Consider the following 60,948-nt stretch of genomic DNA (forward strand, 5'->3'; position numbering starts at 1 on the left):
ATTTACTTTGTTGAACTGAGCCTATACAAAAATGAATTATAATAGACTCCAAGATGACCTAAGGATAGACAAAATTAACAAGGCTGGTCAGATAAAAATACTTTACATTTACTAAAGTCCATTTTTAAACTAATTATAACTTAAGTATGGAACATGACAAGATTAAGATACCACATCGATAATATGTTTCAGGTGGTTTTTAACAATAAATAGGACAGATTCTGAGGTGAAGAAAGAAATAATATTAGCTCTCTTAGTAGAAGCTAAATCTCAAATCAAAATATGTTATTTAAATACACATAGTGTGGGAAAAACCTTCAAGTTACATAATTTCTTATGGATGAATTGTAGCCGATTGGCAAAGGATTTGATGTACCCCTAGGACATGTGTACAAATTGACTTTATGTTATGATATTTCAACCAAATTCATAATTAATCACTGATTTATACATCCATGAGCCCAGTTACAAAGATTGACATTTTGATACTAGTGATTTATGCTTTAGGAGATAACAAGTGCATGCTTGGAAATAAATTGAAAAATAGTGTATTTTTCAATTGATAATTTTTTAGAGTGCCTTTATATTTTTACTAAAATCAAGACCAAAAGACAACCCTCAGAATGGGAGAAAATATTTGCAAATGAAGCAACTGACAAAGGATTAATTTCCAAAATTTACAAGCAGCTCATGCAGCTCAATAACAAAAAAACCAAACAACCCAATCCAAAAATGGGCAGAAGACCGAAATAGACATTTCTCCAAAGAAGATATACAGACTGCCAACAAACACATGAAAGAATGCTCAACATCATTAATCATTAGGGAAATGCAAATCAAAACTACAATGAGATATCATCTCACACCAGTCAGAATGGCCATCATCAAAAAATCTAGAAACAATAAATGCTGGAGAGGGTGTGGAGAAAAGGGAACACTCCTGCACTGCTGATGGGAATGTGAATTGGTTCAGCCACTATGGAGAACAGTATGGAGGTTCCTTAAAAAACTACAAATAGAACTACCATATGACCCAGCAATCCCATTACTGGGCATATACCCTGAGAAAACCATAATTCAAAAAGAGTCATGTACCAAAATGTCCATTGCAGCTCTATTTACAATAGCCCAGAGATGGAAACAACCTAAGTGCCCATCATGGGATGAATGGATAAAGAAGATGTGGCACATATATACAATGGAATATTACTCAGCCATAAAAAGAAATGAAATTGAGCTATTTGTAATGAGGTGGATAGACCTAGAGTCTGTCATACAGAGTGAAGTAAGTCAGAAAGAGAAAGACAAATACCGTATGCTAACACATATATATGGAATTTAAGAAAAAAAAAAAGTCATGAAGAACCTAGGGGTAAGACAGGAATAAAGACACAGACCTACTGGAGAATGGACTTGAGGATACGGGGAGGAGGAAGGGTGAGCTGTGACAAAGCGAGAGAGAGGCATGGACATATATACACTACCAAACGTAAGGTGGATAGCTAGTGGGAAGCAGCCGCATAGCACAGGGATATCAGCTCGGTGCTTTGTGACCACCTGGAGGGGTGGGATAGGGAGGGTGGGAGGGAGGAAGATGCAAGAGGAAAGAGATATGGGAACATATGTATATGTATAATATTCACTTTGTTATAAAGCAGAAACTAACACACCATTGTAAAGCAATTATACCCCAATAAAGATGTTAAAAAAAAAATGTTGCAAGAACACTTAAGGATGATTTAATCAGGCCAATTTCTTACATGGCTAAGTTTAAAAAACAAACAAAACGACACAACAACAACAAACCCTCCCTCCACCCCCAACATTGTCTGAGGATTTAACACAGATTTCTGATCTCCATTGTGGATTTAGTGGTCCAAGGGAATAGGCTGACAACCTGTGTTAAAAAATAAATACAGAAAGAAATAATTTTACCCTATGAGTGGTTTTAAAACTAGTGATATATTCTCTCTACTACACTGTTAGAACATTGAAACGACAGGGGAAACTTTGTTACTCCTGAGGGATGGTCTCCAGAATTTTCTGACAGTAGCAGTTACCCTGAAATTAATATTCCCTTAACTTCTGATCATGTCCACATCATACTTTGTTATTCTGTGTCCTTATAGCCTTTTTTTAAAAAATTCTCCATTTCCTGCTTCATATTGCTTTAGAATGATACACTGAAAACATGGCTTACATCATGCAACTTGCTTGCTCATATATTCAGTAATTCTAACAGTATTCTGATGCCTGTAACTGGCAACGTAACTCACTAGTTTGTCATAGAAGATTTGAAAGCCTAACTGTATACCTTGTCACTTCAAATTATTCCACAACTCAAATTTTCTTTGCAGACAAATTCTACACATTGTCTACTCTTACGATTTTGATAATATTTATTTTCTGGGATGAAATTTTTTCCTCTTTTTATCTAAATCCTACTTATAATGTACTACTATAATCAAACAGATGAATTGATAAAGATGATGTGATTATACACACACACAATGGAATATTATTCAGAATTAATAAATCCTGTCGTTTGCAATAGCATGGATGGACTGGAGGACATTATGGTAAGTGAAATAAGCTAGACACAGAAAGAACCACAGCCTGGTTCTTAAAAAAACCGAACTCACAGAAGCAGAATCGTGGTTACCCAGGGCTTCAGGGTGAGGAGAAATGGGAGTTATTGGTCAAATGGTATAAACTTTCAGTTATAAGATGAACAAACTCTGGTGATCTAATGTACAGCATGGTGACTTGGTGACTTTAGTTCATAATAATGTATTGTATACTTGAAAGTCACTGAGAGTAGGTTTTAAATGTTCTCTACACACACACACACACACACACACACACACACACAAACACATAAAGATAACTATGTGAGGTGATGGATGTGTTGATTAACTTGACTGTGTTAATCATTTCACAACATATATATATCAAATCATCACATTGTACACCTTAAATATATACAATTTCTATTTATCAATTATACCTCAATAAAGCTGGAAAAAAATTTTCTTCACGAAGCTTATGTTGATGACCTCATTCCAAAAGATGTTTTCTGACTGAAATTTAACAAAAGTAACTTATTCACTTCATTATGTTTAACCTTACAAATTTAAGCTCTATATGCCTGATAATCTGTGTAAAAAACTTAATGATAGATCTGCAGATGCTCTCAACCTGCAGTACTCTGGCATCTCTAAATCCCTCATGTTTCCTCTCTTAGCTCAAACATAGGTTATAGATTAAGAGTTTAAGAAGGTCGAACTCCCAGATGTAGGATGCTGATGCCCTATTCAGTCATCTAGGTTATCCTGCAGTACTCCCAGAACATTATCCTATTTAAAAATTTTAAAACATGTTATTTGTATGTAATAACAAAACTTGCATATATTCAAGTATAACAATACTTGAATAGTGAATATAACGTGCTATACAATTTTCTAAGCTGTTTACAGGTATTGTCATACTGATAATACCAGTAGGTAGGTACTATTATTAGCCTGGGAGGAGGGCCTGAGGGGAGGGGCTTCAGAAAGTTTAAGTAATAGAAAAAAGGTCATGTAGCAAATTAGGGAAAGAACAGGGTTTTAACCTGCAGTTTGAATCCTTTTCTTTTACACCATTACTAATCCCCAGAATGTCTAGGTTGTATACATATGGCTTTCCAGAATGAACTCTACGTTCTCCAGCCTCCAAGCAGTCACCTATGGCTGGCCGTGTAACTAGATCCTGGCAATGAAACCAGAGGAAGTGACCTGTGATAGCTTTTGGTTGACTTTCTGAAAAGGTAGCTGGGGGCTTCCCTGGTGGCGCAGTGGTTGACAGTCCGCCTGCCGATGCACGGGGCACGGGTTCGTTCCCCGGTCCGCGAAGATCCCACATGCCGCGGAGCTGCTGGGCCCGTGAGCCATGGCCGCTGAGCCTGCGCGTCCGGAGCCTGTGCTCCGCAACGGGAGAGGCCACAGCAGTGAGAGGCCCGCGTACCACAAAAAAAGATAGCTGGTATGTGTTTGCTGTTTTTCTCCCCATTTTTTCAAGGTGATGCTTGGAATAGAAATTAATAGCTGGAACTCCATATTGGATCATAATGATAGTAAGTTCTATACCATAAGCTTGACCTGGTATGGACGGTCTTAAACTACTGTGGGTCCTCTATACTAACTCTCTATTGCTTACATCCCCAATATTTCATGAAAGAGAAATTTAACTTATATCTTGTTTTAGCCACTGTTTTCAGCTCTCTATTATTATAATAGCTGAATTTAATCCTTACTGATAGATTTCTTAGGTTATATTGAAAAATAATATAAAATTAATGTATTTGAGAACACTGGGCTACATATATATATATCTTTACTGTATTAAAATTAAAACTAAGGAATTAAAAATATGTATTAGCTAATTTTAAATGACAATAATAAACCCATTACATGTTAATATACTTCATGAAGAACAATTATATTTTCCAAAGCAAAAATGAAATGAGAAAAGTAACATTTTTAATGTCTGGCTTAATAGAGGAGACACTGGATGGATTCTTGCATCTGCTGTTGAATTTAATTTATTGCCATATGATTTATTGGTTAAAGTATATGAACAAAATCTAGCCTCACAGAAATATGCATTTGGAAAAGAGAGGAGTATCTTAATATTTTTGGATAATTATATTTTTCTCCAGTACTATTTCAAAACTCAACGAGTGGTAGTTTCTTAAATGTTAGTTGCAGTCAATGAAACTGAAAGCATATCAATAACCATTTTATCCTGTTATATTAAAATTTATTGGCATATCTTACATTTTGGATGGATATTTTACCACTTTGGAAAATATTCCACTAAGTAACGAACTTCCACATTTGATACATTTCAATAAAATGAGAAAAAAATCATTTTTTAATTTCACAACTAATCTCATCAGGGAAGCCATTGTGTTAGAAGATGGGGTCATTCCAAATTTTCCCAACTTTTAATATTTATTTGAAAGCTCAAATGTTATCATTAGCAAAAATTACTGTCAGTTGCCGTCATTGAAGTGATAGGCTTTGCTCATTTTAAAAAGAAAATACCCGCCAGATAACTGGGACTGAATAACGATTGTTTGTCTGTTGTTCTTCCGAGTAAAAACTGAATTCTGTAAAAAGTAGCTAGTTCAGCTTGCAATTCAATCACACGAGTGCTTTGTTTGTCTAAGATAACCATCATACCTCAGTGTTCAGCAGAAATGCTTTACATGATCCTCCCATTTTATCACCCCAAATAATAAAAAGATGTGTATTCAAGAATAAATATGCAGTAAAATTCATAAATTCTACTGTTTCATCATGCAAAAACTGGCTTTTTAAAAAATTCTGAGTGAGTTACCCCATGACGTAGAGGTCCCAGCCAACAGAGACGTAGGCTGAGGGCAAGGAGAACGCAGAACAAGAAATGGAAACGTAAGGAACTTCTTTCAGCCTGATACACATACATATTTCCCCGTGTTAGGTATCCTTGTATATATTATAAATTAAGCAGCATTCTCCTTTTTTCCTCCTTTCTCTTCTCTCCTACTTTGAGATACGGCGAATTGGCCGTGGTGAACTTTATAATCTGGTGCTGAGAACACAGGTTGTCAAGGTGAGATTATGAGTGACTCGGAAAAGGAACAACCATTACTCAGAGGTAGAAACAATGGCAGACCGGATATTTGATTTTTATTTTTGAGGCTGTCCTACCTTCGTCGTGGAACAAACACCAGCTCTTCTCTGTTCTCAAGCAGGCTGAGTTCCCAACCGGAAGTTACCACAGCCAAGGCTCTCCCGCTCATTCTTCGGTTTTCCAGTTTGCCAACTGCAGATTTTGGGACCTCTCGCTCTCCGTACTGAACGTAACCAATCCCGCGAGCTCTGCCGTGAAGGAGCGCGATAACTCGAGAGCGGGAAGTGTAATTTCCGGTGGGAAACCTGTGGGCTGAGTTCTGAGGAGAGCGGCTGTTTCGCGTCCACTCTGAAAGGTAGGCCTACCTCAAAAAAACCGGAAAGTTTAGGTATTCCATTTGTTATTTTCTCTAGCTCTAGAGTATGTTAATTTCTTTTCTGGTTCACTCATATTTGTATCTCCTCGTGGTTCTGTTTCTCAAAAAGACCTTGCCTATTACACCTAGTTTCATGATTATGGTCCGTGAGTCACTTCAGACTCAAGCTTAGACTCTCTTTCTCTAGCCCTTACTGTGAATTTTGTAATCAACCAATTCCTAGTATTAAATATTCCCTTTTAATGTAGTAGAGAAGTTTTTCTATTTCACAACTGAAGCTGGACTGATGCAAATAAATTGTTTTAATATCACCCCAAATTATAATTACTTCTTTTGTAGTTGTTTTCAGTAACACAATTTTATGTTCCTTCTGACCCGAGTCAAATAATTACTTGAAATCTCAGTAGAATACTTTCTTTAAAAAGTGATGAAATTATTTTAATTTATCAGAAAATGTAGAGATTGTATATAAAACATGCATCTCCTATATTTCCATGAAGTTTCTACATTTTATCACATTGCTTCATGTTTTTAAAAACAAATATAAGAGATGGTTGAATTTCCAGAGTACTATACCCTGACACTCCCTTACTTCACTGCATCACACTGTGTTCTGCCTTTTCAGAAGTAACTAATATTCAGAATTTGATAGTGACTTAGAGTCATATTATTCCATGGTACACTGGTATGTATTTAGAAACAGTATAGACTTGTTTTGTGTATTTCAAATTGTGTATAGATGACAAAATACTGTACAAACTATTGGCAACTTGTGTTTCCATACAATGCTGTAATTTCAGACATTTAACCTTACTGCTACATGCACCTCTAATTTATTTACCAAAGTTGCATTATGTAAGTATTCAAAAATGTGTATATTCCCTTCCAGGTAATGGACAGTTAAAAACGTTTCCAATTTTTTAAAACATTCTGTAATAAATACTCTTTTTTTATATGCACATGTGCAACAATTTATCGGATGTACTATACATACTTTAAATGGCCAGACCAAAGTGAATGCAAACCATTACTTTTAGTAGCTATTGCTAAATAACTCTACAAAATAGTTGTATCAGTTCAAACTTTCAGAATAGTGTATGAGAATTTTCTTTCTGCATATTTCTGTCCAAAACTTGGAGATGATTTTCTATTAGACTGTGTGTCTTTTTTATTGATGTATGTGAATGCTCTATATAGTCTCAATAATAACATAATTCTTGCAAACATTTTGTCCTACTTTGTGACTAAGCTTTTTTTTTTTTAAACTTCTTTATTGGAGTATAATTGCTTTACAATGGTGTGTTAGTTGCTGCTGTATAACAAAGTGAATCAGCTGTACGTATACATATATCCCCATATCCCCTCCCTCTTGGACTCCCTCCCACCCTCCATATCCCACCCCTCTAGTGGTCACAAAGCACTGAGCTGATGTCTCTGTGCTATGTGGCAGCTTCCCACGTGACTAACCTTTTAATTTTATGGTGTCTTTAGTTGAACATGCATTAATTTAATGTAGTCTAATTTATACATCTATACTTTTTACTTTATCTTTTTCATCTTTTTCAAGAAATGCTTCCCTTCTCCAAGACTGATCAGATATTTTCCCCCCCCACACACTTTTTTTTTTTATAAAAAAACTCCCAAGATTTAGTCTTTTTTTGTCTCTCAAATTTTAGTCTTTAACCTACCAGGAATTAATTTTATGTATGACTTAGGTGGAATTCTAATTTTCTTATATTTTGTTTTTCTATATGGACATTAACTACTCTAACATCACTTGTTATACATATGGTCCCTGACTTTTTTTTTTTAATTGAAGTATAGTTGATTTACAATGTTGTGTTCGTTTCTGGTGTACAGCAAAGTGAATCAGTTATGCATACATTAAAAAAATTTTTTTTCATTATGGGTTATTACAGGATATTGGATATATATATATATATTGAGCTATACAGTAGGACCCTGTCTATTTAATATATAGTAGTTTGTAGCTGCAATAAGTTCATTTGTGTCATTTTAGATTCCACATGTAAGTGATATAATATGGTATTTGTCTTTCTCTTTCTGACTTCACTTAGTATGGTAATCTCTAGTTCTAGACACGTAGCTGCAGATGGCATTATTTCATTCTTTTTTATAGCTGAGTAGTGTTCCATTGTGTATATATGTACCACATCTTCTTTATCCATTCATCTGTCGATGGACATTTAGGTTGCTTCCATGTCCTGGCTATTGTAAATAGTGTTGCTGTGAATGTTGGGGTGCATGGTCCTGGACTTCTGTTGGTTCACCCTGACAGTTTTTCAGCTTTACAATGGTGGGAGAGCAATACACATTCAGTAGAAATTGCACTTTGAATTTTGATCTTTTCCCAGGCTAGTGATACATGGTAAGATATTCTCTCATGTTGTGGCAACGAGCTGCGGCTCCCAGTCAGCCATGTATGTGATCATGAGGGTAGGCACCAATATACTTACACCATTCTGTACACAGACAACCATTCTGTTTTTCACTTTCAGCACTTCATTCAATAAATTACATGAGATAGTCAATACTTTTTTATAAAATAAGCTTTGTGTTACATGATTTTGATTGACTATAGGCTAATGTGAGTGTTCTGAGCACGTTTTAAGGTAGGCTAGGCTAAGCTATAGTGTTCATTTGGTTAGGTGTATCAGATGCACTTTGGGCTTATGATATTTTCAACTTCCAACAGGTATATCAGGACATAACTCCATTGTAAGTTGAGGAAGATCTGTATAGCTCATATTTGAGTTTTTACTGTTTTTGGCTGTAATGGATAGTGTTGCCATGAACAGTCACGTACATGTTTTTGGAGAATATAAATACACGTTTTGGATGGATACATAGCTAGGATTGGAATTACTAGCATATATGGCTTATATGCATATGTCCAGCTTTGCGATATTGCCAAATACTTTTCCAAAGTGGTTATAAGCATTTGCCTTTCTCTCTAATGTGAGTTCTTGTTTCTCTACTCATTAATTTTTAATATATATGACAAACCAATTTATGGTTGTCATTTATATTGATTTGTAAGAATCCTTTATTATTTATAATATTTTATATTTTCTAAATTTCCTTCTTAGCTTTTAGAATTCGTTTGTATATTAGAATTTTTTATGTAGAAATTCATGTAAACTACATTTAATGGCAGTTTTTATATTTGTTTTCCAGTTCCATAGTTTTTACTTCTCAATCTAATTTGTCTGGGCCCTCAAACAAAAAGTTAATATAAGTGGTGATAAAGAACAACATTGCTTTATTCCCAATTTCACTGTGAACTCTGAAAAATTCATTTTAAAGGGTTCAATTTTAAGTTTCTCCACAATATTTATTATCAGGTTAGGAAAGTTTCCTTTTATTCCTACTTGGCTAAGAAATTCTTTTCATTGTCAATAGAGCTTAAAAGTTATTTAATTATTTTTTTGCATGTAGTGGAATGAGCATATGTTTTATTTCCTTTAATCCAGTAAGAAATTATATTTTCTGGTATTAAACTACCCTCACCTTTTAAAAATGAACCATACTTTATGAAAATGTTATTTCCCCCCTGCTTAAAATGTTATTTCCTCATTTTTGCTGTATTTGTTATACTTGTTATTTATGATTTTTGTATCAATCCCTGTGAAATCAGTCTTTCTTTCTGGTATTGGTTCTTGTCCAGATTTTTACTAGACCCATAATATTAGTTGAATACCTTTTCCTTTAGTTTTTTCCTATAAAATAATTTCTGCATGTTAATAATTAAGATCTGTTCCTTAAGGTTCAACACTTAACAGTTTACTTTTGGGGACTGCTGTCTTTGGGTAAAATATAGGGAAAATAATACATCTATTATTAATTTCATTTTATCAGATTTTTATCTTTAACAAATTGATATTATTCACTTATAGTTTTACTTAAAATGATACATTCCATCTAAGTAATTTGTTCATAGCATTTATTTATAATGCTGTAAATATATGCTACACTATATATATAAAAATATTATAATTTTTCATGACATATTTTTACTGGTGGTTTTATGTCTTTTTCATCTATATTTCTGGAAGTTGGCCTGTTGTGCTTTTTTTAAAATGAATATATTTCCATCCAGTTGATCATTTCTGTCCTGTTTATTTAGCCTCTATTTCATTAATATTTGCTTCTTTTTATTATTTCCTGCCCCCTAATTTCCCTTAGGTTTACCTTTTTTTAGCCTAGCATTTTGAGGCCAGTGTTACAGTCCTTTATTTAGAAAAGTAGTAGGTGATGAATAAATGCTTAGGCTTTGGAATCAGATATATCAGTGCTCTCACCTAGTAAATGCATGACTTTAAGGAAGGAGTAAAACCTCTTTACACCTTAGGTTCCTTACATGCAAGAGGTGGAAACAATTACCTTCCCATGAAGCTGTAGTGAAAGTTAAATGAAAAAATTTATATGAAGGGCTTCACATAGAGCCCACTGTATGGTTACATTTGTTATTCACCTTACTTTTAAGACAAACAAGAATTAATATGCATGTTTATAATGAGAATTTTCTTAATGTTTTGTCATTTGTTTCACACTATCAGAGGGTTGTGTGTCCTCCTTTTTCTTTTCTTTAAAAATTCAGTAATAGAAATCTACACTCAGGAGAAATTCACAATTATATGGAGACATTTAATTCTGGTTTATCTTGTTTATCTAAAGTAATTGAGATTTGCATGCTTGAAACACATAATGTGATCTTTTTTGTGATGAAAACAAGCCAGTTGGGAGAATAATATTTTACCACTCTTAAAAGTATTTGAAGATGCATTTAAACTTTTTAATTGTATTTAATTTTAAATTTTATTTACTTATTTTTTGAGGTATAGTTGATATATAATATTATATAAGTTACAGGTGTACAATATAGTGATTCGCAATTTTTAAAGGTTATACTCCATTTTTAGTTATTATAAAATAATGGCTATATTCCCTGTGTTGTACACTGTGTACTTGTAGCTTGTTTTATACATAATAGTTTGTACCTCTTAATGCGCTACTTAGTTTTTTGAGAAATCGCCATACTGTTTTCCACAGTGGCTGCACCAATTTACATTCTCACCAACAGTGTACGAGGGTTCTCTTTTCTCCACTTCCTGACCAACGATTTATTATTTGTATTCTTTTTAATAATAGCCATTCTGACAGGTGTGTGGTGATATCATATTGTGGTTTTGATTTGCATTTCCCTAATGAGTAGTGGTGTTGAACATCTTTTCATGTGCCTGTTGTCTGTCACAGTGTTCTGTTTGAAAAGATAGCTATTCAATTCTTCACATTTTTTAATTAGGTTGTTTGGTTTTTGCTTTTGGGTTTTTTTTGCTGATCAGTTGTATGAATTGTTTCTATATTTTGGATATTACCCCCTTATCAGTCATATTATTTGAAAATATTTTCTCCCATTCTGTAGATTGTCTTTTCATTTTGTCAGTGGATGCATTTGCTTTGCAAAAGCTTTTAAATTTAATTAAGTCCCATTTGTTTATTTTTGCTTTTATTTCCTTTGCTTTAGGAGACAGATCCAAAAAAAAATATTGCTACGATTTATGTCAAAAAGAGTGTTCTGCCTGTTTTCCTCTAGGAGTTTTATGGTATCCAGTCATATGTTTAGGTCTTTGATCCATTTTGAGTTTATTTTTGTATGTGATGTTAGAGAATGTTCTCATTTCATTCTTTTACATGTAGCTGTTCAGTTTTTCTTGCACCACTTATTAAAGAGTGTCTTTTCTCCATTGTATATTCTTGCATCCTTTGTCATAGATTAATTGTCCGTAAGTACATGGATTTATTTCTGGACCCTCTGTTCTGTTCCATTGTCTGTTTTTTTTTGTGCCAGTACCATACAGTTTTTTGTTTTGTTTTGTTTTTTGCGGTACGTGGGCCTCTCACTGCCGTGGCCTCTCCCGTTGCGGAGCACAGGCTCCGGACGCGCAGCCTCAGCGGCCATGGCCCATGGGCCCAGCTGCTCCATGGCATGTGGGATCCTCCCGGACCGGGGCACAAACCCGCGTCCCATACATCTCAACCACTGCGCCACCAGGGAAGCCCCCCATACAGTTTTGATTACTGTAGCTTCATAGTCTAGTCTGAAGTCTTGGAGTTGTTATTCCTCCAGCTCTGAATTTCTTTCTAAAGATTTTTAGGCTAATCAAGGTCTTCTGTGTTTCCTTACAAATTTTGAAATTTGTCCAAGTTCTGTGAAAATACCATTGGTATTTTGATATGGATTGCATTGAATCTGTAGATTGCCTTGGGATGTATGGTCATTTTAACAATATTAATTCTTCCAGTCCAGAGACATCATATATCTTTCCATCTGTTTGTATTGCCTTCCATTTCTTTCATCAGTGTCTTATAGTTATCCAAGTACAGGTTTTAGGCTGTTGTAAATAATGCTGCTATGAACATTGGGGGTGCATATATCTATTTGAATTAACTTACTGAAAATTGGCTGAAGGACTACTGTACAAACAAGGCTGTAGAAAAGATATACATGTAATTGTGTAGGATGGGAGGAAAAGCAGTAGGGATAGGATCTGTGCCCCCTGGCAGTGGCCAGATTCCATAGTATGTCATATAAAAGTGATAATTGCCTGATTCAGGACCTATCATCTCCTGGACCATGTACCCATGTCTGCTCAATTTTTAAAAAATCTTGGTTCTACATACGTTGACCTCTTTTCTCTGGAATCAGTTTTCTTTCCCTTTTGGAATCTTACTTTCATGGAAAGCAACAAAAACCTCCTCTCTCCTCACACTTCTATCCTTATTCCTACTTAATTCTTTTAAACGTGTCAACAATGTGAAGCCCAGCAAAGAGGAAAATTTTCATTCTCAGAATTCCCATATGCCGTACACACTGGATCTCTGGTTGCAATTTGCTTGGATTACCTAAACCACTTTCAGTCCACTAAACAAGTAGCCATCTCATTACACCACTATCTTTCTTTTTCACTCTTATACCCACTCTCAGTCAATCCTATGGAAGCCTCAGAGTCTGGGCATCTGATTTACTAATTTATTCTCCAGCGATAATTATCGCTGTCTCTTGTTTTAAGCAAGCATGTGGACAACCCACGGAACACTCAGGTTATTTTACCTTTGGAACTCAGTTTCAACAATGTGTAGCCATTCACCTCTAACTGTGAACTTTATCTTATTAGAACCCATGACTACATTCATGCTTACATATAAAACTTAATCATAGCTATTATTCTTAATATATCTACTCTTCAAGTTAATAAAGGACTTATTCTTTCTGTGATTTACCGCACATTTTAGGTTTTGTTCATCTTACTTTTAACCTTCACAGCTAGTTCTAGACTCCATCATTTCAACCACTGTCACCTAAAATCCTCAACTCAAATTAGAGTTTTGCTTGCTTTCTCCATTCCTACAACAAACTGCCAACACTGCTGGGAAAATAAATTGAGTACTTGCAGGGGAATGCATAAAAGGAGGAAACTACCAGTTGGGATGACATAGCCTGATACTTTAGGATGAAGTCCTGAACAGATACTTTATTTCAACACACTATGCTTGTAGTAATTTGAGATATGTTGTCCACATTTTCCTTAACTTTCTGATTCTAAATTTATTCATCAATGCATAGTGCCCTCAGTTGAAAGCTACATTATCTTTGTTTTTTCAAGTTGTTTTTATTAAATTTCAAAAATGTTAGTTTCAACTGTAATTCCAGTAATTCTCCATTTTGTGATGTTTAACACAGGATCTGGTATATTACCTTGTGTTTGTTTTATTGTTGCAGTTACTTGGTGGGAGACTTGTTTCATGCCAAACGTTATCGTTACCATTAAAGTGACCTGAGTTCCTAGGGTACTTGGGTACTTTTCTAGGACTAAATAGGAAGACTGTTTCACAAAATGTTAAGAGCCCAGGAGAAGACAGCAAGGTCACTAAATGAACATTTTGAAGCCAATACCTCTTAGGATTATTAGTATAATCCTAATACAAGGGTTTACTCTCCATGTCCCTCTTGATATATATTTGGTAATTGTTATGGAGTATGAATTGTTATTGTGATAAAAAAAGAATTATTTATGAATAATAGAGTACTGTTGAGAGTAAACTGAAACAGCATGATATCATCAGAATTAATTCCTAAGATCTCAGCTTGCAAGCAGGTAATAGGAAAACAAACTCCAAAGAATACTAAGGTAATACTACATTTGCCCCTATTACGTTATTTATACAATGACTACAGAGGCTACACCTCCTGAGAGAATATAACGTTATCACTAATAACATGCTATCGTGTACAGTGGTACAGAGGCTGCCAAGTAGACTGTTGTACATCATCTTTTACAAATTCTTTTTATCTCCCTACAGTTTCATCAAAGTCATCAATCTCTGTACCCTAGTTACCATGTCCCTCTCTTTCGTTTGTAGCTTAATTCACTGTTATCCAGAATATGAGTAACATAACTTTGTGGCTCTCAACCAAGCAAATTAGAGTAGAATATGAAATAATAAATGTCATAGTTCCCTCTCAAGATCTGAATACTTGGTAAAGACTCTTGGGGGTGTGTGTGTGTGTGTGTGTGTGTGTGTGTGTGTGTGTGTGTGTGTGTGTGTGTGTGTGTGTGTGTGTGTGTGTGTGTGTGTGTGTGTGTGTGTGTGTGTGTTTTCAGACATACACAAATGCTAGTGCTTGGGTCCTTTACAGTTAAATTCTTTGAATGACTTACCAGATGAATTAGTAATTCCCATGGTCCTTTCTAGCTATAGCCATATTCATAGAGTTTGTACTGCCTATTTCTGTGAACAAAGTTTTTATTCCAGAGCTCACATGACAAAGAGAAATCTAAACCCCTTTCTGTTTTGTCTCTAATTTGATTAAATTCTAGATGTAGCTGCTTAGCAACAAGATTCTCCTAGTGCTATAGACCATAACAACTGGCTAGAGTCTCTCCTCATTGTGGCTCCACCATCTCCATCAAACTTTAATTCTAATTACTTCTCAATCTGAATAAATCTGACTACATTCCTTATCTGCAACCCCTGAGCTCCCAACATACAGTATAAGCACTTTAGTTTCAGTAATTTTGATCATACTATTATTTCTTTATAGGTCAATGAATAACTCAGAGGCACTTCATGTGTGCACATACAGTTCATCTCTTGTGGAAACTTTGTCATTAAAAAGGCAAGCTAGGGCTTCCCTAGTGGCGCAGTGGTTGAGAGTCCGCCTGCCGATGCAGGGGACACGGGTTCGTGCCCCGGTCCAGGAAGATCCCACATGCCGCACAGTGGCTGGGCCCGTGAGCCATGGCCACTGAGCCCGCGCGTCCGGAGGCTGTGCTCTGCAACAGGAGAGGCCACAACCGTGAGAGGCCTGCGTACCGCAAAAAAAAAAAAAAAAAAGAAAAAAATGAAAGCTAAATTTAGAGGAAGAAATGAGTAAAGAACAGCATGGGAATAAATTTAGTAGGTAAATTGACTAGCTGGCATTTAAAAATTGATATTATAAGTTAACGGTAATTAGCAAGTTGGCCTGGGTAAACCAAGGAAGCAAGATTAGGTATTTATTATCCTTGAGAGTTTATGCATGGGACAAAGAGGAGGTTGGCAACGTCTGTAAGTCTGGTGTCTGCTGGTGTCATTCTATTGCCTTTCCACCTTAGGACGTCCATATCTGTACTATTTCCAATATGGGAAAATTTCACTTTCTCTCTGGCTTTCATCACAGCTACTTTTTTAAACGACCAAATTTGGCTATGACTTTGTTCATCTTTCTATTAGTTTTCTAGGGCTGTTCTAACAAAGAAGGCAAAATGAGTGATATAACAGAAATTTATTGCCTGACAGTTCTGGAGACTGGAAGTCCAGTGTCAGTGTCCACAGGGTCTTATTCTTTCTGAAGCCACTAGGGAAGGATCTATTCTAGGCTTCTCTCCTAGCTTCCGGTAGTTCCCTGCCTTGAGGCAGCATGATTCAGTTTTCATATGATGCTCTCTCCTGGTCCAAAATTGTCTCTTTAATTAGGACACCAGTCATATGTCCAATCTGTTGGCTTACAGCTGTTCATTATATTTTCTTACAAACCTTTGTATATCTGTGGAATCCATTATTATTTCTCCTCTTTTGTTTCTGATTTTACTTCTCAGTGCCTTCTCTCCTTTTAGTGAGTTTAGCTAAAGTTTTGTCAACTTGGTTTATCTTTTCAAAGAATCAGCTCTTAGTTTCATTGATATTTTCTGTTGTCTTTTAAGTGTCTATTTTATTTATTTCCACTATGAACTTTATTTTTCTGCCAACTTTGGGCTTTGTTTGTTCTTTTTCTAGTTTCTTTAAGTGTAAGGTTGTACTATTTATTTGAGATTTTTCTTGTTTCTCGGTTTTTCTGTTTTGCTCTAAGCTTCCTTCTTAGTACTGCTTTTGTTGTATCTCATGGATTTTGCTATATCACATTTTCCTTTATATTTGTCTTCAGGTATTTTAAAAATTTCTCCTTTGATTTCTTCATTGACCCAATAGTTGTTCAGTAGCATGTTTTTCAGTCTCCACATATTTATTATTTTTCCAGCTTTCTTCTTGCAATTGATTTCTAGTTTCATACCATTGTGATTGGAAAATATGCTTGATATGATTTCAATCTTCTTAAATTTATTGAGGCTTGTTTTGTGTCCCAATTTATGGTCTGTCCTTGAGAGGGAAGAATGTGCATTCTGCTGCATTGGGGTGGAATGTTCAATGCAAATTTATTATGTCCATCTGGTCTAATGTTTCATTTAAGGCTGCTGTTTCCTTGTTGACTTTCTGTCTGGAAGATCTATCCATTGATGTAAGTGGTATATTAAAGTCCCCTACTATTATTGTGTTGCTGTCAGTTTTTCTCTATAGGTTTGTTAATAATTGCTTTATATATTTTGTTGCTCCTGTGTTAAGTGCACATATATTAAAATAGCTGTTATGCATTCTTAATGAATTTTCCCCTTTGTCATTATATAATGTCCATCTTTGTCTCTTGTTACCTTTATTGGCTTAAAGCCTATTTTGTCAGACATGAGCATGGCTACAGCCATTTACTTTTGGTTGCCATTTGCTTGGAGTATTGTCTTCTACCTGTTCACTTTGAGCCTATGATTGTCTATAGAACTGAGATGCATCTCCTCCAGACAGCATATAGTTGGGTCTTGTTTTTTAATCCATTCAGCCACTCTGTCTTCTGATTGGTGAATTCAGTTCACTTACATTTAGGGTGATTATTGATAAATGACAGTTTAGAACTGCCAATTTATCTTTTGTTTTTTTTCTGGTTGCTCTATATCTCCATTTTTCCCCCTGTGTTTCTGTCTGCCATTTTAGTTTGGTGGTTTTCTATGATGTTTTTCTCAGTGTTGTCTTTTTTTTTTTCTTTTACATTTTGTGTTTCTGCTCTAGATTTATATTTTGTGGTTACCATGAGGTTTGTATAAAATATCTCATAGATAAAATAGTCCTTTTCCTGTCGTGATAGTGTTTTATCTTCATTTGCCTATGTGAGTTCCATCCTTTTTGACCTCCCCTGTTGGGTTTTTGTTGTCTCAAATTATTCCTTTTTATATTGTGAGTTTGCTATCAAATTGAAGCAGCTGTAGTGATTTTTACTGTCTATACCCTTTAGCCTTCGTGCTATAATTGTTTAATAACCTGTTAGAGTTGCAATTTTCTATTTCTGTCTATTTATCAACTTACTCAAAAGTTTTGTGTACTTTTGCCTTTTCCTTTCTGGTAGAAGAGCTCCTTTCAACAATTGTTTATCTCTGTAAGGCAGGTCTAGTGTTGATAAGCTCCCTTAGCTTTTATTTCTCTTTCATATCTGAATAACTTTGCTGGATATTCTTGGCTGACAGCTTTTATCTTTCAATATTTTAAGCATGGCATCCCACTCTCTCCCAGCCTATAGAGCTTCTGCAGAGAAATCAGCTGATAGCCCAATGGTGATTTATTCGTAGGTTGCCACCCTTTTTTTCCGGGCTGCCTTTAAATTTTTTCCTTTGTCCCTGACAGTTTTTCATATAATGTGCCTTTGCCATTGACTTTAACAGTTGTCAATATGTCTTGGAGAAGGTCTTTTTGCATTGAGGTAATTAGTTGTTTTTGTAGCTTCATGGACTTGTATATCTAGTTTCTTCCCCAGGATTAGGAAGTTCTCACCTGTTACTTTCTTTTTTTTTTTTGCGGTACACGGGCCTGTCACTGTTGTGGCCTCTCCCGTTGCGGAGCACAGGCTCCGGACGCGCAAGCTCAGCGGCCATGACTCACGGACCTAGCCGCTCCACGGCATGTGGGATCTTCCCGGACCGGGGCATGAACCTGTGTCCCCTGCATCAGCAGGCGGACTCTCAACTACTGCGCCACCAGGGAAGCCCTCACCTGTTACTTCTTTAAATAATCTTTCTGCCCCCTTCTCCCTCCCTTCTCCTTGCATACTAATGTTACCCTTCCTAATAAAGTTGGATTGTTCTCATAGAATTTCTTCATGTTTTTTGGATCTTAATTCTCTCTCCTCTACTACCTGTATAATTTCTAGATTTCTATCTTTTAGATCGCTAATTCTCTCTTCCATATGGTATGCAATATTTCCATTGTTTTCTAGTGCATTCTTCATCTCAGTTATTGAATTCTTCAGCTCCCAAATTTCTGTTTGGTTCTCTTTTAGAATTTCAATCTCTTTAGTAAAGTATTACTTCTGCTTACTAATATTCTCCTTGAACAGCCTTTCTGAGTTTTCTTGTAGCTCTTTGATTTTTTTCATGACAGCTATTTTGAATTCTCTCTCAGATCGCAATATTCCATGAGTTTAAATTTGGTTCCTGGAGAACTGTCATTTGAAGTAGTGAACAGTGCTCTTCTTAAATATATGTTTTTTTAAACTTGATTATACTGACTCAACAGATTAGTAATTGGATGCCTTTTTTGTTTTCCGGTAGGTGGTGCTATAGCACAAGCTTTTATTTTCTCATACCTGCGCTGCCTCTGGTTATATTTTAGAATTGGCATCTTTTACCCTCTACCACCTTTGTCAGATGTGTTGCCTGGCGCCCTCCTTGCTGCTTGTGATACCAGATCATTGGTGCCTCGCTGCTGCTGGTGTCACAGGTGTCACTGCCTGGGGCACCAAGCTGGTGGGTGTTTTCTACCTTGTCTGGGGTCTCCTGGGTCACAGACTCTGCCACTGCAAGGGGAGGAAGAGAAGGAGGGGGAGCCAGTATTGCAGGTGTCTCAGCCGTGAGCAGGGTTGTCAGGTTCACAGGCTCTGCCACTGTAAGCAGGAGGGGGTGGAGTCATGGGCACCTCCACAACTGGAGGGACAAAGTTGGCAGGCTCCACTGCCACTGCTGTCAAGTTCCCCATGGCTACAGGTACCACTTTGGCTGTGAGGTCAGTGTGGTGCCTCCCCTGAAGCTGCCCAGCTCTCTGGGATTGCAGGTTCAGCCACCGTTGCTGGGGGTCTTGGATTACAAGCACTACCTCCATTGTTCTATGGTCCCACCTCCTCTGTGTGGTCCAGTTCACCCACCTTTAGATATATGATGTGCAGGATTTTCTCATGACCTGGTGTGTTGGGCACAGGTACTTTGGTTGAGTTATGGATGTTTTACTGGTTGTAGATAGAAGGGGTGAGACAATGGGAACATCTCATGCCACCAAGATGCTGACATCAGTCCTGTATTTTATTCATTTTGATGCGATTGTAAGTGGGATTGTTTTCTTAATTCCTCTTTCTGTTAGTTCATTATCAGTGTATAGAAATGCAACAGATTTCTCTCTCTTAATTTCGTATTCTTCAAATTTACTGAGTTCATTTATTAGTTCTAAAAGTTTCTTGGTGGAGTCTTCACGGTTTCCTGTGTATAGTATCACACAGGAATCTATTGAGATGATCATATGATTTTTAACCTTCGTTTTGTTAATCTGGTATATCACAATGATTGATTTGCAGATATTGAACCATACTTACATCCCTGGAATAAATCCCACTTTAACCTTGGTGTATGATTCTTTTAGTGTATTGCTGAATTTTGTTTGCTAATATTGGGATGAGTAATTTTGCATCAATGTCATCAAAAATACTGGATATATATATATATATATATACTGTATTGTCTTTGGTTTTGGTATCAGGATAATGCTGGCCTTGTAGAATGAGTTTGAAAATTTTTCTTTCTCTTCAGTTTTATGGAATAGTTTGGGGCGTATAGGTATTAACACTTCTTAAAATGTTTGTAGAATTCACCTGTGAAGTTATCTGGTCCTAGCTGTTTGTTGGAATTGTTTTGATTACTGATTCATTTTCATTACTAGTAATTGGTCTCTTCAGATTTTCTATTTCTTCCTGATTCAGTTTTGGAATTTGTATGTTTCTAGAAATTTATCCATTTCTTTTAGGTTTTCCAGTTTGTTGGTGTATAATTTTTTGCAGCAGTCTCTTATGATTTTTTATGTTTCTGTTGTATCAGTTATAACTTCTCTTCATTTCTGATTTTACTATTTGAGCCTTTTCTCTTTTTTCCTTCATGAGTCTGGCTAGAGATTTGTCAGTTTTTAAAATCTTTTCAGATAAACAAAGAACCAGCTCTTAGTTTCATTAATATCTTCTATTGTTTTCTTTTAGTATCTATTTCTTTTATTTTTTCTCTGATCCTTATTGTTTCCTTCCTTCTACTAACTTTGGGCTTGGTTTGTTTTTGTTTTTCTAATTCCTTTAAGTGTAGATTGTTTACTTGCGATTTTTCTTATTTTTTGAGGTAGGTCTGTATCGCTATAAACGTTCTTCTTAGAAATGCTTTTGCTGTGTTCCATAGGTTTTGGCAGGTTGGGTTTCCATTTTCATTTGTCTCAAGGTGGTTTTTATTTGGGTGCCCTGGGTGGGGTGGGAGCCACTTTGGAGGGGACCCAGTCTCTGGCAAGGTTGCCTGCTAGGTATGAAAGGTAAGAGCTGCTTTGGAGAGGCACTTGACAGGTCTAGGCTGTCTGCTGTGTGTGCAAAGCAAGAATTTCTTTGGAGGCGGTGCCTGTTCCATCTGTGGCCACCCACCGGATGTGGTGGGGCAGGAGCCACTTTGGCCGCCCACTGGATGTGTGTGGGGGGGGGCGGGCAGCTGCTTTGGAGAGGTGCTGGTCAGGATGGGCAAGTCTGCAGGGGAACACCAGGGTGGGGTGAGCAGTGCTAGCAGGGTAGATGATGTATGTCAAAAATGGTGCCCACCAGTGCCAGGACATAATAGCTGTTTCTTGATCTCATGTTGAAGTTCCTGAATATTCCTAACAAGACACCCTTGTCTGCTGACCACACTCTGTTTCTCTCTCCCTCCCCCTCCTTCTCCCTCTCCCTCTTTCTCTTTACTTACTAGGTAGTATTTATTGAGTACTTACAATATGCCAGACAGTATCCCTACTTCACAAGGCTCTTGTGATAATTAGATATAGCTGTTATAGAGTGCCTGGTGCATAGTAAGTACTCAAAAATGACATTAATATTATTGATTTCTAAAATTTACTTTGCTTCTGAGGGGACCTGGATTCAGCTGGGCCATACATGGTGGATTGGACTCTCTTTTTGGCCAAGAGTTGATGCTGCCTAATGTTAGCTCTTAGCAGGTCTGACAGATATGTCCCAGGAACCACAATTATTCTTAGAAACAAGAGTAAATATAACCAGTTCTTCCCATTTCTTGGCTCAGCAAACACCATTTTTGTGTAATAATAACCCTGCATGAGGACTAGAGCAATCCCCAAGAAATTTGACTCCTTAGGTTGAGAGTCAAAGTATCCACACAGGCAAAATCTCCTAAAGGACTGGGTCAGTCTTTGTTGGTCAATATTCACACAAATATCTTGTCTCTCTTCTGTGAAATCAGGAACCAGGGAAGGTATTTCTGGTGGCTTGAACTTGGTCCCTGTGACCACACTCTATTTCTATATGATGTCATCAAGACCTATGACAGGACTTTCACCCGTCTGATCTTTCACTTAATCTCTGGGGTCATTTTGGCTGACTACCTCACATATCCTTTTAAATATTTGTTAGATTAAAAAAAAAGACCCTAATGTAGAAAAATAAAAATGTCTATCAAAAGATGAATGGATAAACAAAATGTGGAGTATACATAAAACAGAAAATTATTCAGACTTTAAAAGGAATAAAATTCTGACACATGCTACAACATGGTGAAACCTTGAAGATATTACACTAAGTGAAATAGTTGCCCTTGCCTGAGGAGACAGATCCAAAAAATATTTCTAAAACCAATGTCAAAGAGTGTACTGCCTATGTTTCCTTCTAGAAGTTTTATGATTTCAGTTCTTACATTTAAGTCTTTAATCCATTTTGAGTTTATTTTTATATATGGTGTGATTCTTTTACCAGTTTGATTCTTTTGCATGTAGCTTCCTGGTCTTCCCAACACCATTTATTGAAGAGGCTGTCTTTCCCCCATTGCATATTCTTGCCTCCTTTGTCACAGATTAATTGCCTATATAAGCGTGGATTCATTTCTGGGCTGTCTATTCTTTTTCATTGATCTATGTATCTGTTTTTGTGCCAGTACTGTACTGTTTTGATTACTGTAATTTTGTAGTATAGTTTAAAATCATGGGGTGTGATATCTCCAGTTTTGTTCTTATTTTTAAGATGGTTTTTGCTATTTGGGATCTTTTGTGTTTTCATACAAATTTTAGAATTAGATGTTGTAGTTACGTGAAAAATTCTGTTGGCATTTTGATAGGGATTACATGGAATCTGTAGATTGTCTTGGGGAGTATCATCATTTTAACAATATTAATTCTTCCAATCCATGAGAACAGTATAGCTTTCCAACTGTTTCTGCCATCTTTAATTTCTTTTCTCACTCTCTTATGGTTTTCAAAGTACAGTTACTTTTACCTACTTAGATTTATTCTTAGGTATTTTGTTTTTTATATGATTGCAAATGGAATTGTTTTCTTAATTTCTCCTTCTGATAGTTTGTTGTTAGTGATTGCTGTGGCTAGGACTTCCAATACTATGTTGAATGAAAATGGTGAGAGTATCCTTGTCTTGTTCGTGATCTTAGAGGAAATAATTTCAGCTTTTCACTGTTGATTATAATTTATGTGGGCTTGTCATATATGGGTTTTATTATGTTGAGGTATGTTCACTCTATACCCACTTGGGGAGAGGTTTTTTTTTTAATCATAAATGGATGTTGAATTTGTCAAAAGATTTTTCTGCATTTATTGTGATGATCATGTGATTTTTATTCTTCTATTTGTTAATGTTGGTGTATCACATTGATTTATTTGCAAATATCAAACCATTCTTGCATCCTTGGGTTAGATCCCACTTGATCATGGTGTATGATCCTTTTAATGTGTTGTTAAATTTTGTTTACTAATATTTTGTTGAGGAATTTTGCATCTATGTTCTTCAGTGATATTGGCCTGTAATTTTCTTTATTTGTGATATCTTTGTCTGGTTTTGGTAACAGGATGATGATGGTCTTGTAGAATGAGTTTGGAAGTGTTCCTTCCTTTGGTATTTTTTGGAATAGTTTGAGAAGAATAAGTGTTAATTGTTTTAAAATGTTTTATAGAATTCTGTGAAGCCATCTGGTCCTGGGCTTTTGTTTGTTGGGTGTTTTTTTTTTATTACTGATTCAATTTCATTACTGGTAAATGGTCGGTTCATATTTTCTATTCCTGCTTCAGTTAGGAGATTGTACATATCTAAGAATTTGTCCATTTCTTCTAGGTTGTCCATTTTATTGGCATATAATTGTTTGTAGTAATCTTTTCTGATTCTTTGTATTTCTGTTGTTTTGGTTGTTAACTTCTCCTTTTTCATTTCTGATCTTATTGATTTGGGTTTTCTCTCTTTTTTTTCTTGATGAGTCTGGCTAAAAGTTTATAAATTTTGTTTATTTTTTCAAAGAACTGGCTTGTAGTTTCATTGATCTTTTCTATTGTTTCTTAGTCTCTATTTCATTTATTTCTGCTCTGGTCTTTTTTATTTCTTGCCTTCTACTAACTTTGGATTTTGTTTTTTCTTCTTTTTCTAGTTTCTTTATGTGTAAGGTTAGGTTTTTAATTTGAGATTTTTCTTGTTTCCTGGGGCAGGCTTGTATCACTATAAATTTCCGTCTTTGAACTGTTTTTGCTGCATTCCATAGATTTTGGAACATTATGGTTTTGTTTTCATTTGTCCCAGGTATTTTTTTATTTCCTCTTTGATTTCTTCAGTGACTCACTAGTTGCTTAGTAGCATATTGTTTATCCTCCACACGTTTGTGTTTTTTGCAGTTTTTTTTTTCTTATAGCTGATTTTTAGTCTCATAGCATTGTGGTCAGAAAAGAGGCTTGATATGATTTCAGTCTTCTTAATTTTTTTTTTTTTTTTTTTTTTTTTTTGCAGTACGCAGGCCTCTCACTGTTGTGGCCTCTCCCATTGTGGAGCACAGGCTCCGGACGCGCAGGCTCAGTGGCCATGGCTCACAGGCCCAGCTGCTCTGTGGCATGTGGGATCTTCCCGGACCAGGGCACGAACCCGTGTCCTCTGCATTGGCAGGTGGACTCTCAACTGCTGTGCCACCAGGGAAGCCCAGTCTTCTTAAATTTAATGAAACTTTTTTGTGGCCTAAAATGTGATCTGTCCTGGAGAATGTCCCATGTGCACTTGAAAAGAATGTGTATTCTGCTTTTCAATGGAATGTTCTATATATATCAACTCTATCTGATCTAATGTGTCATTTAAGACAAGTGTTTGCTTATTTTCTGTCTGTAAGATCTTCCATTGATATAAGTGGGATGTTAAAATCCCTATGACTATGTTACTGACAACTTTTCCCTTTATGTCTGTTAATATTTTCTGTATGTATTTACGTGCTCCTATGTTGGGTGCATATATATGTACAATCATATCTTCTTGGATTGATCTCTTTATTTTTTAATGTCCTTTTTTGTCTCTTGGTACAGACTTTGTTTTAAAGTCTATTTTGTATATATAAGTGTTGCTACCCTGGCCTTTTTTTTTACTTACATTTTCATGGAATACCTTGTTCCATGCTTTCACTTTCAGTCTGTGTGTGTCCTTAGGTCTGAATTGAGTCTCTTGTAGGCAGCATATATATGGGTCTTGTTTTTTAATCCATTTAGCCAATTTGTCTTTTGATTGGACCATTTTGTCCCTTTATATTTAAAGTAATTATTAATAGTTATGTACTTATTGCCATTTTGTTAATTATTTTCGGGTTGTTTCTGTAGTTCTCTCTGTTCCTCTTTTCTTTTCTTCTCTTCTACCATGAGCTTATGACTTTCTTTCGTGTTATGTCTGTATTCCTTTCTGTTTATTTTTTGTGTATCTGTTACAGATTTTTGGTTTGTGGTTACCTTGAGATTCATATATAATAACCTATTTATATAACAGTCTATTTTAAGTTGTGGGTTGCTTAAGTTGTATCACATTCTAAAAGCACTATGTTTTTACTCAGCCTTTCATGTTTTATGTTGATGTTATAGATGATTTTACTACTTTTTCTGTTAAACCTTTTTACTAGCTTTATAAGTGGTTGATCTGTTATTTTACTGTGTGTTTGCTTTCACCAATGAGATTTTTCTTTTCATAATATTCATATTTCAAATTGTCTTTTTTTTCTGCTTAGAGAAGTCCCTTTAACATTTTTCATAAAGCCAGTTTCGTGGTACTGAACTCTCTTAGCTTTGGTTGACTGTAAAACTTTTGATCTCCCCTTCAAATCTGAATTATAGCCTTGCTGCATAGTCTTTGTTTTAGGGTTTTTTCTTTTATTACATTAAATATATTATGCCACTCCTTTGTGGCCTACAGAGTCAGCTGATAGCCTGATGGGAGTTCCCTTGTATATAACTTGTTGCTATTCCTTTCTGCTTTTAATGTTCTTTCCTTTAATGTTTGCCATTTTAATTGCAATGTGTCTTGGTGTGGTCTTCTCTTGGTTGATCTTATTTGGGACTCAGTGCTTCCTGATCCTGCCTATCTATTTTCTTTCCCAGGTTAGGAGAGTTTTCAGTTATTATGTTTTCAAATATGTTCTAATTTAAACTAAATAAAACTCTAATTAAAGCTGTAGCCCAACACCATCTCAACTCAAGTTGTGAAGGATTGTGAATGCTCAGTTCCTTGCTTAACTTTCCATTGCCGTATTTGAGTTCACTGGTACTTAACACAACTCCTGACCTCTTGCAAAGGACTAAACTCTGTGATCTTGTCAATGTTTGAATTGGGGGGGGGTCAGTGTTTAAATTAGAAGGTGATGGGCTATAGTTTAGAACATTTTGGTTTGCCCTTGGATTCAACTTCAGCAGGGCCCAGGAATCCAAGCACCATGAGAAAGATCAAGATTTAATTACATTCTCTCTACTTACCAAAGTATTTCCTCTACTACTGCTTTCTTAGCAATCTTAGGAGTGGGATGTAGGCCTAAGTCATTTATTTTTATAATTGGAATCCTTGCAGACCCAAGTCTTTCCCACCAGCTTATACTGTTGGCAAAGTTTCAGCTGGTTTCTTTTTTACTTAAATTGAGATATAACTGATATATAATACATTAGTTTCAGGTGTATAACAATGATTTGATATATTTATATATTGTGAAATGTTATGTTTGATACTAATGTAAATGAAATGAATTTCAATTCATGAGCATGGAATACTGACCATGTAATCAGCAACCTTGCTCTATTAACTTAGTTATTCTGTTAATTTATATTTTCTAGGTATAGTATAATGCCACTTGTGAATAATAGCAGTTTTATTTCTTCCATCTTTATTCTTATACCATTTTATTTCTAATTTTATTCAGTCTAGCACATCTAGTAACATGTTCATAAGAAGTAGTGACAGGGTGCCATTTTTGTCTCTTCATCAATATCCTTAGAAAGTCTCATACAGCTCACCATTATGTATGATATTTCCTGTGGGGCATTTTAGGTCATTTTTTTTTCTAGATATACTTGATTACATTAAGAAAATCCCCCTCTCTTCCATGTAGACCAAGCAATTTTATTAATAAATGTAGACTTTGGTGAAATAATTTTTGTGTTTATTGAGATATGATTTTCTCAGGTACTCTGTTAATGTGAATTATAGAGATTGCTCTTCTGATAATTTAGAAATACCTAAAATATAAACCATTTGATCATGAGGATGCATTATTGTCTACAAAACATGCCGAAATTTATTTTCTTTACAAACATTTTAAGAATATTGTTGACCTGAAACAAATATACTGCCAGTTTTTTCTCTAGCTAAATTGGGTTTATTTGGGATCAGCAAAGAATTGCGGCTCAGAGTCTGCAACCATGGCAAGCCATGTGCAAGCTCCCACACACAGGGAAGGAGAACTCTTTTGTAGATAGGAAAAGGAAGTTGGGTGGGCCATACTAAACAAAGAGTCCATGGTGTTTCATTAGCTAAGTTGCTGCCAAGAAAGAAGAAGGACCTTTCTTCTTCCTGTTGAGTTCTGCTATCATTCAGGGTGTGAGAACTCTTCCTTCTGGTCTCACAACTCTATTTAATTGAGGTTATTGTTTATTTATTTTTTACAATATCTACTTTCATAAAAGAAATAGATAGGAAAATTTGGGGGGTGTAATGCCCTTGTCAGGTTTGAGAATTAAGTTACCCCAAGTCTCGTAGAGTTTTGAGCTATTCCTTTTCTTAAATTCATGACATATAAAGTTAAAGCAGTGCATCTTCAGTCTTCTTTTTTTTAACATAGGTATTTGAGACTATACATTTTCCTTAAAACACTGCTTTAGTTGACTACTATGTAATATACATATATTGTAGTTATTTGTGTTTCAATTCAAATTATTTCTTAATTTCTGTTTTGATTTCTCCTTGGCATATATATTATTTAGAAATATATATTTTATTTCCAGTTATGATATTGTGATTTATAATAAGACATATATATTTGAGCTTTAACCTTGTTCCTGTCACAGAGCTACTAAAAGCCTTGGAATTTTTAAAGTGATGAGAGCAATAAAGTTGTCCTTTGTTCCATTAATGAGGTGACTTTTCGAAACCACCTAGGGAAGGATGCTGGTTGCCAGTGGAGCAAACCATGTGATTAGAGGGTAGGAATTTTCATCCTCCCTTGCCCCCTACCTCCGTGGAGGGAAGAGGGACTGGAAATTGAGTTCAGTCACCAATGGCTAATAATTTAATGAATCATGTCTGAGTAATGAAGCCTTCATAAAACACCAAAAGGGTGAAGTTTGAAGAGCTTCTGGGTTGGTGAACACGTAGAGATGCAGGGAGAGAGATACACATGAAGAGGGCATGGAAGCTCTGCACCTTTCCCACGTATCTTGCCCTGTGCATTTCTTCCATCTGGCTGTTCCTGAGTCATATCCTTTTATAATAAGCTGGTAATTTAGTAAGTAAAATGTTTATCCGAGTTCTGTGGGCTGTTCTGACAAATTAACTGAACCTAAGTAGGGGGTCATTGGAACCTCTAACCTATAGCTTGTTGGTCAGAAGCACAGGTGACAACCTGGACTTGTGATTGGTATCTGAAAGAGGGGAGAGCAGTCATGTTGGGCTGAGCCCTTAACCTCTGGGATCTGACACTGTCTGCAGGTAGTATTAGAATTGAGTTGAACTGTAGAACACCCAGCTGGTGTAGGAGAATTTCTTGGAGGTGTAAGGAACCCCCCAAACACACATTGAAATTGGGTGCAGAATCTTAGTTGGTGTCAGATGTGGGATCAGGGTCAGAACTGTACCAGGCAATTGGAGTTTTTCTAGTTATATTTAATGCTATTGACTTCCAGCTTAATTATATAAGGTCTAGAGAAAATATACTCTTTTTAATTAAAACCGTGTGAAATTTGTTGGGGCTTTCTCTTTGGCTCATCACAAGGTAGACTTTGGTAGTAGTCCATACGCAGATGAACCAAAGTGAATTTATCCACTTTTGGGTTTATCCCTTCTCTTTGTATACCTATTATATCAAGTTTGTTAATTATGTATTGAAAGTCTCCTGATCCTGCAGGATTTATTTTCTACTCTTTGTGTTACTACTGAGAGATGTGGGCTAAAAGTATCCCTACTGGTAATTGTAGATTTGTCTATTCCTATATTTTCTCCTCTGTATTTGAAGTTCTATTAGTGGATGCATACACATTTAAGATTGTCATATCTTCTAGTGATTTGCCTTTTATCATTACAAAATATTCCTTATTTATAGTAATGCTTTGTGCCTTAAAGTCTTTGTCATCAGATATTAAAAAGATTACACTAACTTAATTTGGTTAATATGTGCATGAAAATTCTTTTAAGTTTTTACACTCTCCATGTCTTTATTTTTAAATTGTTTCTAATAAACAATGGCATAATGCTAGACTTTATACTTTATTCACTTGAAATATGTCAGCCTTCTACTTAATGTAATCCATTTTACATAGATCTTATATCTACCAGGTTTTTTTTATTTTCACATCTGCGTTATGCTTGTTTCTCCTCAATTGCCTATACTTGTAGAAACAAATATCATTTATTATGCCTTTTGTTCCTTCAATACATTTCTTATATGTATGTAGTCTTATTATTTTAATGATTACCCTAGATTTGCAACATGCATCTACAACATCATATAGTATAATCCACATCATTAATTTACCTCTTCCCAATATTGCTAGAAGTTTAGACCTTTTATCTCTATTTACATACCTCCCAGCTTTTGTGACAAATATATATTTGCATTTTGTTCTGCATATATTTACAGTCCATAAGATACTACTAGTATCCTTGTACAGTTAATTTTAATTAGTTTACCCACATATTTACTGCTTCTTGTGTACTTCACACCCACCTGCACATTCATGTTTCTTTCTGGTATCATGTTTCTCCTGACTGAAAAAGAAATGATATTTCTTTGAGTGCTGGCCTGCTGGCAATGATTTGTTTGCCAAAGGAAAGTTTTGTTCTCCATTATTGAATGTTATCTTCACAAAATAAAGAATTCTAGTTTGGCAACTACAATTTATTGAGTAAATGTGTTATTTCAGTGTCTTCTGCATTCAATTACTGAAGTCAACCATCTATTTTTATTGTCATTTCTTTTAAGATATGGATATTTTATCTCTGGCTGCTCTTAAGATTTCTGTGTCTCTGGTTTTCAACAGTTTTACTATGATATGGTTAGGTGTGTATTTCCATGTGCTTATTCTGCTTGAAATTCATTGATTTTCTTAAAGCAGTGGCATAATATGTTTCCATACTTAGGGGAAATTCTCAGCCATTATATGTTTTTTATTACTTCTATTGAATTCTCTTCTTCCTCAAATGATACTCTATTTGAATGATTTCAGATTTATTGATGTGTTTCACATATCACTTCTCTATTTTAATGCTTTTTTCTATGTCAGTCGTTGACTTTTTTAAAATTAACTTTTCTTATAGTTAACTAATTTAGCTAATTATACAATGCAGTCAATAATTCAAACTGTTTACTGATTTTCTGAATTTAATAAGTTCACATAGATGCCAATTTTCTGGTGAAATGAATCTACCTTCTTTCACATGGTCTATTCATTTTTCTTCCAGTTTCTCTAAAATACTAGCCATAGGGAATTTTTGTTCATTATCATCTTTTCCACTCTTTGGATCTGTTAACTGGCTTCTGTCTTTTCTTTCACTATCTTTGTTGTTGTTTTCCCTTTATTATTGGCCATAATTTCTTCCTTTTGATATATGTGATAATGCTTTATTGTATGCTAGATGTTCTATATAAGGAACCATAGGAGTTACCTTCAACTTGAGAAGTTTCTATCTTTCCTCTGTTTGGAAGTTAGGCTGAGTGACTGATGACTTTAATTCAATAAGGAATTGAGTTTGGTCAGAGATAGTGTAGTTTTAGTGAGACACATATACTTTACTGGACTTTATACTGGGAGCCCATAAGCCTCTATTTCTCAGCGCTGAAAGCAATGGGTGACTATGTTCTGATACTCAAATCTTCAAAACCAAGTTCTCTAGCTTATATTCCAAGCTCCTTGAAAATCAGCCAGATGTTTTAAAGAGAAGGCATTATATGTCCTTGAGGCAAAGTCCTTTCCACTAGGTCTTTGCTTCCTAACTACAATAGATTGCAGATATCTTTGTCTTTAAAGACTTTAACCTATTTCCCAGCAAATGGATCTAAACTTAGCAAAAGTGGTGTGGGAAAAACTCATTTTGAATTTGATGCCCTTAAGTGCCTAATTTATCAATCTAGTCTATTCTGCACACTAAGAGTTTTTCAGGTTTCTCTTTCTTCAACAGAGGAATTCTAACTGGGTAGGCCAAGCTTGATCATTAATTTATATTCAAAACCATCATGTTACAGGGGACAAAGATTTTTGTTCCAGGGGAAAAAGTACTGATAATTTAAATTGTTTTCCCTTCCTTGTAATTTTTAAGTCTTCTAATCTTCATTTTCTCCACAGTTCTATGATACTTTTAAAATAAAATTTTAAGAAATGTTCTTGGCATTGTATAGCTGTCATTTTCAGAAAAATTGCTTGTCTGCATAGACCTAACTAAAATTGAAAGTATCTTTTTTACCCTATTTTATAACCAAACAAACCCAGAAATTTAGAGACAACTATTATTATCATTCTGTACTTTTTAAAATTCTGTTGGAAACTTGCAGTAAATGTAAGTAATTTTCCCAAGATGGTTAAGGGCAGTGGTAAAGAAAAAAATCAAACAAAGAAAAAAAATTGATATTTCATCACTCCCAATGAATGGTACTTAATGAATAAGTACTTCATTATACCAAGATGAGTACTGTAACAGAATTCAGTCAGAAAAAAAAAAATCAGTGATTTTAGGGGGATGGAATTAAATATAAGGCATTGGGTAACCAGCTACTAAAGAACACAGCAAGTTAAGGGAGGCATTGTGCTAGTAACTGGTTAATAACCATAAAATACTAATTGCAAGAAGGTGATTTCATTCATGGAGCTGAAGAGCAAAGGGAAGAAGTAGGGTTACTTGAATCTGGAGAACTGTAAGGCTGGCCCCATGAATCTCAAAAATGAGACTCAAAACTCTCACAGCAGGTACTGCTAAGCTGGTGCAGAGGATCTGAGACATTGGTAGAGAGATCAAAGACCTGGGGCTCAGACCCAGACAGCTATGCTGGTATCTTTTAGACTGACAATGAGGTTGGTCTGGATTGAATTTTTTTTTAAAAGGATATTGAAACTAAGTATAACTGCCAGTGTAAAATTTGTTATTAAGATTGACATACAGGAAGCAGATCTCCCAGATTCCCAAATCCCCTTGCATTCACCCTACTGCAGATCGCTGTAGAAAGAGGGCTGATACAGCAGCAGTGTGGTTCCTATAATGCAGAGCACAAAATGGGAAGGGGCTTTGACACTGAAAAGCAGTAACTTAAAAACTGGTACACCACCCAGGTACCATGCCTTTTTCTAGAAAATATAAAGAAATACATTTCAGGAAAAATAAAATTTCTAATTGTTTAAAATAAAGAAGAATAAGTAGAAACATTATAGGAGTTACCTTTTTTAATGCATATCTATTCAGATACATTTTTGGGTACTAATTGTTTTTATTTCCTATGTCGAGTCTGAGTCTTTTGCTTGGGTTTTTCTTCCTTTTTTTCCTTACGTTTTTTCCTCATACAGAGCAATAGAAGACAGCATAATAGAATTAACAACAAAATAAGACATGTTAGGGCCAGGTAAATCTTCTTTATCCTCTCTCTCTTAGGGGGTGGGCCACTGTCAACACTACCTCCATTGCCTTGTTTTAGGCAGTTGGGAGGGTCCCACTTATAGTTGCAATGGCAGTGATGTTTATTGTTGCAGATCCCCCTCATGTTACAGAACTTAGGTGAACAATTACTATCCAAGCGAGAGAGATGGACACACTTCCTTCCGATGCAGACATGTTCTGGGCCACACTCTGTGCCGTCTTTCACATCACCAATATCAGGTATGGTCATCCCTATGTGGTAGTCTGTACCCCAGCAGGTGGCATTGTTGAAGCGAGTCCCATGCACAGTAGAATGCTCTGTCAGAAGGGGAATTTCTGCCACGTTATCGCACTGAATTCTCCCACATAAGCTGTCCAACATACTGCATTTTAGATATGTAGGGCCTTCGACTCCACAGTTACCAAAACGGTCACCTTGAGTGTTTACTTGTTTGTAGCAACTGTCGTTTGCATTTTTTGCCTTTTGGCCGAAAATCTGCCTACACTGTGCGTTGCGGTCATTACATCTCTTTTCATAGCAGTAGGCGTTGTCATTACAGGGAATTCCATCCTCTACGTATACATCGTCTGGGCACATATGGGATGATCCATTGCACCACTCTGGAAGATCACATTCATTGACCTCCTTTCTACATATTTCTCCTGATGGTAAGAACTTGCAGTCCTTGCAACAAAGCCCAAAAGCACAAGTAGACCCAAAACTCAGACTGCAGTTTGTCAGACAACAGGCGTCTTTTGAACAATTCTGAAAAGATCCACAGTCACACTCTTCTCCTTCTTCAACAACACCATTTCCACAGCGCTTCCTTGAAAACATGTCCTTTGTGTATACGGTGTACTGCAAACATTTTGCCTGCTGTACAGAATATCCCCAAAAATAAGAATAACTACAATTGCTAAATTGGGCTATTGGTGGGTTGTCATGACGCATTATACATTTATAATAACCTGCAGAACACACACACAATACATTATCATGAGACATACCCAAATTATGACCTATATGATGAGCTACTGCAATTCCAAGAATGGCCAAGGTTTTGTTTGCAAAAGTAACAACTGCACAACTAAAGCGTGACCTACACATTCCTGCAACATAGCCTAAACCAGTTAATCCTCTCAAGGTCTTATTTATAAAAAGATGTACAGTATCATGTGCCATGCGGGCATCAATGGTATTAGCCTTCCAATTGCAAAAATCTCCCAGAGACCTCCTTGTAGCATCCACTTCAACCTGGTTTCTTTTAGTCCAGATCTCCATACCAAACAATAACACCTTCATACCCATTACCTGATAAATGGAATCCACTATATTTACAATAAGAAATAGATCCTCCTGCAACTTTGAGACATTCCTTTTATAATGATTATATAGAGTATTGTCCACCACCAGTGCAATTTCAACAAAGAATGAATGGATCCACCAGCCATCATAATGACTTTGTTTCAGAATAGAATTATCAGTCTCTTGAAACTCAAATTGGTGTACAGTTTCCTCTTGCATAAAATCAGATTTCATGTTTGGGAATTGGGTCTCCTCACTGTCCATTTTATATACCAGGTGTTCAAATTTTGTAGAGAAAATCATGGGCTTAATTTCATAAACAACATCGTTTATCTGTAATAATCCTCGAAAGCCACCAGAACAGGTACTGAGGGCAACAAGGGATTCTGGGTCCCCCTCCACATAACCATGGTAGTAGCAGTCATTCTGGACAAAAGGCTGGTCCTTCAGGAGAGCGCCCTGGTCTGAGTAGGTGAACACTGGGAGGTGTCTGGACAGCAAATGCTTCTTGATATTCATGTGGAAAACGTGTCTCTGGCCCCCAAAATGCAGGCTGTAAGAGAGCCGGCCTGGAGGCTTCATGCTTCTGCCAGTGTGTGTTACCTTCAAGGGAATCACCACTTCTGGAGGACTGTGATATTGGGGGTGTTCAGCCCGGATGTGTCCTGAAAAAGACAGAAACACCCCAAGCCAGTGTAGCAAGAGTATGATCCTCATGTACAACAGGGCTTTAATCACAGTCATTATGAAGCTACCATTATTGGTCCAGAGAAGAAGGCAGGCAGGGTTGGGAGTCACAGATGGTCTGGCTCCTTATTCTGAGCTGCTTAGTGTACAGAGCTTATCATTAAGTATCTGTCTTCTGGCAGAGTTGAACCATTAGAGCATAAGCCCTACAAGTAAAACAGAATATAACATATGGATGGGGGTGATTAGAAAAGGGCCTAATAGGGAGAAAGAGAAAGTCATACAACAAAAGTGATTAGTGTTTTGATCAAGGGTTGACTCTAGAAACTGCACAGAATTTGCTTTTAAATATTGATAAGGCAGAGGGGCATTGGGGGAGTATGGAAGAGTGAAAACTGGTCATAGATTTATAGTTATTGAACTTGGATGGTGGGCAATTAAGGATTCATTATACTATTCTCTAAATATATGTATATGTTAAATATTTCCACAATAAATAGTTAAAAAAAATCTTAAGGGTAAGGTGACCATATGTCTTGGATTGCTGGGATTTTCCTAATTTACTCACGTTAAATTGGTATAAGTAATAATACCTGTTTTTTTCAACCTCAAGTCCTAAATTACTCAATTACCTAACATACATATTAAAAGCAACAACAACAACAATAACACTCTCCTGTTATTTTAAAATCTCTTTTATAGTACTTATTACCTCCCTAGAACAAAATGTTTAGTTTTATCTTTCTTACATTACTCTCCTCACTAGACTTGTCATATTAGAAGTACTCAAGAGCATTATCTATGTCTTTCACAAATGTTAGTATCCCCAAAGTGCCTAGCTTAATTCTTTATATAGTAAAGAATGGTCAACTTGACTTTTATTGTGCCTTGGAGTGTTACTCAGAAGGTATTTACACTTGATTACATTTTAATGTACAATATTATTCAACACCTGTGGCCAATTTTGTTTTTGGAACAAAGTGTTATAGACTCAGTTTTCCCTGCTTATTTTCTCTATTTACAACTAAATACTCTGGATATAATTAAGTGGAAGACAAAAAAATACCTCTGAAAGCTAAAAAGCAAAAGACAGACTGGCTAGAGACCTCTAGACTTGAGGAATGGCAACAAGGTGAGTTCCCTGGGTTTTCTTTTAATTGCTCTCAGATATCCCAAATTGGGTGCTGGAGAGGTCTTTAACACCGAATCACCAGCAGGCGTAGACAAAAACAAACAAACAAAAAGCCTCAAGAATAGTTTTCTTTCTCTGTTCACATGACAGCGAATGGAAAAGCTCAACAGAGAACCAGTAAGGTGCTCCAGCATCTGCTCTTGAGCCAAGACACATGTGGATTGATTCACCCAGAGCAGCAACCTCAAAGACTTGTAGGCCAACCCAAAACACACTCCACAATCAGTGCACTGGTGGGCTGTTCAATCCGCCTACACTGGCAATATAAAATCCCTGGCAGGCCAGCCTAACACTGATTCAATATCTAGGTAACTAATTACCTGATCTGCCTTCAGAGGCAGCAACAAAATCCCAACAATTTGACCCATCCTCAGCTCAACACTAGGGCAGGGAATGGAACCCTATATTAAACATAGCAGTATCATTCATAAAGCCTGATATAGCCCACCCCTTCACCAAATGACATAGGAGACACAGCCTATTGGCTTCTGTTTCTCACATCTCCAGATATGAATATGGACCAGTGACACCAGTTAAATCCAGAATGTTAGAATAGATCAAGCAGAAGAAAGGACACTCAGCTCAAAGATGGGTCATTGATAATTATTCAGTTAAAGTAGAAAAAAAGAATAAAGAAAGCAAGCAGCTTATAGGACACCGACAAGAAGACCAGTATACACATGATGGAAGTCATAGAAAGAGAGAGAAAAAAAGAGAAAGGACCAGATAGCTTATTTAAAAAAAAAATAATGGCTGAAAATTTCCCAAATCTGAAAAAAGAAATGGGCATCCACATGCACAAAGCCCAAAATGTCTCAAATGAGATGAATCCAAAGAAACCCAGATGAAGACTCATTAAAACTGAAAAGTCAGAGACAAGAAATTCTGAAAGTGGCAAGAGGAAACAACATGTCACATACAAAAGAACCACCATAAAACTGTGAGTAGATTTTTCAGCAGAAATTTTGCAAGTCTGGAGGGAGTGGGATGATGTAGTTAAAATGCTGAAAGAAAAAACTATCAACTAAGAATGCTATACCTGGCAAAACAGTCTTTCAAAAAATAAAGAAGACATAAGGACATCACTAAACAAACAAAAGCTGAAGGAGTTTATCACTGTAAACTGTAATAAACTGTAAGGCACTGTAAGTGCTAATGAGATTTTTTAAAGTTGAAAGGATGCTAAACAGCAACATGATAGTGTAAGAAAGTATGAAATATACATACATATATATTATATAAACATATAAATGTAAACTCATCTATAGATAAAACCAGAATACATTATAACTTTAATTGTGATGGGTAAATTACTTTTAATTTTAGTATCAAAGTCAATGATGAAAGTATTAAAAATAACTAAAACTGAAAAACATGTTAAAGAATACACAGTAAAAATTGAAATATAAGTTGTGACAACAACAACATAAAGTGTGAGCTAAAGAGAAGTTAAGTGTAGAGTTTTTGTATGCAATTGAACTTAAGTTGTTATCAGCTTAACATAGACTACGTTAACTATGATATTTTATGTAAGCCCCAAGGTAACCACAAAAAATATACTTATAGAAGTTACACAAAAGAAAAAGGAATTAATGCATATAAAATACAAAAAAATTCAAAATACAATGGAAGGCAACAAGAGAGGAAAAAAGACATATAAAAGAACAAAAAAGATTAATAGAAAACAAAGGACAAAATGATAATATTAGATCATTCCTTACCAATAATAACTTTAAACATAAATGGATTAAACTCTCCAATTAAAAGACATAGAGTGGCTGAATGGATGTAAAAAAATAAGACTCAATTATATGTTGTCTAGAAAAAATCCTCACTTTAGATGTAAGGAAACACATAGGCTAAAAGTGAAGATTGGAAAAAGATATTCCCTATAAATGGTAACCAAAAGAGCAGAAATGACTAGACATATCAGACGGAATAAACTTTAGGTCAAAAACTGTCAAAAGAGTTAAAGAATAACATTATATAATGATAAATGGAGTAATCCACCAGGAAAGTATAAGAAATATATATATGCACCCAACATCAGAGCAATATAAATATATAAAGCAAACATTGACAGAACTGAAGGGAGAAATAGACAACAATTCCATAAAAGTAGACTTCAATACCCCACTTTTAACAAAGGATAGAACATCTAGACTGAATATCAACAAGGAAATAAAGGATTTTATAGCACTATAGACCAAATCAATCTAAAAGACATATACATAATATCCCACCCAACAGCAGCGGAATACAGTTTCTCAAGATTACATGGATGTCTCTTCAAAATAGATCACATAGCTACAAAACAAATCTTAATAAACTTAAAGATATAGAAATCATACCAGGTATCTTTTGTGATTACAATTAAATGAAACTAGAAATCAAAGGCAAAGGGAAAAATGGAAAATTTACAAATAGGTTGAGATTTAAAATCATACCATTAACAACATTGAATCAAAGAAGAAATCAAAAGAGAAACTAAAAAATGCCTTGAGACAAAAATGAAAATGCACATACTGTAACTTATGGGATGCAGCAAAAGCAGTACTAGAAGGGAAGTTTATCATGATAGATGCCTACCTCATGAAACAAGAAAAAATCTCAAACAGCTTCACATTCCACCTAAAAGAACTGGAGAAGAACACACTAAGCCTAGAACTAGTAGAAAGAGAGAGATAACAAAGATCAGAGTGGAAATAAATAGAAACTAAAATTACAGTACAGATAGCTTATTTTTTGAATAAAAAATAAATAAAATAAAAATATGTGATACACAGACACGCACATCCATTTTCTTGATCCATTCAGCCATCAATGGACACTTAGACTATTCCATGCCTTGGCTATTGTAAATAATTCTGTAGTGAATATGAGAGTGAAGATATCTTTTTGGTATAGTGATTTTGTTTTCTTTGAATAAATACCCAATAGAATTACTGGATTATGTAGTTCTATTTTTAATTTTTTGAGGAAACTTCAGGTTGTTTTCCATAGTGGCTATACCAATTTACATTCCTACTAAAGTATACAAGGGTCCCCTTTTCTCCACATCTTTGCCAATACTTGTTATTGCTTGTGTTTTTGATAATAGCCATTCTGACAGGTGTGAGGTTTTGTGGTTTTGATTTGTGTCTCCCTAATGATTACCGATGTTGAGGACCTTTTCATGTATGTGTTGGCCATTTGTATGTCTTCTTTGGAATAAATGTCTATTCACTTCCCACGCTCATTTTTAAATTGTTTTTTTTTTAATTGAGTTGTATGAGTTTTATATATATATTGTATATTAACCACTTATCAGATATATGATTTGCAAATATATTCTCCCATTTGGTAGGGTGCCTTTTCATTTTGTTGGTTTCCTTTGATGTACAGAAACTTTTTGGTTTGATGCAGTCCCACTAATTTATGTTTGCTTTTATTGTCTTTCCTTTCGGTGTCAAATCCAAAAAGTTATTGCCGAGATTGATGTCTAGGAGCTTACCCCCTGTGATTTCTTTTAGGAGTTTGATGGTTCAGGTCTTACATTCAAGTCTTTAATCCAATTTGAGTTGATTTTGTTTATGGTAAAAGATTGTGGTCCAGCTTCATTCTTTTGCATGTGGCTGTCCAGTTTTTCTAACACCATTTATTAAAGAGACTGTTCTTTCCCCATTGTGTTTTTTTTTTTTTTTCTTGCGGTATGCGGGCCTCTCACTGCCGTGGCCTCTCCCGTTGCGGAGCACAGGCTCCGGATGTGCAGGCCCAGCGGCCATGGCTCACGGGCCCAGCCGCTCCACGGCATGCGGGATCCCCCCCGGACCGGGACATGGACCCGCATCCCCTGCATCGGCAGGCGGACTCCCAACCACTGCGCCACCAGGGAAGCCCCCATTGTGTTCTTGAAAACTATGACTATGACTTTGTAATATAGTTTAAATCAGGAGGTTTGATGCCTCCAGCTCTTTTGTTTTTCTCAAGATTGCTTTGGTTATTGTGGGTCTTTTGTGGTTCCATAAAAATTATAGGATTTGTACTATTTTTGTGAAAAATGCCATTGGAATTTTTATTGGAATTGCATCAACTCTCTAGATCATTTTGCCTGGTGTGGACATTTTAACAATTTAATTCTTCCAATCCATAAGCATAAAATACCTTCCTATTTCTTTTTTGTCTTTTTCAGTTTCTTTCATCAATGTCTTTATAGTTTTCAGTGTACAGGTCTTTCATCTCCTTTGTTAAAATTATTCCTAGGTATTTTATTCTTTTTGATGTAATTGGAAATGAGATTTTCTTAATTTCTCTATCAGAAGTTAATTATTAGTGTATAGAAATGCAACAAATTTTTGTGTATTGATTTTGTATCCTGCAAATTTACTTATTAGTTCTAACAATTTTTGGTGGAGTCTTTAGGATTTTTTACATATATCATCTGCAAATATGATAGTTTTGTTAGTTTTATTTTTTCCTTTCTTATTTGGATGCCTTTTATTTCTTTTCTTGCTTAATTGCTCTGGCTAAGACTTCTGGTACTATGTTGAATGAAAGTGGCAAGACTGGACATCCTTGTCTTGTTCCTGATCTTAGAGAAAATGCTTTTAGTTTTCAGCTTTTTACCTTTGAGTGTGATAAGAGCTGTGAGCTTGTCATATATGGCCTTTATTGTGTTGAAGTGTGTTCTTTCTATACCCAATTTGTTGAGAGTTTTTATCATACATAGATGTTGAATTTTGTCAAATGATTCTTTGCATCTATTAAGTTGATCGTATGAGTTTTATTCTTCATTTTGTTAATGTGGTGTAAAACACTAATTAATTTGTGTATATTGAATCATCCTTGCATCCCAGAAATAAATCCTACTTGATCGTGGTGTATGATCCATTTAGTGTATTGCCAAATTCAATTTGTAAATATTTTGTTGAGGATTTTTACATCTATCTTAATCAGGGATATTGGCCTATAGGTCTAATGTGTCGTTTTAAGTCCAGTGCTTCTTTTTTGATTTTCTGTTTGGATAATCCACCCATTGATAAAAGTGCGGTATTGAAGTCCTCTACTATTTTTGTATTGCTGTCCTTTTCTCCCTTTAGGTCTGTTAATATTTGCTTTATAGATTTATATGCATGCATAAATATTTACAAATTTATATCCTCTTTCAATTGAAGCAAACTTTCTGTAGGCTAAGTAGTCTTATTTATACCCATGACTAGGAGACAGTGTTACAAAGTAGGCATCAGTCTGAAGCATTATTGCTAGGTTCAAATACCAGGACTTATTCTTACTAGATATGTTGATTAAATTCTCATGGAGTTGGTTTCTTTTCTTGTAAAATGGAAATGAAATGTATATCTTCTGGGATGGTTTTGGTGGTTAAATGAGATAACCCAGGTTAAATATTAGGGACAATGCCTACCATATTAAATGTTTGATAAATAATAGTTTTATTATTTTTAAATAAAACCAACAAATGATTTCACAAGTTTCTAGTTAATTCTGTCTACAAACTATTCTTTCTTTTATACTGAACAGGAAATAACTTTCTAAACAAATGGATTTTCATTAAAGAGTCTGTTTGAAGCAGCGTTTCTGTGTGTGATTCTGTATCTTTAGAAACATCTGCACCTTAATACTTTGTTTCTTTTTCAGCAAGCAAGAAAAACAGAAAATACACACTATGAATTTCCAGCTTTTTCTAAGCCTTTAAGGTAATTTTTGTCATCAATTTTCCTCTAACATTTTATCTTCTGTTTTGTTCACTTCTCTGTTTTTCAGGAGCACAGGATTTTGCATAACAAACTGGAGAGTCACTTCCTTTTTCCTTTGAAATGGATACTTTTCCTGGCTCCTTTAATTTTGGCATAAGTACAAGAGGTATGAAAACTCTTTCAGATTTAATAATGTAAAACAAAATCTTTCTGAGAACATTTGAGTTGAACAGTTTTAAAAGGGAAAACTGCATAGTTTAAAGTCATTTCCCCTGTCTCATTGTGAGGTATTTTCCTTTCAGCTCATCTTTAACAAAAGATCCATTTAGTTAATTCTATATTTCTTAGCCTTGGAGGCATGAACATATGAAATGGGCAAGACAGCTATGATATTTTAATAGTATTTAAAAAAAATAAACGGCTTTTTAGAACAGTTTTAGATTTACAGAAAAACTGCAGATATAGTACAGAGTTCCCATATATGCTCATGCCCATTCTTTCCCCATAAGGAACATTTTACATTAAATGGTACACTTTTCACTGCTGAACCAATATTCACACATTATTAAGGTCCATGTTTATTTCAGATTTCCTTAATTTTTACCTAATGTCTGTTTTTAGTTCTAAGACCCCATCTAGGACACCATGTTATGATAAGACATCATGTCTTCTTAGGTTCCTCTGGCTGTGGCATTGTTGTTTTTGATGACCTTGACAGTTTTGAGGAGTACTGGGCAGATGTTTTGCAGAATACCCCTCAATTGAGGCTTATCTGAGTTTTTAAATGATTAGATTGAGATTATAAGTTTTTGTAAGGAAGGCCACAGAGGTGAAGTTCCATTTCATCACATCATATCAAGTGTGCCTCCTGTCAACTTGATATCACTGTTGATGGTGGTCATCTAGCTTGTTGGTGTTTGTCCAACTTCTCCACTGTACAGTTACTCTTTTTTTCCCTTTTTTCATATTGTACTCTTTGGAAGGACGTCACTTTGCACAGCCCACATCTAAGGAATGGGGAATTATGCACTTCCTCTAAATTCCTAACACCCACTAGTTCTTTTATTGTTTTTTTACTGCCTTTTGCAGAATGTCATATAACTGAAATCATATATTAGGTAGATTTTTCAGATTTTCTTTCACTTAGTAGTATGTACTTAAGGTTCATCCATGTCTTTTTGTTGCTTCATTTCTTTTTATTACTGAATGCTATCCCTTGTGTTGATAAAACCAGTATGTTATTCATTCACATATTGAAGGTCATTTTGGTTTCTTTCAGTTTTTGGTGATTGTGAATAAAGCTGCTATAAACATTCATGTTCTGGTTTTTGTACGAACATAAGTTTTCAAATTACTTGCATAAATACTGAGGAGTACGATTGTTGGATTTTATGGCAAAACTATGTTTAACTTTGCAAGAAACTTACAAACTGTCTTCCAAAGTGTTTGTACCATTGTGCTTCTACCAGTAATGAATGAGAGTTCCTCTTGCTCTGTGTCCTTACCAGCAATTTGTATTGTCTGCTTTTTGGGTTTTACTCATTCTAACAGGTATGTAGGGGTATTTCATCGTTTTAACTTGCAATTTCCTCATGACAAATGATGTTGAGAATCCCCTCCTCTGCTTATTTGCCATCTGTACATTTTCTCTGAGTGTTTGTTCAGATTTTTTCCCCATTTCTAAATTGGGTTGTTTGTATTATTATTGTTGAGTTTTTAGGGTGATTTGTATTTGGGTCAAATCCTCTATCATATATATGTTTTGTTATAATTTCTCCCATCTGTGACTAACTTTTAAAATTCTCTTTACTGTGTTTTCCACAGAGCAGAATTTTTAACTGTAATAAAATCCAATATGTCATTTTTATTCTTTTATGAATCATGCTATTGGTGTTATATCTAAAAATTTGTTGTCAAAGCATCCAGACATTGTCTTATGTTTTCTTCTGGAAGTTTTATAGTTTTGTGTTTTATATGTATGTTTATGATCCATTTTGAGTTAATACTTAACGGAAGTTGTAAGGTTTGTGTCTTTGGATGTTCAATATTCTCACCAACATTTGTCAAAAGATGATCTTTGTCCATTGATTTGACTTTATTACTGCAACAAAAATCAGTAGACTATATTTGTGTGGGTTTGTTTCTAGGCTCTCTGTTTTGTTTCATTAATGTGCACATTCTTTCACCAATACCATGTGCTTTTTTTTTTAAACTATAGCTTTATAAAGTGAGCCAGATAGCATAGTCCTCCAACTTTGTTGTTCTTTAAAATTATGTGGGTTATTCTAAGTCTTTGGCCTTTTTTAAAAACTTTAGAATCTGTTTATAAATATCTACAAAATAACTTCTTGGGTTTTTGATTGTAATTTCGTTGAATGTATAGATCAATTTGGGAAGAATGGACATTTTAATAATATTTAGTTTTTTCAATCCATAAACATGAAATACTTCTCTTTTTACATAGATGTTCTTTGATCTTTTTAATCAGAGTCTTTTAGTTTTTCACACTTAGATCCTGCACATATTTTGTTATACTTAAACCTAAGGTTTTTTTTTCATCTTTTTGAGCTATTGGCAAATTTTTAAATCTCCAAATATTTGGAAATTTCCCAGCTAATTTTCTATTTTATTTATTTATTTATTTATTTATTTTTTGCGGTGCGCGGGCCTCTCACTGCTGTGGCCTGTCCCGTTGCAGAGCACAGGCTCCTGACGCACAGGCTCAGCGGCCACGGCTCACGGGCCCAGCCGCTCCGCGGCATGTGGGATCTTCCCGGACCGGGGCACGAACCCGTGTCCTCTGCATCGGCAGGCGGACTCTCAACCACTGCGCCACCAGGGAAGCCCTCTATTTTATTTTTTATTTCTAGCTTAACTCTGTAGTGGTCTGAAAACATACTTTATATGAGAAGTTTGATAGTCACAGAAATAGTAAAGACATAGAAAATATGAATGACCCTGTCAGACATCTTGATCTGACACTGTTGGAACACTATGCCCTATCTGTGTAAAACACACATTCTTTTCAAGTGTGCATGGAACATTCAGTAAGATATACCATCTATAGGACCATAAACTGAGACTCAATCAATTTCAAAATTTTGAAATAGTTAAAGTATGTTATCTACTATAACAATCAAATTAGAAGTTAATACTAAGATATCTAGAAAAGCCTTTAACATTTGCAAACTGAGCAATACACTCCCATATAATCTATGTGTCAATAAAGAAATCTCAAGAGAAATTCAAAAGCTGTTTCAAACTGAATGGTATGAATAATAAAACATCTAAATTATGTAGTTTGCAGCTAAAGCAATGCTATTATTAGGAAATACTAGACACATGCTATTAGAAAACACTAGAAAATGCTATTATTAGAAAATTTCTAATAAGAAAGACTCAGGGAAGAAAAAGAGTAAATTAAACCTAAAGCAGGCAGAAGGAAGGAAATAATAAAGAGTAGAAACCGAGGAAACAGAAAATTAGCAAAGCCAAATTTTCTTCATTGGAAAAACTAATAAAAATGATACGCCTCTAGTGAGGATAATCAAGAAATAAAAGAGAAAACATACAGTACCAATTTCAAGAAAGAAACAGGTGATATCACTTCAGACCCTACAGGCATTAAAGGGATAAAAGGGATATTATGAATAACTTCATGAAATGAATAATTTCCTTGGAAACATACAATTTATCAAAAGTAATTTAAGATTACATAGAAAATCTCAATTGCTATTGATCTGTCAAAGAAATTGAATTTATCAAAAGCTTCTGCTCGAAGAAAATTTCATGCACAGAGCATATAAAAAAGTTTCACAGTGGGGTTCAAGACAGCAATGCAAGAAGATGCTGAACTCACCTCCTCTGACAGACACACTGAATATACAGCTACATATGGAACAACATCCTCTGGAAAAAACCTAAAAACTGACTGAGTAGCTCCTAAACATACATACAGAAGACGAACAAATGGCCAACAGGCACGTGGAAAGGTACTCAACATCACTCATCATGGGGCAAGGCAAATTAAAACCACAATGAGATATCACCTCACACTTGTTACAGTGGCTGTTATCAAAAAGATAAGAAATAACAAGTGTTGGCAAGGATGTGAAGAAAAGGGATCCCTTGTGCATTGTTGGTGGGAATGTAAATTGGTCCAGCCGCTATGGAAAATAGTTTGGAAGTTACTCAAAAAACAAAAAATAGAACTACCATATGATCCAGCAATTCCACTTCTGAAGAAAACGAAAACACTAACTCAAAAAGTAGATTCACTCCCATGTTCATGAAGCATTATTTAAGTAGCCAAGAAATGAAAATAACCTAATTGTTCATTGATGGATGAATGGATAAAGAAAATGCAAATAAAGAAGTGTGTGTGTGTGTGTGTGTGTGTGTGTATGCTAAGTGAACTGTCAGCCAGATAAAGATAAACACTACATGATTTTACTTATATGTGCAAGGTAAAATAACAACAAAAATACAGAGAAAAAAAAAAGCTCACATAAAGACAACCGATAGGTGTTTGCCAAAGGCAGGGGGTGAGGGATGAATGAAATGGGTGAAGTGAGTCAAAAGGTTCAAACTTCCAGTTACAAAATAAATCATGGGGATGTAATATACAGCATTGTTGCTATAGTTAATAATACCATATTGCATATTTGAAAGATGGTGAGAATAGATGTTAAAAGGTCTTATTGCGGGACTTCCTTAGTGATGCAGTGGTTAAGGATCTGCCTGCCAATGCAGGGGACATGGGTTCGAGCCCTGGTCCAGGAGGATCCCACATGCCGCAGAGCAACTAAGCCCGTGCGCCACAACTACTGAGCCTGTGCTCTAGAGCCCACGAGCCACAAGCACTGAGCCTGTGCACCACAACTACTGAAGCCCGTGCACCTAGAACCCGTGCTCCGCAACAAGAGAAGCCACCGCAATGAGAAGCCCGCACACCACAACGAAGAGTAGCCCCCACTCACCGCAACTAGAGAAAGCCCGCGCGGAGCAACAGAGACCCAACACAGCCAAAAATAAATAAATAAATTGATTTTAAAAAAAGTTCTTATCGCAAGAAAAAAAATTACAGCTATATATGGTGACCAATGTTAACTAGTTTTATTGTAGTGATCATTTTGCAGGGTTAGATCACTATTTTGTATACCTGAAACTAATGTTTTATATTGACTATACCTCAATTAAAAAAAAATAGTAAAATTTGCCTTGGGTTTCCCTGGTGGTGGAGTGGTTAAGAATCCGCCTGTCAAAGCAGGGGACACGGGTTTGAGCCCTGGTCTTGGAAGATCCCACATGCCTCAGAGCAACTAAGCCTGTGCACCACAACTACTGAGCCTGTGCTCTAGAGCCCATGAGCCACAAGTACTGAGCCCGTGTGCCACAACTACTGAAGCCCGCGCACCTAGAGCTCATGCTCCACAATGAGAAGCCACCGCAATGAGAAGCCCGTGCACCGCAACAAAGAGTAGCCCCCGCTTGCCGCGACTAGAGAAAGCCCGTGTGCAGCAACGAAGACCCAATGCAGTCAAAAATAAATACATAAAGTAGATTAAAAAAAATAAAAATAACCTTTAAAAATAAAATAAAATTTGCCTTAATAAAAAAAAGAATATCAAGAATAGAAAATTGAAAGTATTTGAGTATGACAGTACAAAGTGTGTGCTGGGTCTAGGAGATTTCAGGCTAGAGAATGGGTCAAAGGAACACTTGGGGAGAGCCTTGGTTGCTCTGTGGCTTACATTAGTTTCTAATAAATAATTACTAAAACCACAACAACTACTCCTGCAGGAACATGTATGTAGTTAGTATAATACATAGTCATTTTTGTAACTTTTTCTTTTGATGTCACTCTATATATATCTTTTAGTACTCTGTCGAAAAGCACCATATAACATATTAATATGAAAAAAAGGTACTACAGTTAAGTGTATAACAATATTACACTATGTAGAAGAGAATTTTAAGGACCATTAACCATTTCTGTTTAAAGTGGCTTCTGGGGGTTAAATATCCTATATTTGAAAATGATATCACATTATCAAATATGCTCTTCACCTTTTTTAGTCTTATTTTAACCTCATTCTTCACAATTTCATTTTGAGCAATGCTATATATTTACCTTTGAAATCACTGCTACTGTTAAAAAAATAGGTTTCTTTCCAGAGCATTCTCATATATAAATCTTGTCTTCAAAGGAAATACAGATCTTCCTTGCTTACAGTGGGGTTATGTCCTGATAAACCCACTGTGAATTGGAAACATCTTAAGTCAAAAATGCATTTAACAGACCTAACCTACCCAACATCATAGCTTAGCCCAGCCTGCTTTAAACATGCTCAGAACACTTACATTAGCCGACTGTTGAGGAAAACCGTCTAACACAATACCCATTTGCTGAATATCTCATGTAATTTATTGAATCCTGCGCTGAGGGTGAAAAACAGCATGGTTGTGTAGGTAGAGAATGGTGGTGAGTAGGTTTCGGTTAGCTTACCCTCGTGATCACGTGGGTGATGGATAGCTGTGGCTGCCACTGCCCAGCATCACAAGAGAGGATCAGACCAAATATTGAAAAAAGTTCAAACCTCAGAATTCAAATACAGTTTCTATTGAATTTGTATGGCTTTCTCACTATAGTAAAGTCAAAAAATCATAAGTCAAACCATCATATATTGGGAACCGTCTGTACTTCCTTGCTGGGTTTCATTCATTCTCAGATTACTTTAGTAATATTAAAAATGCCAGAGAGATTTGTAGGGATTCAAACATTTTCTCCTCAAATCATATAGATTCACCCTCAAAAGCCACTATTACATCTAAAGTGGCTGTATTTTCAACTACTACCTACCTGTCCAACTGAGTGACATTTTTAGATAAGAGTTGGTGGCTTTGTCTAGTTGCCCTTGGCTAGCCTCTGAACCATAGCATATAGAATTCATCCTATTTCTGGTTGTTTTGTAAAGCATGAAATGAAGAGGCTTGAGCAGAGAAGAAAAATCCAAAATTCCCCTTAGGTGATTAGGATTTTGGTCCTAAAATCCAGGTCCAGATTATCTCACTCTTGAATTCATTTAACTAAGTCTTTCTGAGAGTGGAAATTGATGAGCTAAAATGGATGCTGGGTGATGTCCTCAGCTACTATACTTAAGGCAGGCATCTTTAACAAGGAAACACATCCCTATTCAGTTTTTGGATAATAATTTGGATTATAGCCAGTAGGCTTTTGTATTCCCAACTCAATATCAGTTGCTGGGGAGCACTCAACGATTTTTTATTAAAATGCCCTCATGGGTTTGTCCAGAAGTATTTTAAATTTTGGGTACCACTCATTAACAACAGGCAATGAAATTTGCTTCCTCACTAACGTTGATTGAATACAGTGGCCAATTTATCCTAGTTGTGTGGGTAATATATATCATGTAAAAATTTTCAGGATTTTCTCTGAGGCCACAAGCAGCCACTCTAAGTGTGGAAAGAGTTATTTCCACATAATAAATGGCTTTTTCTTACTCTGGACCAAAGGCTGGCATCATACAGTATTTCATGATATTCTCTTTGAACTTCTCCAAAGTCATGGTCTCTTTTAGTATTGTGAGGTTTGGGATCTTGGTGGTGACTGCCTGTTTGGCACAATGATCGACAAGGTCATTTCCTTTTGCTTAGATATCTCTCTTTGAATGGGCTTCTATCTTGAAAATAGCCAACTCCTTAAAAAAAATTATAGCTATTAAAGTGTCCCGGGAGGGTGGGAGGGAGGGAGACGTAAGAGGGAAGAGATATGGGAACATATGTTCATGTATAACTGATTCACTTTTTTATAATACACCATTGTAAAGCAATTATACTCCAATAAAGATGTTAAAAAAAAATGTCCCTAATATGCTGGCCATTCTAAACTAGGGTTCCTACTTAGGTTAAGCAGCTTTATTTTTCTCTAAAGCTTTCAGAAATAATAGACTATTTCCAAAGTATTTCTACTATTAGTGTGTGTATAAAACCCTATTCTTTTTATTTAGCCAGGAAGCTATTGGGATCGCAACAAGTTCTGTCATCTGGGAAGGTTTTGCCTCTGGAAAGGAGTCATATTCTAGTGGTGAGTTGAGATCTGCTATAATATATTCAGCCTGATATTTTCTGGCTCTGTTATTAAGAGATGACTGAAGAGCAAGATTAAATCTAGATTTCTAGGGATGTTTTAATAAACTTATTAGGAGTGTTTTGATAAATCTATTAGATATTTGAAAAACAGCAATTAGGGAGTCATGAACTTCCCTTCTGTGGAAGAAGTGAAGTAGAATTTAAAGTATTACAAGGATGAATGGAAATGCAGTAAGAAATATGACTTGATAGGAAATAAGCCTTCTTACTGGTAAATATTGCATTGTTACAGTGGGTGGCAAAGTTTGGCAACTTAAACCATTAGGTTTAAGACAGACTCTAAAAGAAATTATGTTAGCAGAAGTCTCCACCATGTTGGCAATCAGCTTTAAATGAGGAGGACCTTGATACTGGGCTAATACTAGAAAAACAGTTGCCTGGTATTGATCTGTGATGATTCCATAAAGTTGAGTCAGAACACCAAGGGCTTGTCCAAATCTCTTATGTACAAATAGGTAGCAAGATTTATGACAAGGTAGGCCCATAGTGAGAGGCTGTTGAAGAGCTGATTTTTTAAAGCACAAACTGCCTATTCATGCTTAAATTCCCAGGTAAGAGATTTGGTTAACAAAGACATGGTTAAGTCTTACAGTATTGGAGCAATTCCTGTAAATTGGTGTGGTAGGCAGAATGCTTAAAATAGCCCCTCCCCCAGATTCGCTGATGTTCACACCCTGGTATAGTCCTTCCCACTTACATGTAGGTAGGGCCTGTGAACATGATAAATGGCACTTGTGTGACTAGATTTTGTTATATGGCAAAGGGGACAATATTTTACAGGTGTAATTGAGATCCCTAATTAGTTGACTGAGTGATTCAAAAGGGACATTATTCTGGGTGGGACTGACCTAATCAGGTGAAAGCCATAAAAGCAAGAGGCTCTTCCTCAAAGAGAAAGAAACAACCAGGTTGAAAGCTGCCAGTGGAGGGTGCCAACCTCTAGAGCTGAGGACATCAATGCTATAACCACAAGGAACTAAGTCCTATCAATAGCCTAACGAGCTTGGAAGAGGCCTTCCAGCTCCAGACAAGAACAGCAGTGTGGCCGATACCTTGATTTCAGCTTGTAAGACCCTGGGCAGGGGGCCCATCTAAACTGTGCCTGGATTCCTAATCCATGGGCATTGTGATATTATAAATGTGTGTTGGTTACTAACCAGGAAAAATTCTGAATCGTTACAATTTTTCAGAATTGAGAAATTTGCCTCCTCAACATAAATTACGACCCAAGAAATATACTTTACTTTGACGGAAATTTTACTTCTCTTCAGGAAGTGTATAGCCTAATAGAGAAGAAACAATAAATAGATAGATGGAATCAGTTTTAGAGCTCAACTGAACTTGAGTCCAAAAAAGATGACCAATATATGAGATAAAAATATAAGGAATGTAACTCAGGTCTTGGTTGAGGACTTTATTGATTTTCCGAAGAGAGAGCAAAGAAATAACTAAATAAAAAAGATGTTAAAGAACAGAAAACAGATTTATAGCTATAACATATGCACCAAAATAAGAGAATATTTGGATTTGGTACTATAAGGAAGTAGGAAATGATTATTAGATTTATACTCCTGAGATTTTGAACGGATCTGTATCCCTGCCCTTTGGATTATTTTTTCCTTTCCTTTTTTAACTTAGAGAATAGAAGTATTACAAAGAATGATACAAGGGTTAATGATTCATTTCTCTGTTAGGTTTTTATCTTTTTGATTTTAGTACTTCTTTTGGTTCTGGTTTTAGAGGGTATGGTCCAAACCTGGGGAGATATTTGGAGAGTTTAGTCTGATAGGTTCAGCTCAAATAATGTTGGAAAATCAGCATAATTTATGCCCAGAAGTATGATTATTCCTTAGACATTTAATTTCTATTAAGAGCACAGGGAAACCAATGTTTAAATTATCTATGACCTGATTATGATCTAGGAGTCCTCATGAATGTCCAGGAATAGGCCATCAGGAGAGCATCTATTTTAAAGTAAATCCTTCATCTCACTCCATTTAGTTAGTGGGTGTGATGTCACAAAGGAGGAAAGAATTTTCTCGCTTGAAGGTCTGAGGTTGACAAGCTGGGCCAGGCAAAGTGTTTGAAGGGTAGTGAAAGTACCTAGCACATGATAGCTGTTGGTTCCCTGTGAGAGGCTGGAGAAGAGTTTCAGGAAATATGACAGATGTCATACAACCTATCAGTCAAAAATTTGCAAGATTTTTCTTTAGTATTTAGAGAAATTGGCCCTTGAAATAAAAGGAAATTGGTCACTTGATTCCCCCTTGGAGAAACTTCATTAATTGCCCCACTTTATTTTTTTTTTCCTTTTGTATCTTAGCTAAAAAAACGGTGCAGCTATTTTTCCAATACCCTTTCTGTTCAAAGTGTACACATTTGAGGAGTTAAGGAAGAGTCTTTAAGAAAGAATTTTCAAGGGCAGTCTCCTGCCTTTGCTAAGCAGGATTTAATACAGTTTTACTGTCAAATTCTAGCTTCACTCTTTTTCTATATGAAATTTCACATTTTATTCTTCACTTTTTCTCACCAGAAACGATCTCTCTCTTGCCTCTCTCTCAGCTATATTCCACTTTTATTTTTACTCAAATCTTGTGAGTATGGTAGCTGGTTGCTGGGGCAGGGGGGTGGGCAGGAAGGTCCATTCTCTGAAGTTCTCCTTAAGCTGCAGTCCTAAGCAGGTACTATAAACAGTGGGACCCAGATCTGAGGTCTTCATGAGTGATCCTGGCCCTTCTCGAGAGGTAATGCTGGGCTTAGTATGAGTTCACCCTTCACAAGGGGTAGGGTTTTTTTTCTCCTCGTTTTTCTGTAACTATAGTGGGTTCCCATCTGTGTCCTTGGGCATCAGGTTTTGAGGACCTTGCATATTAAGGCTTTGTTTCCATAGGACAGATAAGAAAGATGAGATGGGTGGACATTAGGTATTTGGTATTTGCATATTGGTATTTCCTGTTTCACTCCCCAGACAGCACCTGGAGGGAAACTTTCTTAGGATTTTTTTCCAGTGTTCCCTGTGAGTACCTGTGGGGTTCCTGGAGGGGAAGTTTGCAGAAGGGTGCAAACTTAATTTGCTCGTGTCGCTCTCAGGCTCACCTATCCTCAGACTTGAGCAATTAGTTAAAATCTGGTTGATTCTTCTTACCAGCTTATATGCCACTCAGCATCTTATGTCTCAACTAAGCAAATTGCTGGATCCTGCGTCTCCCCGAGAGTGCTTTTCACATTCCTGATTTTAGTTAAAATGTTTTCCATTGAAATTTTTATTATCTAATTGAAAAAATTATTAATTTCCATTTTTCAAGGTTTTTTCTTATTGTAAGGGGGGGAACACTATCTATTTCTCCACATCTCTGAGAAGACATCAGAACCTAGCAGCAGCTGGTTTTTATGCAATTTTCCTACCATTTTGGTTGAATCTAAAGTATTTTCTAGTACTGTGTCTTAAACAAAGCCATTTTCTCTGGAAAGTCAGCTGATCACTAGCTGTGTAGAGTGGTTAGGAGATTATAATAAATCATAGAGTAAATTAGCAAGTAGTGCTAAATTCTAAGCTCCTGTTTTCATTTTTGCATGATTATTGTAATCAATTTTTATGAAGAGATTGCTTATACATCAAAAAATGAACTTGCTTTTTTATTAATTATATGACTCAACACTAATTTAAAAACCAATGAATTTGTTTAGATGGAACCAGAAATAATAATTTTATACTTTAATTCTTCATTCCATATTTGGTAGTGGGTAATTTGTTAACAGTGGCTCTATTTATGAGACTACAAGTCCATATAATAAGTCAATTTTTAAAATTAATATCGCTGTAAAACTGAGAGTTTGACTAAAATCCTAGCCTCAATAATTCATGTTAATATCAGAGGGGAAAATGTCATTTCAGATTAAAATCATTGGTAAGACACTGAGAGATAATTCCCACTGATTCTACCAGTGGGTTTTATTTACATATACATTCGTATCTATATATAAATATCTGTAGCTCTATATGTCAGTTTCTACATATCTATCTGGGTCTTTTTTATGGGTTATTCTCAGGTTAAACACAGTAATTCAAATAGGTTTATATTTCCCTTTTCTTAAATAATTTGAAGTGTAAGAAGTCCTCAGAGGAACTAAAATCTGTCATTTCATTTCTCAAACTCAACTAGCCCACAGGCTTATCTAAAAAGTCAAGGGGAAACAGAAAGGGTGTGTGTGTGTGCGTTTGTGTGTGTGTGTGTGCATGAGATCACCTTTATTAAATCATCAAACCATGTGCAATGTTGGTTTGTGAAGCTGGGGAATGTTTAAGAGGCCAAATATTTTAGTTAACACGGCTGTGATACTAAAAAATAGGGTTTATACAAAGTCCCTTCCTTGTTATAATATTTGACCCAGAGTGACACTGAGTATAATGAGCAGTACGGGTTATTTACCTGCATGTGATGTGTTATCCAACTAAATTTTAACAAATCCACATTTAAATTCTAGATGAAAGATACTGGATTTCGTTCTTGTTAAAAATTCACCAGGGCTTCCCTGGTGGCGCAGTGGTTGCGAGTCCGCCTGCTGATGCAGGGGACGCGGGTTCGTGCCCCAGTCCGGGAAGATCCCACATGCCACGGAGCGGCTAGGCCCGTGAGCCATGGCCGCTGAGCCTGCGCGTCCGGAGCCTGTGCTCCGCAACGGGAGAGCCCACAGCTGTGAGAGGCCCGCGTACCGCAAAAAAAAAAAAAAAAACACAAAAGAAACCCCACAAATAACAAATCCTGGCAAGGGACTTCCCTGGTGTCGCAGTGGTTAAGAATCCTGCCAATTCAGGGGACATGCATTCAATCCATGGTCCGGGACGATCCCACATGCCATGGAGCAACTAAGCTTGTGCGCCACAACTACTGAACCTGTGCTCTAGAGCCCATGAGCCCTTGCTCTGCAGCAAGAGAAGCCACCACAATGAGAAACCCGTTCTCTGCAACAGAGAGTAGCCCCTGCTCACCACAACTAGAAAAAGCCTGCGCGCACCAACAAAGACCAAACACAGCCATAAAATAAATTTTAAAAATAAATAAATAAAAATTTAAAAAACAGACAAAAAAACAAATGTTGTTGAAGATGTGGAGAAAAGGGAACCCCTGTACCCTGTTGGTGGGAATGTAAATTGGTGCAGCTACTGTGGAAAACAGTACGGAGGTTTCTCAGAAAACTAAAAATAGAACTACTGTACAACCCAGCAGTTCCACTCCTTGGTATATATTGAAAGAATACAAAAACACTAATTCAAAAAGATACATGGACCCCAATGTTTATAGCATTATTTACAATTGCCAAGATATGGAAGCAACCTAAGTGTCCATCAACAGATGACTGGATAAAGAAGATGTGGTGTGTGTGTATGTATATATATATAATGGAATATTACTCAGCCATAAAAAAAGAATCAAACTTGCCATTTGCAACAACATGGATGACTTGGAGGGTGTTATGCTAAGTGAAACAAGTCAGAGAAAGACAAATACTCTATGATATCACTTATATGTGGAATCTAAAAGATACAACAAACTAGTGAATATAACAAAAAAGAAACAGACTCACAGATATAGAGAATGAACTAGTGTTTACCAGTGGGGAGAGGTAGGTGGGAAGAAAAATATAGGGGTAGGGGAATAAGAAGTACGAACTATTATGTATAAAATAATCTATAAGGATATATTGTACAACATAGGGAATATAGCCAATATTTTATAATAACTACAAATGGAGTATAACTTTTAAAAATTGTGAATCACTATATTGTATACCTGTAACATATAATATTGTACATCAACTGTACTTCAATAAAAGAAGTTATACCATGAAAAAATAATAAATAAATAAATAGAAGTTAATTACAGGTTTCTTGTGTTGAAATCAAATAATTATAAATTTATAATATGAAAGAGTAGCATCTATTGACACATTATAATCTATTTAAAATTTTCTTATTCTTACCTTTAATTTATTAATTGTAGCTGTTCAATAATTTATGAGGTATTGCAGAGTAATAACTTCTGTCATTTATAATTTCATGTGTAAGCAAAGATAAATAAACTTTCAAAATGTAAAATGAGCTTACAAAATGTGCAGAGAAATGTAAAACATTTCAAGTTTATCATTTTATTTTTGTCACCATTAGTAATTATTTACAAGGTCTAATTCAAAAGAGTTATATGTTACAGCTATGCTTTCTAATCTATAAGAATTTTCGATGAATAATTTCTTAAACATACTTTGAATAAGCTGAGCTTTATCATATGACAAAGTACAGTTATTATTTACCTAAAGCAGTTATTTTTTGTTAAGTTTTTGAGAGTCTTACATAATTCTTCTAAATAAATTTCCCATCAATAGGAAATACATTTTCTCCACTTTTATGAGAAAATCACTCTATACAAGTTTATAAGAAAACATTACAAAATAAACTCTACATTTTTGCAACCATACTAGTCAAAATAAATCAATCACAGCACTATAATTAAATTGCAAAAACAAAATTCTGCCTTAAGCAGCCTTCAGTAATTAATGTGGCATTTAGCTTGCATCTGCTGAAATAACTTCCTAGGCCCAGGATGGAACCACCTCTGCCAGAGGTACTGCATCAGCAAACCAAAACTTAGATAACTTTCATGTCCCTGTGAATGCCCCACTTGACCAGAAATGCAGCATATCCATCAGTCAATCCCCAAACATCAAGTTGTAACTTCACCTGTTACATTATTATTATATATTTACATGTGATGACTACAGACAACTTAGTAGTGAGTTGTTATATCCTTTGATATTTAGTCAAGGTTTTGAAAAATTCCACTGCTATTGAACTATAACTAAATCCTCATGATTACTACAATAGGCATGAAAATCTACGTACACTGAGATCAAAGCTCCTTATGACAGGCTAGAAGAGGCCTTCACAAGTCCAGAAGGAGTAATCAAACTGGTAAATGAAGTTGATACTGAAAGCAGGAAACACAGTCAAGAAGCAGTTTCAACAGGCTAAAGTATTGATTATAGAAACTGGAAGAAAACAAAAAAGGATATCAGACAGCATTTTGTGGGGAAATTATAGGGGAGAAAAAATAACAGTGAATCCTCAGAGTAGATCCAGAAAACAGAGAGCTTCAATGATGACCCCAAGTGTGAAGAATGAACAATCATTAGAGGGTGTGAAGAATGAACAATCATGAGAGGGACAAGAAACACGGTGCCTCATTTGGCATAAAGGGGACCCCCATGAATTGAATATCTGAGCACCTGATGAGCAAAAGTAGTCTGAAATCAGAAGGACTTCTAAAGAAAGCTGTTAACATAATTTTATTCTTCAAATTTGAATGTGAAAGCATTTCTTTGATCTCTTCAGGTTTGTGAATAAAGACTATGTATAAAATATATTTGATTGCCATGTGTAAAGAACCAAGTCTATTGTTGTATTTTACATGGAGTAAGAATGATAGATTACGTAGTCTTTCACTTTCTTTAAACTTGATATTTAACCTTAATATTTGGGGACATAAAAAGAATTAAGAGATGCATGTCAGATTGTTCAGAGCAGAAATAAGGTGAAACAGTATAGTAATGAAATTGTCAATACTATCGCATGCTATAGTCTGCCCAATTATTTTCACCTGTCTTAGCTGAGGCTATTATTAAATACAACGGAGATTTATTTCTCACAGTTCTGGAGGCTGGAAATTCCAAGATCAAGGTGCTGGCAGATTTAGTGTCTGTGAGGACCCAATTCCTGGTTCACAGACAGCTGTCCTCTCTCTGCACCCTCACATGGCAGAAGGGGCAAGGGAGCTCTCTGGAATCTCTCTGTAAGGGCCCTAATCCCATTCATGAAGGCTCCACACTCATGACCTAGGCATCTCCCAAAGCCTCTACCACCATATCACTGGGGGTTAGGATTTAAATACATGAATTTAGGAGAGACACAAACATTCAGTCTATAGCAACTTCTAAATGACAAAATTGTAGTTTCATAAATCTATACTGCTAGCAGTCATCTATAATCTGAACACAGTTACAAGGAATTATATCAAATAACATTATTTCTATGATCTATCACAGAAGGTATATCTATATTTCCTGCTTACATCCTAGAAGGCTAAAAATGAGTGTGACCTTTACACAACACACACACAGATACACACACACTTTCTCCATTCTGCTTTCATTGCTACCACCTACTAATCAAAAATTAGGAACAGGGCTTCCCTGGTGGTGCAGTGGTTGAGAGTCTGCCTGCCGATGCAGGGGACACAGGTTCGTGCCCCGGTTCGGGAAGATCCCACATGCCGCGGAGCGGCTGGGCCCGTGAGCCATGGCCGCTGAGCTTGCGGGTCCGAAGCCTGTGCTCCGCAACGGGAGAGGCCACAATAGTGAGAGGCCCGCGTACCGCAAAAAAAAAAAAAAAAAAAAAATTGGGAACAAAAGGGAAGCTAACAGAGTTCAACGTGAAAAATTGAAGTAAATTGCTTCTCAAAAACTGAATAATTTTGTTTGGAGGTCAGTATGTGCAGAGAGAAAGACCATTTCCCTTTATTAGAGGATGCTAAATAAACAAATGTCTGCAGCTTTTTCATGTACTACTAGGGCATTTTGCTTCACATTCTATAAATGAAGGAAAGAAACTCTGTTATAACTAGGATAGACTGAATAATGTCTCTCTGAAGATGTCCACATTCTAATCCATGGAAAACCTGTGAATGTTACTTTATATTGTAAAAAGGATTGCTGGTGTGTTTAAGGATCTTGATATTGGGAGACCAGCCTGGATTATCTGGGTGGGTCCAGTGTAGTCATAAGGGTCCTTGTAAAAAATAGCAGTTGGTCAGAGAGAACAGAAAATGCTGCGCAGCTGCCTTGACAATGGGGGAAGGAACCACCAGCAGCCTCTAGAAGCTGGAAGAGGCAAGGACAAGTGTCCTACCCTGGAGCCTCCGGAAGGAAACAGCTCTGCTGACATCTTGATTTTATCCTTGTAAGACTCTTTTCAGGAATACTAATTATGTGTTTTGTTCATGATAGAACAACTTAAACCTGATGGTGACTGGGAGTGACACTAATACCAAATTTTTGGTCAATCTCTCATGTATGAGAAAATGACCAAAAAGGAAGAATTGTTAAATTAATTAAACAAGGAGGCCATTAAACTGAGGCGGCTCTAATACGTTGGTGGCTTTTGTGAGTAAACCAAAATCTAAGCCTGTAAATGCCTCAAGATTACGGAATCAAAACTTAAGGACAACCAATCACAACCAAGGAGGCTTTAAGCTAGAGCCAATTAAATAATTTCTTTGCTTCCACATTTTCCTCTAAGTCATTCCCAACTCCTGTCGATGGCATGCTCCTAACCACTTCTGGTTTGGCACTGCACAATTTGAATTGATTTTCTGCTCAAATAAACTCTTCTTTTTTTTTTTTTTTTTTTTTTTTTGCGGTACGCCGGCCCCTCACTGTTGTGGCCTCTCCCATTGCGGAGCACAGGCTCCGGACGCGCAGGCTCAGCGGCCATGGCTCACGGGCCCAGCCGCTCCGCGGCATGTGGGATCTTCCCGGACCGGGGCACGAATCCGTGTCCCCTGCATCGGCAGGCAGACTCTCAACCACTGCGCCACCAGGGAAGCCCCCAAAATAGCTATTAATGAAAATATATAATGCCTTTTCGTATACATTTGTGTTATTTATTTTCATTGATATATAAATAAAGAAATGCACCCTAATGCAGTGATAAATGATTTTTACTTACAAGATGATCAAGTGTAACACAATTCTGTATCTTACTGAGTTGCTATTTGTTGCATTTGTGGATTTTTAGCCTAACATCTCATACCACAAAATATTTTATTTATGAACCATGTGATCACTGTTTCACTGAGAAGATTCACAACAGCTAGGTTTTGAAAGATTTCTTTTTTAAACAAAACCCTTGAAAGATAATGGTTCCAGTCAAATGATTTGACATTAGCAAAGTTCCTAACTTTGAAGAAATGTCCAAGTTAATATACTTCCAACTACAATATTTAATATTAAACAGTGTTTGGTATTCAGTGACATTAATTCTGTGATGACTGTTTATTTCTCAATTTGTTTTTTTATAGACTTTCACAGGAACAAGGGAAGTGGTTGAATGTGGTTGTTTCAGCTCTTCAGTGAGTTTTTGTCTATAAACAAATGCATTGATATCCAAGTAACTGAAGGAGAGCACTGAAAGATCACCAACCAAAATATTCTGTAATTTAATCAAAATAAAAAGCAGTTTTTGATACACAAAATACTGTTCCAGTTATGATATTCAATAGTGTTTTGTAGAGTAACATTATATAATAATTGTAGTGTGCTTTTTTCAAAATTAATAAAAATATATTTGAATTAAAATTGTAAAATATAAATAATATATATTAGATAAAAACAGAAATTGCATTGTGTACAGAGAATACTAATCAAATAACTAGATAAAAAATAAAAATATTTAAAATGTTTCAGTTTTTAAAAAAGATACAGTCTCAGAATAAAATCCATAAAATTCACAAGAAATATAGCAAGCCAGGCAGCCAATTAGTTATAATTTAAAAATATTAAATTTTCCTGAGTTCTTAAATTCCAGTGAATAGACAAAACTGTTAAGAAACAAAAATAAAAAATGCATCAGTTTCCTTTAACCTTTTTACACTATGTGTTATGCTTGAAGGGAGATGTTATAATGTATTCTGTGTTCCCATGGGAAAAAAGTCATCAGAAATCCACAGAATTAAACACACTGTGTTTAGCAAGTCTCCAAGTACACAGTGAATGTTCACTAAATGGCACATAATAATCACCACAACAGTGATCATACTGAATAATATCTCAGCCTGATACATGTTTATAGGATACATTTACATGCTAATTTAAATGCATTTAAATTGGAAACTAGAACTTTCTTGTTTTGGGAATGAAATACTACCTTAGCAGTTGCTCATTAGTGGAACTTTAATAAAGATTATAGTCTTGACCTATGATTAAATCTTTGTTTTGTATTGAGTATGGTTTAGTGTTGATGCCAAACAATTGTTACATAATAGG

At 35.8% G+C, this 60,948-nt stretch overlaps 1 protein-coding gene and 1 long non-coding RNA gene across 2 annotated transcripts; one reads left to right on the top strand and one right to left on the bottom strand.

Moving 5' to 3' along the window:
• The first annotated feature begins 5,937 nt into the window (after positions 1 to 5,937).
• Positions 5,938 to 60,089, top strand: LOC132523054 (uncharacterized). The gene is made up of 4 exons (XR_009541413.1): positions 5,938 to 6,013; positions 41,624 to 41,682; positions 49,713 to 49,789; positions 59,985 to 60,089. It is a non-coding gene; the product is annotated as an uncharacterized LOC132523054 (long non-coding RNA).
• On the bottom strand, positions 32,659 to 34,827 carry LOC132523053 (disintegrin and metalloproteinase domain-containing protein 29-like). Its single transcript, XM_060153620.1, has one exon. The coding sequence runs from the start codon at positions 34,825 to 34,827 to the stop codon at positions 32,659 to 32,661; it is 2,169 nt and encodes a 722-aa protein (XP_060009603.1).
• Positions 60,090 to 60,948: the final 859 nt, after the last annotated feature.

This window comes from Lagenorhynchus albirostris, chromosome 7 (genome assembly GCF_949774975.1).
Source record: "Lagenorhynchus albirostris chromosome 7, mLagAlb1.1, whole genome shotgun sequence".
NCBI classification, from domain to species: domain Eukaryota; kingdom Metazoa; phylum Chordata; class Mammalia; order Artiodactyla; family Delphinidae; genus Lagenorhynchus; species Lagenorhynchus albirostris.

What these genes read in the sequence shown, in the direction of transcription:
- LOC132523053 (XM_060153620.1), bottom strand. Translation starts at nt 34,827, where the DNA reads ATGAGGATCATACTCTTGCTACACTGGCTTGGGGTGTTTCTGTCTTTT.